Below are 72089 nucleotides of genomic sequence, written 5' to 3'. Positions count from 1 at the left end.
TTCTGTTTTTTATTTTTAGTACATTTGCAAAAATGTCTAAAAACCTGTTTTTGCTTAGTCATTATGGGGTATTGTGGGTAGATTGATGAGGAACACATTTAATGTAATACATTTTAGAATAAGGATGTAACGTAACAACGTTTTGGAAAAAGTCAAGGGGTCTGAATACTTTTCCCGAATGTTCTGTATGTACTGACTATCTAGTCACAGTGTGATACATGATGAATTACAGTGAAAATGTATTATATTTTTTGCAAGAATAACCTACATTGTTTTACATTCAATAAATGATATTCATTATATTATGAAACCATTTCGGAAACTGCTTGAGCAGTTTATTTTTCGTAAGTTATCGGTCTCAACTGGAGCTGACAGTTCAAATACTGTAAATAGCGTTTATTATGTTAGTTACTAATATACTGCTGTTACACTGTTGCTACACTGCTATTACACTGTTGTTGTTGTTGTTATTATCATCAATTTGATATAGAAACATGAATCTAATGTATCTAAACTGATATTGCAGCTTCATTTACATTCCATCAATGTGATTGCGCGTGCGCATCTACAGCCTGCAAGCAGCATTGCCTTCCGTAGCCTGCAGCAGGCGTGCTCGCTGTTTGCAGCAGTGCCCAGCCTCTCTCTGCGAAATAATGCTTTTTGTATTCCCGCATGCCGTTTGTTTTCTTTTATAAAATGTCAAGTGCAGACAAGTCATAGTCTTAACCGTCATGGTCTATCGTCGATCCAGTAGGTTGACCTAGCTCATACGATCCTCATCATCAAACGGTGGGTACTCGGCTCTGGCGTCATGCATGCACTACCACAGCCGGGGAACCAACGTTATATCAAGGTATAAACAGGATGAGGCCTATTTGTTAGACCCCGACCAACCCACCTCCGCTCAACGAGAATATCATCGTGATGGCCGATGATGATGATCAACAACAACCTGGTCAGCTGAAGCCCAACTCGGGATTGGGCTCTCTTCCAACGTTAGTACCAGGACTACAGGGCCCCGAGGCCAATGCGTTGCAGTACAAAATAAAGAATTCAATTTGGTAAGATATATATTAATGCGTTCAATGGTCAATGCACACTCCACTTGACTAGTTTATAAATTAGCTACGGTGCTGCACAGCTACAAAATGATGACAGCTCGGGGTCTCGCCTGTCTTCTACCTTAACTCACGCCTTCTCGTTTAGGTCTTCGATTCGTTTGCTAATCAATATGTAGCTAGCTAATAGCTAACTACATTGGTGTGTATTTAAGTAGCTAACGTTAGCTAGTAGTAGAATATTAATTGAGTTTAGGTTCGCTAGCTAGCTAATTTTGGTTTTCTGTCCTTGTTGCTGGGGCTGGCTGTGAAATAATTGCTGCTAGCTAGTTAGCCAAGCTTGCTAGACAATTTACCAGACATATTGAAAAATGTATTGCTCTTTAACTACACAAGCTATGTAGCCTGCTAGCTACATCATGACAGTTAGCTACATGGTTATAATTATGTATGCATAGCCAAAGGAGGCCCAATGAGTCCTATGTACTGACACTCGTCTATTATCAATAACAGGTATACATCTGCCAATATGATTAGTCAGCCAAAGGGAGGTCCCTGACACAAATGATCCATAATGTCATTGAATACAGTGTTTGTGTATAACATGTACTGTTCCATATTCTTGGTGATGAGACCTGTCAAAAATTTTTTACATTCCTAGATCCAAATGCACTGCATTGTGGAGATCTGAAAGGATTTGATATGATATAAATCTACCATGGCAAGGTGGAATATTCACCACATTGCACATGTTAAGGCTGGGCGATATGCCCAAAATATCATATCAAGGTATGTTTAATATTTTTGACAGTATGATGGTATTTTATGTTTTTTTGAATAATAAAAAGTTCTAATTATTCTTTATGAGTAGTGAGTGATCCTAGTGTGACATCACATACATTCTAAGTGATTTCAATGGGGTTTTCTCCATTCTGTTTGGTTTATACTGTTCAATTCAACTTCAACCCAAAATAATTTTCTGTATTTCCATCAATTTCTGACACATTGGTGCGGCTGGCTTCTGGGTTAGGGGGGAAGTGTGTCAAGAAGCAGTGCGGCTTGGCAGGGTCGCGTTTCGGACGACACATGGCTATTGACCTTTGACTCTCCCAAGTGTGAATGGGAGTTGCATAGAAGGGGCAAGACTGTAACTACCAATTAGATATCACGAAATTGCAGAGAAAAAGGGGGTAAAATATAGATATAAATTATAGTGGGCACTTTGAATACAGCATTTGACATGACAATGAAGGAAAATGCCAGGGAGGAGTTATTGTTACAGGGCAGGAACCAAAGTGTTGGTCAGTGTTTCCTAGGGGACCCTATAATCTCTGGCTACATTAAATGTTTCATCATGTAGCCAATATATTCATGCTTTGCCTATTCCTCTTTGATTTAAAATATACTGTTTCACAAACAACATGCTGATTTAGGCCTACACCATCACTGGTATCATGCTAGCTACGTTTGCTCTGACTCAGTATATTTTATTAGCTAGCTAGCCAGCTAACTAACGATTAGCGGCTAACACGATTTACCTAAAACTTGCTAAGAAAAGACAAGCTAGCCGTTTGCAGATGTAAGAAACACAAACTAATAGTGTAATTATAGAACGCTGGTGGATTTATATTAAGAAGTAAAGTGGAAGCAGCATCGTTGCCTTCAACATTGTTGCATGTGCTGCATTGACCATGCAGATTGAACGCAAGTGTCTCGTGGTCAAGCAACAACAAATGCGCTGCTTGAGTGGCGGGGGGCGGGGCTAGGTTTGTGTGGAAGGCGGCACGGATAGAGAAAGAGAACGGAGAGGGATGACTCAGGTAACGGTGTAAATATATATATATATATATATATATATATATATATATATATGTTACTCATGGCATATGACATTTAACAAACCAAAACATTAAAATACAGTTATAGAAGGTAAAGTGAAAACCCAAACCGGTCCGTGCATCAATAGCGGGATATTGTAAACAATGTTATACCGCCCAGCCTTAGCACCTATCAGTTCAACACAGGTGCATAGGTTGTAGGTAGGCCATGGGAGAAAGAGGTCCATTTGAGATGCATACAACATTTTGTTCTGTGAGATTGAGGACTTTTGAGAACATGTTATGCTGCTGTCTTGTTCCCCCTCCGTAAATATCTCCCATTCTTTCTCTCTTTCTCTCTCTCATTGTAGCAAATCTGTACAATCAAAAGTGGACAACATATTGGTGAGTAGAGTTGTTATTAATATATCGGCTTTGATGCGGCGTGAAAAACCACAGTTCAGCTTTTAGTTAAAGGTGCTCATGTACCGGTGTGCACCAATTTTTAGCAATCGCTATTGACTTCCTCGTGTGTTTGTGAAGAATATGTCTCAGATATTACTAGGGCAACGGCTGTCTTTCAGTAACACTTTATTTAAATGCTGCAGGTATGATGCTTTATAACTGGGTATAAGCATGTATGAACCTTCATAGCTTATAAGGCTTCATAAGCCTTATAAGCTATCCAGGGTTGGTGGTCAATTCCGTTTAAATTCCAATTCAGAAAGTACACTGAAATTCCAAATGGTTCCAATCGTTTTTCCACCAATCATTTTTCCCATAGGGGATTTTTAGAAACACTTAAAATAAGGGCCGTGTTTCGTGTAGGCTCACCCTGGCATGACATTTTGATAAACATTTAAATCTATCTAGGACAAGGTAACTTTTATCAAGATATTCGGTTCTATTTACTCTCAGATTTGAAAATGCAAATTAGCATCAAGGTAGACACCACCAGGGTAGCCTAGTGGTTAGAGCATTGGACTAGTAACCGAAAGGTTGCAAGTTCAAATCCCCGAGCTGACAATCTGTCGTTCTGCCCCTGAACAGGCAGTTAACTCACTGTTCCTAGGCCGTCATTGAAAATAAGAATTTGTTCTTAACTGACTTGCCTAGTTAAATAAAGGTAAAAGAATGCAAGACTACAAATCCATGCAAGCTCCTGCACGTAATCTCTAGCTGACATCTTTGCTAACAGGTGTTGTGTCAATTTAAAACTTGCACAAGACAGTTCCTTACATTGACAATTCTGTGGAGTTTAGCCAACTTATTAATTACTAAATTTAGCTAACATAGTTCATCCAGAGATTCTTACCTTTGCCTCGATTCAACTGTCTCATCCAGACTATCATGGCATTTGTAGTTCTTTATCATAGCCACTTTATCAGGTAATTCGTTTTTTTGTGGGGGGGTAAATACAGGAAAATATATTGATAAAGTCACCTTTTCCTAGAGAAATTTACAAGGTTATCAAAACGTCAAGCCTACATGAAACACGGCCCTTATTTTAAGTGTTTCTAAAATCCTCTTAAAAATTAAGGGTGGAAAAAAGCTATTGGAACCATTACTTTTGTTTGACCCCTGGGTTTAGTGGGTAATTTGACTCTATTTATTTAACTAGGCAAGTCAGTTAAGAACAAATTCTTATTTTCAATGACAGTGGGTTAACTGCCTGTTCAGGGGCAGAACGACAGATTTGTACCTTGTCAGCTCGGGGGTTTGAACTTGCAACCTTCCGGTCACTAGTCCAACGCTCTAACCACTAGGCTACCCTGCCGCCCCTGTCATGTCCAGTTCCTCCCTGTTTCAGTCCGTTCTCTTTCTTTTTGTGCCTTATATAACGAACACGACCCTGGTAATAAACTTAACTCATATGAGGACCCAATTAATATGTAAGGTTAGACCTACTTGTGTCAATCATAACAGAATGAAAGCAGACTATAGCTAGCCTATACTGTTAGAAAAGACAGTGGCAGGCGGAAGCTAACAAGCACATGGCATGCTGGTAGTGGTGGAGTCCAGTAAATTGTTTTTATTTTATTCTCCGCTGATTGGCTGACAACTCTCACCTCGTTCATAAGTATGGGTTCCCCTAGCAACAAAGAGGCAAATAGAACAGGAAGAGGTGAGATGAATTCCATTCTTAGAAGCCAATTGAAAAGGAGCTAGGGTGGAGTCTGTTGTGATGTGGAAATCAAAGACGTGTTGTCAGTGTGCCCGCTGACAGCATCTCTATATACAACATGCGTAGTGTTTTTTGTTGTTGTTGATTATCATAATATCTAGGCTACATTTACATTACATTTGAGTCATTAGGAAGCACTCTTATCCAGAGCGACTTGGCTACAATCAGGTACATTCAACTAAGGTAGGTAACTAACTGGCAGTGACAGAGAAGCAGATTCCATGGTTCCCATGGTCACAGAGATAAAACATGTTTTGATGGGACAGACATAGTATGTTTCCCCTCTCTCTCTTATACCTCGCTCTGTACATTTTACAGCAAGATGTTGAGAAGTTTACAGACATCGAGAAACTCTACCTCTACCTTAAGTTGCCTTCTGGTCCCAACAATGGCATTGATAAAAGGTAACGTCTTCCCCCTTTTTCTCTGATTTAGTTTTATTTGATTAGACAATTCAAAGTACATCAAATATTACATCAAGCGACAGATACAGTTGGCCTTCAGAAATTATTCATAACCCCGTGATTTATTCCAGATTTTGTTGTGTTGCAGCTTGAATTCAAAATGGATTAAAACATTTTTTTCTCTCTCTCATCCAAAGACAATGTCTTCGTTTCATTATTCTCCTTAGTGTGCTCTAAAATATGGAATATCTCAATTCTGGGGAAAAAATATCACTTCATGTTTGAGACATTTAGCATTATCTCAAAGTACCTTTTTTATTTACACATTACCTCATAATGACAGTGAAAACACATTTATTGAAAATGAAATATAGAAATATCTAAATTCACACCTCTGAGTGAATTCTTTGTAGAAGAACGTTAGGCAGCAATTACAGCTGTGAATTTTTCTGGGTAAGTCTATATAGCTTTGCACACCGAGAGTGTACAATATTTGCACATTATTCTTAAAACAAATTCAAGCTCTTGTCAAGTTGTTGATCATTGCTAGTCAGCGATTTTCAAGTCTTGACAGAATTTCAAGCCAATTTTAGTCATAACTGTAACTCGGCCACTCAGGAACATTCAATGTCGTCTCGGTAACCAACTCCAGTATATATTTGGCCTTGTGTTTTAGGTTATTGTCCTGCTTAAAGGTAAATTTGCCTCCCAGACTGAACCAGGTTTTCCTCTGGGATTTTGCCTGTGCCTGTCTATTCCATGTATTGTTATCCTAAAAACCTCCCTAGTCCTTTACGATGAAAAGCATACCCATAACATGATGCAGCCACCACCATGCTTGAAAATATGAAGAGTGGTACTCAGTGATGTGTCGTGTTGGATTTGCCTCAAACGTAACGCTTTGTTTTCAGGACATAAAGTTAATTTCTTTGCCATATTTTTTGCAGTTTTACTTTAGTGCAAACAGGATGCATGTTTTGGAATATTTGTATTGTGACCAGGCTTCCTTCATTTAACTCTGTTATTTAGGTTATTATGGTGGAGTAACTACAATGTTGTTGATCCCTCCTCAGTTTTCTCCTATCACAGCCATTAAACTCTAACTGTTTTCAAATCACCATTGGCCTCATGGTGAAATCCCTGAGCGGTTTCCTTCCTCTCTGGCAACTGAGTTAGGAAGGATGCCTGTATCTTTGTAGTGACTGGGTGTATTGATACACCATCCAAAGTGTAATTAGTAACTTCACCATCCTCAAAGGGATGTTCAATGTTTGCTTATTACATTTTTAACCATCTACCAATAGATACCCTTCTTTGCGAGGCATTGGATAACCTCCATAGTGTTTCTGGTTGAATGTGTGTTTTCGCTGCTCGACTGAAGGACCTTTCAGATAATTGTATGTGTGGGGTACAAAGATGAGGTAGTCATTCAAAAGTCCATCCAACTTATGGGACTTGTTAAAGCACATTTTTACTCCTGAACTTATTTAGGTTTGCCATAACAAAGGGATTGAACACTTGTTGACTCAAGACATTTGCAGCTTTTCATTTTTAATTAATTTGTAAAAAAAAATATCTAAAAAAGGTAATTCCACTTTCACATTGTGGGGTATTGTGTGTCGGCCAATGACACAAAATCTAAATGGAATCCATTTTAAATTCAGGCTGTAACAACAACAACATGTGGGAAAAGTCAAAGGGGTGTGAATACTTATTCTGTATCTCATTGTCGTTTGTAACCTATATTATTATTATTATTATTATTACTATTGCTGTGTTGATTGTGGTGCTCGCGACGGCTTTCAATTTGTCTTGGATTAAATTATTTTTTTGTGACCTGATAGTATCATTTTTACCTCAGCTGTTTTTTTTTCATCACAGGCTGTATTCATATTTCGGTGCATTTGAAAAGAAAGCTTCTACAATTCCTTTTGCATCAAAATTCACCACTTCGTTCTCGGTCTTGTGATCTTATGCTAATGTCCGTTAATAGAATTGTTTATTTGTATCATTAATGAAGCGATACTAGTATAATGATTGATTTGCTATTATACCCTGTTTTCTATGTCCTTAATTGTATTTATTTTTTATTTTTTTAATCTCTTGTCTGTCTACCCGTCACCTCAACCCTCCAACACTGCAACATCACTAGGACTGAGAATCAGAGAGCCTCCACTCCTGGACTATGGTTACTACATTACACACACACACAATTTATTGCAAGAAATCAAAATAAAATCGGAGACTATTGTTTCGCCACTAACCAGTTTGTGTCGTTGTAATTTGAAACCGTTTCAGTGACCAGAGTGGCATGTCGTCCAGCCGAACACAGCAGATGTACGCTTTCAACTGGATCCGCAATCACCTAGAGGAGCACCCTGAGACATCACTGCCAAAGCAAGAGGTGTACGACGAATACAAGTGAGTATGACCTGTACATTGGGTTAAAAAAGATTCCCAGAGTCAAAAGACAATAAGCAGGTCATCCTGAATCCTCCAACTAGGATTTCTGGAAATGGGAATTTACGGGAATTTTGAAACCCTACCCTATGTTCTCAGTACAGAATTTCCATTGAAAGTGCTTTCTAGACTTAGGTTTAAACTGTGTCTGGGAAAGCAGCCCTTGAGTGGAGTATTAGCAGTAGTAGTAGCGGCAGTAGTAGTAGTAGCGGTAGTAGTAGTAGCAGCGGTAGTAGTACTAGTATTGGTAGTAGTAGCAGTAGCAGCAGTATTATTAGTACTAGTATTAGTAGTAGTAGTAGTAGTTGTAGTAGTGGTAGTAGTAGCAGCGGTAGTAGTAGTAGCAGCGGTAGTAGTACTAGTATTGGTAGTAGTAGCAGTAGCAGCAGTATTAGTAGTACTAGTATTAGTAGTAGTAGTAGTAGTTGTAGTAGTGGTAGTAGTAGTGGTAGTAGTAGTAGTAGCGGTAGTAGCAGCAGTAGTAGTATCGGTAGTAGTAGCGGTAGTAGTAGCAGTAGTAGTAGTAGTGGTAGTAGTAGTAGTGGTAGTAGTAGCAGTAGCAGCAGTATTAGTAGTACTAGTATTAGTAGTAGTAGTAGTAGTAGTGGTAGTAGTAGTAGTAGTGGTAGTAGTAGTAGTGGTAGTAGTAGCAGTAGCAGCAGTATTAGTAGTACTAGTATTAGTAGTAGTAGTAGTGGTAGTAGTAGTAGTAGTGGTAGTAGTAGTAGTAGCGGTAGTAGCAGCAGTAGTAGTAGCGGTAGTAGTAGTAGTAGCGGTAGTAGTAGCAGTAGTGGTAGTAGTAGTAGTAGTAGTAGTGGTAGTAGTAGTAGTAGTAGTGGTAGTAGTAGCAGTAGTAGTGGTAGTAGTAGTAGTAGTAGTGGTAGTAGTAGTAGTAGCGGTGGTAGTAGTAGTAGTAGCAGTAGTAGTGGTAGTAGGAGCGGTAGTAGTAGTAGCAGCTGCAGTAGTAGTAGTAGTAGCGGTAGTAGTACTAGTATTGGTAGTAGTAGCAGTGTTAGTAGTACTAGTATTAGTAGTAGTACTATTATTAGTAGTAGTAGTTGTAGTAGTGGTAGTAGTAGTAGTAGTGGTAGTAGTAGTAGCAGCTGCAGTAGTAGTAGTAGCGGCAGTAGTAGTACTAGCGGTAGTAGTAGTAGCAGCGGTAGTAGTAGTAGCAGCGGTAGTAGTAGTAGCAGCGGTAGTAGTAGTAGCAGCGGTAGTAGTACTAGTATTGGTAGCAGTAGCAGTAGCAGCAGCATTAGTAGTGCTAGTATTAGTAGTAGTAGTAGTTGTAGTAGTAGTAGTTGTAGTAGCAGCAGCATTAGTAGTGCTAGTATTAGTAGTAGTAGTAGTAGTAGTAGTTGTAGTAGTGGTAGTAGTAGCAGTAGTAGTTGTAGTAGCAGCAGCATTAGTAGCAGTAGTAGTAGTAGTACTTGCAGTTAGTAGTTAAAAAGGGGGATTTGTTCAGGATTCTGTTCAGATCAATCAAGTGTATTTTATAAAGCCCTTTTCACATCAGCAGTGCAGTGGCAGAAATACAGTGGCTAGGAATGACATGTACAGTATTGTGATAATACATGTACATATTAGTGGAGGACGGCTCATAATAATGTCTGTAACGGAGCAAATGGAATGGCATCAAACACCTGGAAACCATGGAAACCATGTGTTTGATGTATTTGATACCATTCCACTGATTCCGCTCCAGCCATTACCACGAGCCCGTCCTCCCTAATTAAGGGAGCGTCCTGTACTACAGATTGTATTGTCATAATGCATGTTTATCATGTGGTGAATGTGTTTCAGGAGCTACTGTGACAGTCTTGCCTACCACCCACTGAGTGCTGCAGACTTTGGAAAGATCATGAAAAACGTGTTTCCCAACATGAAGGCTCGCCGCCTGGGCATGAGAGGCAAATCTAAATACTGTTATAGTGGACTGAGGAAAAAAGCTTTTGTTCACATGCCTTCTCTGCCCAACCTGGACTTACAAAAATCAGATGACGGGGTAAGTTCATCAGGGTTGGGCTCAGTTCCATGGTTGGGGTCAGTTCCATTTCATCAGGGTTGGGGACAGTTCCATTTCATCAGAGTTGGGCTCAGTTCCATTTCATCAGAGTTGGGGTCAGTTCCATTTCATCAGGGTTGGGGTCAGTTCCATTTCATCAGGGTTGGGGTCAGTTCCATTTCATCAGGGTTGGGGTCAGTTCCATGGTTGGGGTCAGTTGCATTTCATCAGGGTTGGGGTCAGTTCCATGGTTGGGGTCAGTTCCATTTCATCAGGGTTGGGGTCAGTTCCATGGTTGGGGTCAGTTCCATTTCATCAGGGTTGGGGCCAGTTCCATTTCATCAGAGTTGGGCTCAGTTCCATTTCATCAGAGTTGGGGTCAGTTCCATTTCATCAGGGTTGGGGTCAGTTCCATTTCATCAGGGTTGGGGTCAGTTCCATTTCATCAGGGTTGGGGTCAGTTCCATGGTTGGGGTCAGTTCCATTTCATCAGGGTTGGGGTCAGTTCCATGGTTGGGGTCAGTTCCATTTCATCAGGGTTGGGGTCAGTTCCATGGTTGGGGTCAGTTCCATTTCATCAGGGTTGGGGTCAGTTCCATGGTTGTGGTCAGTTCCATTTCATCAGAGTTGGGGTCAGTTCCATTTCATCAGGGTTGGGGTCAGTTCCATTTCATCAGGGTTGGGGTCAGTTCCATTTCATCAGGGTTGGGGTCAGTTCCATGGTTGGGGTCAGTTCCATTTCATCAGGGTTGGGGTCAGTTCCATGGTTGGGGTCAGTTCCATTTCATCAGGGTTGGGGTCAGTTCCATGGTTGTGGTCAGTTCCATTTCATCAGAGTTGGGGTCAGTTCCATTTCATCAGGGTTGGGGTCAGTTCCATTTCATCAGGGTTGGGGTCAGTTCCATTTCATCAGGGTTGGGGTCAGCTCCATTTCATCAGGGTTGGGGTCAGTTCCATTTCATCATGGTTGGGGTCAGTTCCATTTCATCAAGGTTGGGGTCAGTTCCATGGTTGTGGTCAGTTCCATTTCATCAGGGTTGGGGTCAGTTCCATGGTTGGGGTCAGTTCCATTTCATCAGGGTTGGGGTCAGTTCCATTTCATCAGGGTTGGGGTCAGTTCCATTTCATCATGGTTGGGGTCAGTTCTATTTCATCAGGGTTGGGGTCAGTTCCATTTCATCAGGGTTGGGGTCAGTTCTATTTCATCAGGGTTGGGGTCAGTTCCATTTCATCAGGGTTGGGGTCAGTTCTATTTCATAAGGGTTGGGGTCAGTTCCATTTCATCAGGGTTGGGGTCAGTTCCATTTCATCAGGGTTGGGGTCAGTTCCATTTCATCAGGGTTGGGGTCAGTTCCATTTCATCAGGGTTGGGGTCAGTTATATTTCATCAGGGTTGGGGTCAGTTATATTTCATCAGGGTTGGGGTCAGTTCCATTTCATCAGGGTTGGGGTCAGTTCTATTTCATCAGGGTTGGGGTCAGTTCCATTTCATCAGGGTTGGGGTCAGTTCTATTTCATCAGGGTTGGGGTCAGTTCCATTTCATCAGGGTTGGGGTCAGTTCCATTTCATCAGGGTTGGGGTCAGTTCTATTTCATCAGGGTTGGGGTCAGTTCCATTTCATCAGGGTTGGGGTCAGTTCCATTTCATCAGGGTTGGGGTCAGTTCCATTTCATCAGGGTTGGGGTCAGTTCCATTTCATCAGGGTTGGGGTCAGTTCCATTTCATCAGGGTTGGGGTCAGTTCTATTTCATCAGGGTTGGGGTCAGTTCCATTTCATCAGGGTTGGGGTCAGTTCCATTTCATCAGGGTTGGGGTCAGTTCCATTTCATCAGGGTTGGGGTCAGTTCCATTTCATCTGGGTTGGGGTCAGTTCCATTTCATCAGAGTTGGGGTCAGTTCCATTTCATCAGAGTTGGGGTCAGTTCCATTTCATCAGAGTTGGGGTCAGTTCCATTTCATCAGAGTTGGGGTCAGTTCCATTTCATCAGAGTTGGGGTCAGTTCCATTTCATCAGGGTTGGGGTAAGTTCCATTTCATCAGGGTTGGGGTCAGTTCCATTTCATCAGAGTTGGGGTCAGTTCCATTTCATCAGGGTTGGGGTCGGTTCCATTTCATCAGGGTTGGGGTCAGTTCCATTTCATCAGGGTTGGGGTCAGTTCCATGGTTGGGGTCAGTTCCATTTCATCAGAGTTGGGATCAGTTCCATTTCATCAGAGTTGGGGTCAGTTCTATTTCATCGGAGTTGGGGTCAGTTCCATTTCAATTCAGTCAAATCAGGAAGTAAACTGAAATTCTAATTCCAAATCTCATTGAAAAGCAAGTTTAGGAAAATTGGAATTTCAGTTTAGATCTGAATTGAAATGGAATTGACCCAAGTAGATCTACCCTAACCCCAGACAGGATATCAGATCTGAAGGACCTTTTCCCTACTAACCCTCTTCCCTCATCTCGCCCCCAGTGTGAGTTAATGGAGCCGTCGTCGGGCCAGTCTCCCAGTGCGGAGGATGAGATGCGCTCAGCGGCCTGTGGCTTGGTGTGTGAGTGGGCTCAGAAGGTCCTCAGCAGACAGTTTGATGCCGTGGAGGACCTGGCTCGCTTCCTGCTCAACAGTCACTACATAGGAACCAAGTCCATGGCTGCCCTCACAGTCATGACTGGGGCTCCCACAGGTAGGCATGGCTAATGAGGATGGTGGTATGGAAGGTACAGGTAGGCATGTGTTGAAGGAATTTCTAAATTCCTCTGTTTTAATTCCCAATCAAAATTAAACACTCTGTCAATGCATTAAGGGTTTGTAAGACCCTCATTTTATAAGAATGGACAGAGCCCCGGTCTTAAAAGTCAGGTAACAGCGTTTAATTCAAGAGAGTACTGCCTTCATAAACATTTTACCACAGGTTATAAACTGAAAATGACGTCAGCGTTTTCTAAATGTTCTATCTCTTCTTGACACTGGTAGAGAGGCCCTATAGTTCTCGAGCCTTCCCTCCTCGCCTAGAGCCAAGGTCAGTCAGTGTAGATAAGCATTCTAGACAGTCTGGAGATAGTCCGTCCCTGCCATCTGGAGATAGTTCATTCATTTGTACCAAGGCATTGTTCTAAACTCCTGACTACATTATATACAATTGGGAATGGGAGCAAGAGAGAAAATTCATACATGTACAGTAACATAATAGTATTCGCATTATTCAGTCCAGATTGAAATGTATACATAATTAGTCATCATTGATAAAAATTCCCTTAACAGCATGGCTAATGGGGATGGTGGTATGGAAGGTACAGGTAGGCATGGCTAATGGGGATGGTGGTATGGAAGGTACAGGTAGGCATGGCTAATGGGGATGGTGGTATGGACGGTACAGGTAGGCATGGCTAATGGGGATGGTGGTATGGACGGTACAGGTAGGCATGGCTAATGGGGATGGTGGTATGGAAGGTACAGGTAGACATGGCTAATTGGGATGGTGGTATGGACGGTACAGGTAGACATGGCTAATGGGGATGGTGGTATGGAAGGTACAGGTAGGTATGGCTAATGGGGATGGTGGTATGGAAGGTACAGGTAGGCATGGCTAATGGGGATGGTGGTATGGAAGGTACAGGTAGGCATGGCTAATGGGGATGGTGGTATGGGAGGTACAGGTAGGCATGGCTAATGGGGATGGTGGTATGGAAGGTACAGGTAGGCATGGCTAATGGGGATGGTGGTATGGGAGGTACAGGTAGGCATGGCTAATGGGGATGGTGGTATGGGAGGTACAGGTAGGCATGGCTAATGGGGATGGTGGTATGGAAGGTACAGGTAGACATGGCTAATGGGGATGGTGGTATGGAAGGTACAGGTAGGCATGGCTAATGGGGATTGTGGTATGGAAGGTACAGGTAGGCATGGCTAATGGGGATGGTGGTATGGGAGGTACAGGTAGGCATGGCTAATGGGGATGGTGGTATGGGAGGTACAGGTAGGCATGGCTAATGGGGATGGTGGTATGGAAGGTACAGGTAGGCATGGCTAATGGGGATGGTGGTATGGAAGGTACAGGTAGGCATGGCTAATGGGGATGGTGGTAAGGATGACCGCAGTCAATGTGGCTCAACTGTCAACATGGGGCTCACCTGTCAACAGGGGACTCCGCTGTCAACAGGGGACTGAGCTGTTAACAGGGGACTGAGCTGTTAACAGGGGGCTCAGCTGTCAACAGGGGCTCAACTGTCAACAGGGGACTCAGCTGTCAACAGGGGACTGAGCTGTTAACAGGGGACTCAGCTGTCAACAGGGGCTCAACTGTCTTGCTCATGTATCAGGCTCCAGTTGATGATGTAATGTTTTGGGTGACGGAGTCTAACGCCAGTTCTGAAGATTCAAAAACCGTTTTAAACTCTCAGGTGTGTTGACTCTGAAAAGTATTGGTTACTTCTCATCTGTATGTCTCACCAGGTCTAAAGACGCCCACGCCAACCTCTGCGTTCGTGCCCACGTCTGAGGCCTCGTCCTTCCAGCCGCAGGTGAAGACGCTGGCCTCTCCCTCGGTAGACGCCAAGCAGCAGCTCCAGAGGAAGATCCAGAAGAAACAGCAGGAGCAGAAGCTCCAGTCCCCCCTGCCTGGAGAGGCCCAGGGACAGAACCAGGCCAGGAGGACCGAGGCCAGCACCCCAGGGCCAGCTATCCCCTGTGGAAGTCCTGCGCTGCTCTCACCACAACCTACCATTGGTATAGTGGTGGCAGCTGTCTCCAGTCCCATCACGGTAAGAAGGGGTTATGAACACACACACACACACACACAGACACACACACACACACACACACACACACACACAGTTGAAATCAGAAGTTTACATACACCATAGCCAAATACATTTAAACTCAGTTTTTCACAATTCCTGACATTTAATCCTAGTAAAAATGTCCTGTCTTAGGTCAGTTAGGATCACCACTTGAGAATGTGAAATGTCAGAATAATAGTAGAGAGAATGATTTATTTCAGCGTTAATTTCTTTCATCACATTCTCAGTGAGTCAGAAGTTTACATACACTCAATTGGTATTTGGTAGCATTGCCTATAGATTGTTTAACTTGGGACAAATGTTTCGAGTTGCCTTGCACAAGCTTCCCACATAAGTTGGGTGAATTTTGGCCCATTCCTCCTGACAGAGCTGGTGTAACTGAGTCAGGTTCGTAGGCCTCCTTGCTCGCACGCGCTTTTTCAGTTCTGCCCACACATTTTCTATAGGATTGAGGTCAGGGCTTTGTAATGGCCACTCCAATACCTTGACTTTATTGCCCTTAAGCCATTTTGCCACAACTGTGGATGTATGCTTGGGGTCATTGTCCATTTGGAAGACCAATTTGTGACCAAGCTTTAACTTCCTGACTGATGTCTTGAGATGTTGCTTCAATATATCCACATCATTTTCCATCCTCATGAAGCCATCTATTTTGTGAAGTGCACCAGTCCCTCCTGCAGCAAAGCACCCCCACAACATGATGCTGCCACCCCCGTGCTTCACGGTTGGGATGGTGTTCTTCACCTTGCAAGCCTCCCCCTTTCTCCTCCAAACATAACGATGGTCATTCTGGCCAAACAGTTCTATTTTTTGTATCATCAGACCAGAGGACATTTCTCCAAAAAAGTATGATCTTTGTCCCCATGTGCAGTTGGAAACCGTAGTCTGGCTTTTTTATGGTGGTTTTGGAGCCGTGGCTTCTTCCTTGCTGAGCGGCCTTTCAGGTTATGTCGATATAGGATTTGTTTTACTGTGGATATAGACACTTTTGTACCTGTTTCCTCCAGCATCTTCACAAGGCCCTTTGCTGTTGTTCTGTGATTGATTTGCACTTTTCACACCAAAGTACGTTCAACTCTAGGAGACAGAACGCGTCTCCTTCCTGAGCAGTATGACGGCTGCGTGGTCCCATGGTGTTTATACCTGCGTACTATTGTTTGTACAGATCAACATGGTACCTTCAGGTGTTTGGAAATTGCTCCCAAGGATAAACCAGACTTGTGGAGGTCTACACACTTGTGGAGGTCTTGGCTGATTTCTTTTGATTTTCCCATGATGTCAAGCAAAGAGGCACTGAGTTTGAAGGTAGTCCTTGAAATACATCCACAGGTACACCTCCAATTGACTCAAATTATGTCAATTATCCTAACAGAAGCTTCTAAAGCCATGACATAATTTTCTGGAATTTTCCAAGCTGTTTAAAGGCACAGTCAACTTAGTGTATGTAAACTTCTGACCCACTGGATTTGTGATACAGTAAATTATAAGTGAAATCATCTGTCTGTAAACAATTGTTGGAAAAATGACTTGTGTCATGCACAAAGTAGATGTCCTAACCGACTTGCCAAAACTAGAGTTTGTTAACAAGAAATTTGTGGAGTGGTTGAAAACGAGTTTTAAATGACTCCAACCTAAGTGTATGTAAACTTCCCACTTCAACTGTACGCACACAGATCAGACAAGATTGATAACTGTTAGTCCAGGTTTGGCCAGTGTAGGTCGTCATTGTAAATAATAATTTGTTTTTAACTGACTTGCCTCGTTAAATAAAGGTTATAAACACTACGTAGTCAAAAAAATGACACAGAAATAAACCAGATAAGTGTTTTTCCTAGAAGTATTTTTCATGTTTAATGCTAATAGTCATAATTCCCTAATCGAACATGTTCCACCGTGTCCGTTGTCTCCCCCCCCCCCCCCGCAGGTCCAGAGGAGCAGACAGCTGATGACTTCCCCTAGTCCAGTGGGATCCGCCGAGGGGAAGGTCCTGCCAACGGTCAACTTCCAGGTGGTCACCCACACCCAGTCTCTGACCCACAGGCAGTCCCCGAAGACTCCCCAAAACATCTCAGCCAGCCCCGTGGGCGACCGCCTGGCCAGGCACAGGTAACAACCATAATAATAAGGAAGTATAAACTATACCGTCAGAACCAAAACCTAAGGTTAGGCATAGAGTTCAAATTAAGTAAGGTTAAGGTTCAGGAACAAGGGTTAAGTTGGGTATAGTTTCAGCGGGGTTAAGGTAAGGTTTAGGGTAATGCGTTATTGTTCTGCTGGTTAAATTGACACTGTCTAATAGACATTAATTAACACGAAATCTGTAGTTTGTGTTAATCTATTTCCATCTCCTGGAACCACAGGTACCCCCAGATCCTCCCCAAGCCCTCAGCCACGGGGGCCATCACCCTGCGTTCGCCCCCCACCCTGCTCATCACAAACAGCCCCATGAAGACCCACCACGTTGTCAAGATGACCGCCATCTCCCTGGCCCCTAGCAACACTCTCAGTACCAGCAGTAACAGTATGGTCCTCAGGCCAGCCTCGGCCGGGGTGGGAACCACCACCACCACCACCACCTTTACCACCATCGCTGCCCTAGAGGAGGTTCAGCAACAGGGACAGAGCCAGGGAGGCCCCCCAGCCCCAGCCACCCCGCAGTCCCCTGCAGCATGGCCTGGCGCCCCACCCTCCACCCCTATTCCCACAGTGGTCCCTGAGGCCATCATCACTGATAATACCCCGGGCTGTAACTCTGATAAACGGAGCACCATAAAGCAGTCCCCCTGTGGGGCCAGAGGTCCAGAGAGAGCCACCAAGTGCCGGGCGGCCAGCGAACCCTCGCTTATGGGCAAATGCTCACCAGGACCTGACAGAGTGACCGCTAGGACCAAAAGCGTCTCATTCTCCTCCACCTCTCCTCCAGCTGCTGCCACCAATGCAGCGATCAAGTGGGCGGGGCCTCAGCAGGACAGCAACAAGAGCATCATCGCCACCACCTGTCATCAAGAAAGTCCTTTGTATCTGACCGTTGCTCCCTCGGCCAATCAAAATACTCCTAACGTCAGCGGAATGTCCTCCTCGTCCAATGGCTCGTCGGCTGTTACCTTATTGTCCCCTAAAGACTCCTCGTTCGGGGTCAAGAGCCCCAGGAAGCGGGCCGGCCCCGGGCTGGATTCCTCCCACGTCATCCCTGTGAAGCGCGTCTTCATCTCCCAGCAGCCTTTGAGTGTGACCTTTGACCCCAAACCATGGGTTCCAGCTAGACCTGGCACTCCTGCCAGACCTGAGAGTGCCCCCTGTCGAGTGACAGTGAAACAACACCTAATGCCCACGAAGATCCTGGCGCTGTCCGACTCGCCTGTCACGAACGCAGACATCTCCTCCCTCTCTTCCTCGCAGGCTGTCGTCAGTGTGAAGCCACAGGTCTCCTCGTTGCTGGTAGTGAAACGCGAAGACCCGTCCTCTCGAGGACTAACACTAAGCACTGTCAGCAGTCACACCAGCAGCACTGCAGCCCCTGATAGCACCACCACCACAGTGTCTGAGCAGCAGCAACACTCTGGGGCCTCTGTCTCTGTGATGGCGGTAGGAGCACAGCATCAATCTGAGGCCTCTGTCTCTGTGATGGCGGTAGGAGCACAGCATCAATCTGAAGCCTCTGTTTCTGCGATGGCGGTAGGAGCACAGCATCAATCTGAGGCCTCTGTCTCTGTGATGGCGGTAGGAGCACAGCATCAATCTGAGGCCTCTGTCTCAGCGATGGCGGTAGGAGCACAGCATCAATCTGAGGCCTCTGTCTCAGCGATGGCGGTAGGAGCACAGCATCAATCTGAGGCCTCTGTCTCAGCGATGGCGGTAGGAGCACAGCAACAATCTGAGGCCTCTGTCTCTGCGATGGCGGTAGGAGCACAGCAACAATCTGAGGCCTCTGTCTCTGTGATGGGGGATATAAAAAGCACAATGTGGGAGGAGTCAGCTGCGGGGCAGCCGGAAGAGCTGCAGAAACAGACCTTCAGTCAGAATGTGAGTCTATAGCTGTGTTTGAATACCCATACTGTGTACTACATACTTAATGCGTATATACTACATACTATATACTATTAGTATACTGTAAACGAACGGTATCCTTTCAGTTGAGCGTACTAGCGGTTCGTCGGTCTACCGGAAGTTAATGCTGTTGCTATGCAACTTATTGCTAGCTTGTTAGCATAACAAATTACTGGCTAGACATTTTACGACTTCATTTTTACAAATTTACAAACACTCAACACCCGTTGAATATGGCCGGTGTCAGTAAACGTTTGCAAAAAAGCGGAATTAAATTGTTGCCAGCAGCACAGTTACAGTCACCAACGCTCTGGGTAACATGAAAAACAGCCTAACCAGCTCTGCTAGGGTGGGTTAAATGGTCAGAGAGAGGTGTTCTCTCATTGGTGTCTGGAAGAAGCTAGCATGCTAGCCAACGTTATAAAGTTAGCTTGGGTGCTTGACTGCCTGTTGTGAGGTCAGAAAACTCGGATCAACCCTACTCTTCGGCCAGAGCGTCCAGCGTGCGCTCCGAGAGCAAAACGCTTTGAATTTACAAACGGACAATCTGACAACGCTCTGATTTTACTAACGCAGACCTGAATTTACGAGCACACCCTTAGTAGCCAACTAACGTTAGGTAGCTAGCTAACATACCGGTACATACTACTGTAATGATATGCCATGCGTTTCGTAAGGCTAGCATAGCTAACTTATTTGAAAACGTATTTAAAGCAATTGAATTTCTATCCGTTCTCGTCAGTCTGCATATTTTCCGCCATTTTCTTCAAATCTGAAAACATTGTGAAGCCACGCCCATTTTTTATGAAGAATTGCATTATGGGCCCTAAAAGCACGGAAATAGTGTCCACTGCTTGTGTACTTCGTATTTTGGTGAATGTAGTATGACATCCGGGAACTTTTGGCATACTAACTACATCCGCTCTTTGACCAATAAGCATAGTACAAACTCAATGTATGTCACAAATAGTACTTAGGTTAGTGCAGTTAGTATGAGTATTCCAACACAGTTTATATGTGTGGCCCCTCTATGTCTATGTATAGTGCTAATTGTTTTTAAATAGATAAGAGTTTAGAAAAGTTAATATTTTAACACCGGACACCGATTTAAAATGTAATGCACCATTTTTAATCATCCTCTTGCCTACCTCATTTGAACACACACTTGTATATATACTTTTTTTTCTATTGTGTTTATCCCACGTGTAACTCTGTGTTGTTGTTTTGTGTCGCACTGCTTTAGCTTTATCTTGGCCATGGTCGCAGTTGTAAATGAGAACTTGTTCTCAACTAGCTTACCTGGTTAAATAAAGGTGTTCTCAACTAGCCTACCTGGTTAAATAAAGGTGTTCTCAACTAGCCTACCTGGTTAAATAAAGGTGTTCTCAACTAGCCTACCTGGTTAAATAAAGGTGTTCTCAACTAGCCTACCTGGTTAAATAAAGGTGTTCTCAACTAGCCTACCTGGTTAAATAAAGGTGTTCTCAACTAGCCTACCTGGTTAAATAAAGGTGAAATAAATAAATAATCCTTGTAGGGTAATGTCAATGAAACATTGTCCCTCCTCTGATGGTCAATAAAGTTCTATTCTGATTTTTTCAATTCTAGATACCAGCAGACCACACCAAGCAGCAGGCCCTGGGCTCCACCATGAACCAACACCAACTCCCAAACATCATGTCCCAGACCTCAGACTCCTCTGATCAGTTATCTGGCCTTCACCAGGAGATAGTGGACTTTGCCTCCTCAGCCTCCCAGCACGGCTCCACCATGGACTACTTCTCCTTTAATGATGACGATATGACCCAGGACAGCATAGTGGAGGAACTGGTTCAGATGGAGGAACAGATGAAGCTGAAGGGCCTCCAGCCGTTGTTCAGTAGCTGTGTGGATAATATCTCTCTCCAGGGACAGCCTGGGGGCCCCCAGGGGGCCATCCTCAACACTCACCACCAGGGGGATAGTTCCTCTTTCTACCAGTCTGCCCATAGCAGCACAACCCCCATCCAGACTCCCACCCCGACTCCCACCCCGACTCCAACCCCGACCCCCACCGAGATGACTCTCGGTGGGCACGGGCTGACCAGAGAGAGCCCCTGTTGCCATCACAGCATGGCCCCTATCACGCCCGTGGAGGGGCCTCTAGGAGGCCGACACACCCCTATAAGCGCTCTGTCTAACTGTTCTAGCGGCATCCCTCCCAGCCCGGTGGAGTGCAGGAATCCGTTTGCCTTCACCCCTATCAACTCCAGCATGGCAGGGGGTTACCACGATGCCTCCGTGGTGTCCGTCTCCTCCAGTCCCATCAAGCCCATGCAGAGACCCATGGCCACGCACCCAGATAAGGCTAAACTCGAGTGGATCAACAACCGCTACAACAGTAGTGGTACTGAAGCTACTGGAGGAGTCGGAGCAGGGCCAGGGTCTGGGTTATCCATCTCTAACCACAGCCTTGGTGGACTCCTGCCTAGTTACCAGGATCTAGTGGATGACCATTTCCGTAAGCCGCACGCCTTCGCTGTTCCGGGCCACAGTGGCCAGTCTTTCCAGTCTCAGTCCAGACTGCAGGATGGCGAACACTTCTCTCCCATCTCCCCGGTGCAACAGCAGATGACCAGCGTGTCGACCACGCCCACCAACACTCCAACCAAACAGGATGAGAGATTTGCTGTGCCCGCCCCTTTAGACAACAAGGGCGGAGCCTCATCGTCGGGGGGCGGGACGTTCCGTTGCCGTAGCGTCAGCCCCGCCGTGCGCCAGAGGACCTTCAGCGGCACCGGCACAACACCCGGCACTGGCACAACCACTCAATTGGTCGTCTCCCCTTTCAGCTCCCCCATGACCTCCTCCGAGATACTCAGCTTCCTGTCCAATAGCCAATCGGTGGGCAGTAACCTCCACAGCATGGCCCAGCGCAGCCAATCGGTGCCCTTAAACATCATGATGCAGAGCGTTGTGGAGATGGAGCTGCTTCCTGTAGAGATGCAGGCCATCCAGGGACAGAACCAGAGTAATGCCAATAAGATCACCAACGTCCTCTTGAGTAAGATGGACTCTGGCGTGGACGACACAGTCAGGGGCCTGGGCATCAACAACTTCCCCTCCAACTACACTGCCCGCATGAACCTCACCCAGATGCTGGAGACCCAGTCTCAGAGCCAGGCCACCAATGGGAGCTTCACAACCGGAAGGGGAGGAGGTAACACCCACCAATCCCACCTTCAGCTGCAGACCGTCAGCTCCAGCCCTGCCTCCTTCGACCTCCAGCAGCATGGGGGCTACCTCACCAGCACTGGAGGAGGCGGGGGGGGGGTGAGCTTCTCCTCTGGAGACAACCAAGCACAATCAGGTCCTGGTGAGAATGTGGACCTGGAGCTCCAGCAGATCCAGGGCCTCCAAGAGCTCCAGACCCAGACCCAGCTCCAATCCCAGGCTAGACTGCTCCAGAGTCCCCAGCTCCAGGGTGGGCTCCAGCTTCTCCAGACCCAGACCCAGCTCCAATCCCAGGCTAGACTGCTCCAGAGTCCCCATCCCCAGCTCCAGCTTCTCCAGACCCAGTCCCAGGTACTCCTCCAGCCCACCCCCACCCAGCAGCAGCAGGACGATGACGCCCAGCAACAGCTAGACTTCAACAACACTGTTAAAGACCTGTTAGGTGACGACGGCCTCAACGTTGACGCTGAAGGCCTCAACCCCAGCTCTCAACTGGTCGGTCAGGTGGCGTCAGAGCTTAATGCCGCCGTGGTGTCCGACTTCACCAATGACATCAGGTTGACCTCCGACCTTTCCAACAGCATCACTGACCTGAACACACTGGACGCCAACCTCCTGTTCAATCCGTCCAATCAGCAGCAAGAACAGTACGAAGACGCCACACTGGAAGAGCTGAAGAACGATCCTCTGTTTCAGCAGATATGCAGTGATACTGTGAACTCCTCGTTCGACTGGCTAGAGAGCAAAGACCAGCCTACTACCGTAGAGATGTTGGGCTAATGTTGTTATTGGACGCATCCCAAATGGATGCTCATTCTCTACATAGTGCACTACTTTTCATCAGGGTCCATAGGGTCGACCCATAGAGCCTGGTCAAACGAAGTGCACTAAATATAGGGAATAGGATGCCATTTCAAATGCAAACCAGTATTTTTAAATAAGTATTTATGGTTTTCGTTTTGTTGTCTTTTGTTTTGAACTGTGAGTAATGTGTATACAGTGTATTTGGGAAAATATTCAGACCCCTTCACTTTTTACACAGTTTGTTACGTTACATTCATTCTTATTCTAAAATGGATTCCATTGTTTTTTCCCCCTCCATCAATTTACACACAATACCCCATAATGACATAAAAATACCCCATAATGACATCACAATAACCCATAATGACAAAGAAAAAAACAGGTTTTTCGAAATGTTTGCAAAAATATTATCTAATTATTTTTTAAATACCAAAATATTTCATTTACATAAGTATTCAGACCCTTTACTCAGTACTTTGTTGAAGCACCTTTGGCAGCGATTACAGCCTCGAGTCTTCTTGGTTATGACACTACAAGTATGGCACACCTGTATTAGGAGAGTTTCTTCCATTCTTCTCAGTAGATCCTCTCAAGCTCTGTCAGGCTGGATGGGGATCGTTGCGGCACAGCTATTTTCACGTCTCTCCAGAGGTGTTCTCTCGGGTTTAAGTCCAAGCTCTGGCTGGGCCACTCAAGGACATTCACAGACTTGTCCCCTAAGCCACTCCTGCGTTGTCTTGGCTGTGTGCTTAGGGTCGTTGTCCCATTGGAAGGTGAACCTGTTCATCTTTCCCTCGATCCTGACTAGTCTCCCAGTCGCTGCCTCTGAAAAACGACCAACAGCATGATGCTGCCACCACCATGCTTCACCGTAGAGATGGTGGAGGTTTCCTCCAAACGTGACTCTTGGCATTCTGGCCAAAGAGTTCAATCTTGGTTTCATCAGACCATAGAATATTATTTTTCATGGTCTGCGTCCTTTAGGTGCCTTTTGGCAAACTCCAAGCGGGCTGTTATGTGCCTTTTACTGAGGAGTGGCTTCCGTCTGGCCATTCTACCATAAAGACCTGATTGGTGGAGTGCTGCAGAGAAAGTTGTCCTTCTGGAAGGTTCTCCCATCTCCACAGAGAAACTCTGGAGCTCTGTCGGAGCGGCCATCGGGTTCTTGGTCACCTCCCTGACCAAGGCCCTTCTCCCCTGATTTCTCAGTTTGGCATGGTGGCCAGCTCTAGGAAGAGTCTTGGTGGTTCCAAACTTCTTCCATTTAAGAACGATGGAGGCCACTGTGTTCTTGGGGACCTTGGATGCGCAGACATTTTTTGGTACGCTTCCCCAGATCCTGTGCCTCGACACAATCCTGTATCGGAGCTCTACGGACAATTCCTTATACCTAATGGCTTGGTTTTTGCTCTGACTCGCACTTTGAACTGTGGGACCTTATATAGAGAGGTGTGTGCCTTTCCAAAACATGTCCAATCAATTGAATTTACCACAGGTGGACTCAAATCAAGTTGTAGAAACATCTCAAGGATGATCAATGGAAACAGGATGCACCTGAGCTCAATTCCGAGTCTCATAGCAAAGGGTCTGAATACTTATGTAAATAACGTATTTCTGTTTTTTTTTTATTTTATAAATTTGCAACAAACAAAAAAAAAAACTGTTTCCGCTTTGTCATTATGAGGTATTGTGATGTCATTATGAGGTATTGTGATGTCATTATGAGGTATTGTGATGTCATTGTGAGGTATTGTGATGTCATTATGAGGTATTGTGTGTAGATTGATGAGAACATTTTTTTATTTAATCCATTTTAGAATAAGGCTGTAATGTAATGTGGAAAAGGTCAAGGGTCTGAATACTTTCCGAATGCACTGTATATCTGTTTATTTATTACTGTTTGTTGGGGAAAAAACTTCTGGGCTCTTGGCCATTTGTCCATTGAAAAGTGCCAGCCTAACCCTTCCTACTGACACGCTGCTTTATAGCACTGTTAGCCTAACCCTTCCCACTGACACGCTGCTTTATAGCACTGTTAGCCTAACCCTTCCTACTGACACGCTGCTTTATAGCACTGTTAGCCTAACCTCTCCTACTGACACACTGCTTTATAGCACTGTTAGCCTAACCTCTCCTACTGACACGCTGCTTTATAGCACTGTTAGCCTAACCCTTCCTACTGACACGCTGCTTTATAGCACTGTTAGCCTAACCTCTCCTACTGACACGCTGCTTTATAGCACTGTTAGCCTAACCTCTCCTACTGACACGCTGCTTTATAGCACTGTTAGCCTAACCCTCTCCTACTGACACGCTGCTTTATAGCACTGTTAGCCTAACCCTCTCCCACTGACACGCTGCTTTATAGCACTAGCCTAACCCACACTGCTTTATAGCACTGTTAGCCTAACCTCTCCTACTGACACGCTGCTTTATAGCACTGTTAGCCTAACCTCTCCTACTGACACGCTGCTTTATAGCACTGTTAGCCTAACCCTTCCTACTGACACGCTGCTTTAGAGCACTGTTAGCCTAACCCTCTCCTACTGACACGCTGCTTTATAGCACTGTTAGCCTAACCTCTCCTACTGACACGCTGCTTTAGAGCACTGTTAGCCTAACCCTCTCCTACTGACACACTGCTTTATAGCACTGTTAGCCTAACCCTTCCCACTGACACGCTGCTTTATAGCACTGTTAGCCTAACCTCTCCTACTGACACGCTGCTTTAGAGCACTGTTAGCCTAACCCTCTCCTACTGACACACTGCTTTATAGCACTGTTAGCCTAACCCTTCCCACTGACACGCTGCTTTATAGCACTGTTAGCCTAACCTCTCCTACTGACACACTGCTTTATAGCACTGTTAGCCTAACCCTTCCCACTGACACGCTGCTTTATAGCACTGTTAGCCTAACCTCTCCTACTGACACGCTGCTTTATAGCACTGTTAGCCTAACCCTCTCCTACTGACACACTGCTTTATAGCACTGTTAGCCTAACCCTTCCCACTGACACGCTGCTTTATAGCACTGTTAGCCTAACCTCTCCTACTGACACGCTGCTTTATAGCACTGTTAGCCTAACCCTCTCCCACTGACACGCTGCTTTATAGCACTGTTAGCCTAACCTCTCCTACTGACACGCTGCTTTATAGCACTGTTAGCCTAACCTCTCCTACTGACACGCTGCTTTATAGCACTAGCCTAACCCACGCTGCTTTATAGCACTGTTAGCCTAACCCTCTCCTACTGACACGCTGCTTTATAGCACTGTTAGCCTAACCCTTCCTACTGACACGCTGCTTTATAGCACTGTTTTTTGTTGTTACCGGATTCACAGTACCACTTAATTTCACCTTCCAATGAGATCAAAAATGAGTGCATTTCAAGTATTAGATGGTATTTTAAAGCAATCCCGTGAGACAATGGGCTGCATCTGAAAATGAATGGATGCTTATTGCCTACATAGTACACTGCTTTTGGCCAGGGCCCGCCTTTTGGCCAGGGCCCGCCTTTTGGCTAGGGCCCGCCTTTTGGCCAGGGCCCGCCTTTTGGCCAGGGCCCGCCTTTTGGCCAGGGCCCGCGTAGGCATTTCAGTGGCAGACTTGTTGAAAGGGATAAGATTTCTCAAGGTTTGATGAATACCACAAAGTTAAACCTTATCTTACATTTTAATTGTCTACTCATTCAACAATGCAATATGTTCTGAAATCACCTAATACATCACTTAATACACTCTGACACACACAATCACACGTATCACACACTATCACACACAATCACACACAATCACACAATCAAAAAATGAACTTCACCAAAAAAATGTTTTCTGTGAGATGTTGTATCCTGTTTTAGAAGTGTGTTTCAAAAGTGAATCCAAACCGAAAAATACAATATTGGACTTATTAGGCAACCTAATGACATGCGCATTACATTGCCTTGCCATATCCAAACACTCAATGGGTAGCAACCATCTGGGAGCTACCAGGTGCTGAATTTAAGACATTATCTTTATCATACATTATCATTATACCAAATCAATTGTACTGGTTCATATCTGAACAGCGTCATCCCACAGTGAAATCTTAAATCTCAAAGCCTGTGCTACTTGTACCGTTCAATATGTGGAAATGGGAGGAAGATTAGATGATTTGCTAGTGCTGGTAGTCTATCTGGGGAAGAAACAATATGTCACTCCTAGGAAGGGAAGCAACAACAAACTTGACTGCCTTATTTCTTATTGATAAGTCCAAGGCCTTACACCATCTTTACAGACAGACTGTATATAATAGTATGGTAGTACATAGAATCTGCACATTCTAGAAGCGATTCTAGAACCACACAGATTCTGGATCTAGAACCAGAGCTTCACTGTTCATATCAAGGCAGCTGTTTAAACTCTGATAATGTTTTCAATACTATTTCTTATGGTTCCTTTGTTTATTTGCAGGGTCACTTAATGCATCCATACTGTATAAAACAACCCACACTGAGTGTGCCCTTACTTAGTATCAGTTGTAGATGGACAATAATGTCGGAACAGGCAGACACACGTTTTAGTGGCCATGGTGTGTTTCTCACAGGCTTGAAAAAATATTGTCCACGTCCCAAATATCACCTTATTCCCTTTATAGTGCACTACTTTTGATCAGGGCCCTGGTCCAAAAGTAGTGCACTACATAGGGAATAGGGTGCCATTTAGCTATGGGCCATGGTCTAAAGTAGTGCACTACATAGGGAATAGGGTGCCATTTGGCTATGGGTCATGGTCTAAAGTAGTGCACTACATAGGGAATAGGGTGCCATTTGGGACGCATGGTTATATAAATGGTATGGCGATGGCTAAATATGTAATTGAAGGCAACAGAGGCTGCGAAGATAGTTGCATAGATTTGGTTTCTGGAGTTTGATGATGTCAACTTAAGATCTAGATACAAAACGAATCGTGATTGTCTTTCCCGGAGATCCAGCCTTATTTCCATACCAAAGAAAAGCAGTTGTTTAAAAATAACCGAATTTTACGTTAGAAGTTGTAATATCGTAGGAGGTTGTTATACATGGGATTTGTAATCATCCATGCACTCCTAGAGACTTATGTTATCAGTGAAAAGAAACAGATATAACTTGGTGTACGTCCTTAATGGCACTCTATATAGTGCACTTGATTTTGACCAGGACACATAGGACCTTGGTCTAAAGTAGTGCACTATTTAGAGAATAGGGTGCCATTTTAGGGTTCCATTTGGAACACACTGTATAAGTTTTGTTTCATTTGGGGGGGGAGAAAAGAAAAGAGGAGAAGCTTTGAAAATCCATGTACAGCATGTTGCTAAGGAAACACTGGGCCAGACAGCATGTAAACGTATATGAAATGGCGGAGGTCCTTGTTGTTGCTAAGGAAACACTGGGCCAGACAGCATGTAAACGTATATGAAATGGCGGAGGTCCTTGTTGTTGCTAAGGAAACACTGGGCCAGACAGCATGTAAACGAATATGAAATGGCGGAGGTCCTTGTTGTTGCTTAGGAAACAATGGGCCAGACAGCATGTAAACGTATATGAAATGGCGGAGGTCCTTGTTGTTGCTTAGGAAACACTGGGCCAGACAGCATGTAAACGTATATGAAATGGCGGAGGTCTTTGTTGTTGCTTAGGAAACACTGGGCCAGACAGCATGTAAACGTATATGAAATGGCGGAGGTCTTTGTTGTTGCTAAGGAAACACTGGGCCAGACAGCATGTAAACGTATATGAAATGGCGGAGGTCCTTGTTGTTGCTAAGGAAACACTGGGCCAGACAGCATGTAAACGTATATGAAATGGCGGAGGTCCTTGTTGTTGCTAAGGAAACACTGGGCCAGACAGCATGTAAACGTATATGAAATGGCGAAGGTCCTTGTTGTTGCTTAGGAAACACTGGGCCAGACAGCATGTAAACGTATATGAAATGGCGGAGGTCCTTGTTGTTGCTAAGGAAACACTGGGCCAGACAGCATGTTGTTGAAACCATCACTGCTAGCCAGCCAGCTATGTGATTATAATAGGATGATTTGCTTGAATTTTGGCTATTGTTATTGTGGTAAAAGTCATAGTCAAAATTAAAGCTCCATTAATTTGTAAATAGGGTAGATACATAGAAATGCAATGTATCAAGAAGAGAAAAAAAGACTACTATATCATGGCCATCATTCTAGCTAAGTAAGTCTATGTGCCATTTAAAGGAGAATGAAAAAAAAGCTAAATGTATATTAGTCAAGATAATAGAGACTGTGTGTTGTGTGTTGTATTTCCGGCTCCTCGGTGTATTTGTAAAAGTAATGCTGTCTGTTTGGTCTCTGGTTTGCTGATGTGTTTTGACTTTCCTTTCAAAGGTAATTATTATAATAATAATGATAATAATGGGTCTCTGATGTGTGCTCTGAGAGAGAACAATAGCATGGTTTATTGATAAGAAAATTAAAAAAAATCAAGAGTTATATGATATATATATATATTAGCTGGTTGCATACATTTCTGCAACATCATCGATTCTATAGACATTGTGTTCATGTTTTCAACAAACAAACTTTGTAGGTTCACTTTTTATTGCACTAAATTTCTATGATATGAAACATGGCTTTGTCACAAACCTTATAACGGACAAATGTCACGAGGGAATGACGAATGAAGGCCCCGCAACAACAACAACAACAACAACAAAAAAACACAACAACAACAAAAAAATATTTTTTATGATCTAAGAAAGAATTGTCATGTAGAAAATGACTACTGTAATTGTCATGTAGCAACAAAAAAAAAGTGCATTAATAATGATCTCAGTGAGATTTACTCATTCTCATCCACGAGAATATAATCTAAGCGTTAAGGAAAAATTAAATGTTTAAAATGATTTTTTTTTTTTATGTTTAAAAACCTACATGTTTCATTATGTTAAAAAATGACTGTAATACGTAGGCGTGCATGTGTTCATGATTTCTATCCTACTACTTTGAATTGTTAGGTGCCTCCAAAATGGCACCCTATTCCCTATATAGTACACTACTTTTTACCTGGTCAGAACTGTAGTAGTGCACTATATAGGGAATAGGGTGCCTTTTCGAACGCACACTTATTAAGGTAACCACTGTCTGCTGTGGTAAGGGCTGGCTCTGTGTACCTGACTGGTAGTGCTACTGTAATACCTGACTGGTAGTGCTACTGTAGTACCTGACTGGTAGTGCTACTGTAGTACCTGACTGGCAGTGTTACTGTAATACCTGACTGGTAGTTCTACTGTAATACCTGACTGACAGTGTTACTGTAGTACCTGACTGACAGTGTTACTGTAGTACCTGACTGGCAGTGTTATTGTAGTACCTGACTGGTAGTGTTACTGTAATACCTGACTGGCAGTGTTACTGTAATACCTGACTGGACTGGCAGTGTTACTGTAGTACCTGACTGACAGTCTTACTGTAATACCTGACTGGCAGTGTTACTGTGGTACCTGACTGGCAGTGTTACTGTAATACCTGACTGGCAGTGTTACTGTAATACCTGACTGGCAGTGTTACTGTAGTACCTGACTGGCAGTGTTACTGTAGTACCTGACTGGCAGTGTTACTGTAATACCTGACTGGCAGTGTTACTGTAGTACCTGACTGGTAGTGTTACTGTAATACCTGACTGGCAGTGTTACTGTAATACCTGACTGGCAGTGTTACTGTAGTACCTGACAGACAGTGTTACTGTAGTTAACTTAATTACAGTAAGTTACATTATTTTACCTTGTGGGCTGTTTACTTAATATAAGTTCATATTGTTCTGTGTGTATGGAGCTGTTTCGTTAATGATGGATTTATGTTTTTATTTTTACATACTTTTTTTAATGTAGCATTTGTAAAGAAATACGTTGTTTAAAAAAAAAAATCTAGATTTTTGGCATTACTACTATAAGGCACTGATATTTGAATTAAATCTTTGAATGAAGGAAAATGCACCTCCATCTTTAGATGTACACGAGTTCCAACTATAGAATTAGAATGAGTTCTAATGATTCTATGGTTCCATCAAGCAGTGACTCTACTCTGTACGTTGTGAGTTCTGACTGACCCTGAGCCAGTACCAACTCAGTTTGACTATCCTGTTCATTCCTACCAGTAGAAGAAGCTCCCTCCCTCTGTTGTTGTCTGGTGTAATGTGTCATATGTACAGTAGCTTGTTAATATGGCAAAACAAAACATTCATGTTTCTTTTTTTTCAATGGAAAGTACTCACTGGTGAGATTTTTAAAGTGGTTTTAAAAGCCAATAAACTTTTTTTTTTTAAAGAATCTTGATCTTTATCATGTTTGCTTCCTTTTGAAATGGTAAAGTTGACGTACACAGATCCACATTATTCTATTTCAAACACATACATATAATACTGATTGAAAGACTGTCCTACAGAGACAACACTATTTGATGATAGCATACTGAGCATGTCCTCTGTGTCCCCTTTGATGATGACCAGAAACTGGCAGAACGACAAAGCTTTGAACATTTCTCCCTCCTACTGTATAGATCTTTTATCCGATTTGTTCTTTTTCATTGACAATATGGCAGAGCTGGGGGGTCAACCTCAAACCCCCAACCCCAAAAAGGTTAGAGGTTAGAGGTCACCTCAACCCATCGAATGGCTCCTGGAGTCACTCCACCCACACTGCCTCTTGACCAATCAGAACAAAGTCTTTTTGGTCACGTCTCTCCGTTCCCAGGCCCTCGAACATATTCATAACATGTTAATGACCTTTACTTCTATTGGTCATGACCTCTCCCAGCCTGAACCCTGACCTCTTTCTCTTGACCCTGGCCGTGAGGGTGAGGAGCCCGGCCTGTGCTGTGCTACCCTCCTCCACAGGGTGTTCTAATCAACGATTGCGTGAAGAAAGGAAGACGACAGCGTGAAGAAAGGAAGACGACAGCGTGAAGAAAGGAAGACGACAGCGTGAAGAAAGGAAGACGACAGCGTGAAGAAAGGAAGACGAGAGCGTGAAGAAAGGAAGACGACAGCGTGAAGAAAGGAAGACGACAGCGTGAAGAAAGGAAGACAACAGCGTGAAGAAAGGAAGACGACAGCGTGAAGAAAGGAAGACGACGGCGTGAAGAAATGAAGAACGTACACCAATGTGTGAGTTCTACAAGAGTGTCTTTTGGACTGTATGGTGGCAGGCACTGTATGATAAGAGAAAGGTCGTTTTAAAAACAGTGCTGTTTTTGAGTTCCACAGAGTGCCATTTGGAATGCACGAGTTCACCACCTGTTAGTTCAGGATAGTGGAGAATTCACTATTTTGAAAAATGAACAAATGTGTTTTACCAGTAAAATAGCCCTTTATCTATTTATACACAGCATTAATACAGCCAGTGGTGGGTAGATGTGTATTGAGCAGATTTAAACTTTAACAGATGGCCTGTATCTGATTCCAGTTGCTAGTTACTAGACACTTAATGACACAGAGGATTTGTAAATGAATGAATAGGACAGCGTTATATCCTGTTGGTCTTGAGCTTCATCTTGACTGGAGTGGGGCAGGAATGATAAATGAATCAATGGTCAGCTCGATAATCAATATATATTTAACGTTGCATTTAATGCAAAGGTTATATAAATTCCATTTATATGTGTAGGTTCCTGACATTTATACTGCTCACTGTCTCAAACACCCAAAATTAGCAAAAAAAGTTATCATTGGTCAACATTTTAAATAACTGTGTCATTGGATATTATTAATATTATAATTTTTTACCTTTATTTAACTAGGCAAGTGATATGGTTTATTGCTAATGTATGGTAACAGAAAGAAAAAAAATCAATCAATGGAAATCTTCAACTATAGCCTAATGTGACACAATGCATGTGTCATGAGTCAGTGTGCAGCAGGTAGGACGGAGTCAGGTCCAGCATGTAGGACGGAGTCAGGCGCAGCAGGTAGGACGGAGTCAGGTCCAGCAGGTAGGACGGAGTCAGGTCCAGCATGTAGGACGGAGTCAGTGTGCAGCAGTTAGGACGGAGTCAGGTCCAGCATGTAGGACGGAGTCAGGCACAGCAGGAAGGATGGAGACAGGTCCAGCAGGTAGGACGGAGTCAGGTCCAGCATGTAGGACGGAGTCAGGTCCAGCAGGTAGGACGGAGTCAGGTGCAGCAGGTAGGACGGGGTCAGGCGCAGCAGGTAGGACGGAGTCAGTGTGCAGCATGTAGGACGGAGTCAGGTCCAGCAGGTAGGACGGAGTCAGGCGCAGCAGGTAGGACGGAGTCAGGTCCAGCAGGTAGGACGGAGTCAGGTCCAGCATGTAGGACGGAGTCAGGTCCAGCAGGTAGGACGGAGTCAGTGTGCAGCAGGTAGGACGGACTCAGGCGCAGCAGGTAGGACGGAGTCAGGTCCAGCATGTAGGACGGAGTCAGGCGCAGCAGGTAGGACGGAGTCAGGTCCAGCAGGTAGGACGGAGTCAGGCGCAGCAGGTAGGACGGAGTCAGGTGCAGCAGGTAGGACGGGGTCAGGCGCAGCAGGTAGGACGGAGTCAGTGTGCAGCATGTAGGACAGAGTCAGGTCCAGCAGGTAGGACGGAGTCAGGCGCAGCAGGTAAGACGGAGTCAGGTCCAGCAGGTAGAACGGAGTCAGTGTGCAGCATGTAGGACGGAGTCAGGTCCAGCAGGTAGGACGGAGTCAGGCGCAGCAGGTAGGACGGAGTCAGGTCCAGCAGGTAGAACGGAGTCAGGTCCAGCAGGTAGGACGGAGTCAGTGTGCAGCATGTAGGACGGAGTCAGGTCCAGCAGGTAGGATTCCTGAATTCAGTAGGAAGCCAGCTGACTGGCTACCATCAATATATCTTAATAATTACCAAGTTCTGTCTTCAAACAGAGCAGCTGTCTCATATAGGGAAGGACCTGATCACGAGTTTAATATCCAATGACCTTTGGTAATAATAACCAATACAAAATCTAACCCAATATATTTCCTGCAATTTCTGTATAAAATGTGGTGCGAAGTCTACAAATATAATGGTGTTATGGTTCCAGTCCTGAGAGAAGGCCAGGCCTACTCCAAATATGAAGGAATACTCAAATAAAGAGTAGGGCTCAGAGACTGTCTGACATATTATCTATGGAACCTGCACACTTTGTTGATAGTTGTTTCTCAAAGGTGTTATGTGTTTTGTCAGAGAGAGAGAGATGCTTCTTGTTCTCTATAGTTGTAGAGTAGTAGACCATACATTTGCTCTGCTCCAAGACCAACAGAGCGCCGCCCATCGATGAAACCTTGGCTCGGGTAGCGCATGCGCGGTCAGAGGGAGAGGGTCGACGAATCCCCGCTCAGGAGTCACAACCCGTGTTGCACCACCGGTGTCATTCGTAATTTGGGATGCTTGAAGCACGATGGGGAACTGCTATCCTCATTTATAGAATGACAGAACAATTTGGATAAATGGCGATGTTCAAAAGGAAACTGTACCAGCTATGTTTTCTGTTTTTTGTTTTGTTTATTCCACTATCAGGTAAATCATTTGTTTTTTTGCTGTATATTATTTTTTTGTTAGTCAGTAGTAGTTTCCCAGCAACTGAACTTGTTTGAGGTCCGTGTGTGTAACACAGACTGTAAGTAAGCATTTCACGGTAAGGTCTTTCACCTGTTGTATTCGTCGCAAATGACAAATACAATTTGATTTGATAGTTTTAAACATAAAGGGATAGCAACGCAAATCTGATGTGTAAAATGATATGATTAACCAGAGTCTTTGAGGAAATTAGTGACCGATTTGAGTGACTGCGATTATTTTTGCTACTGTCCAGTCCTTTAATTTCTGCGCGGACGCCGACCACACATCTTGTATACGAATTAACGGACGTTTTCAAATTCACACTGACAATTTACTGACTTACATTTTAATTTAGTATCTCTTGTAGGTCACATTAACACTGTAGTAACCTGAGCAATGACTAGACTATGCACTGTACCCGATTTCACTGGTCAAACTCACTCTTCATATGTCAAGTAGACTACCCATTTGTCTTACATCTCACAGTGTTATGCTATTAATTGAAGGAATGCAAACAATCGCACAGTTTTCATAGGTGACAAATACATTCAGTATATAGACTATGGGAATAGAAACATTCTGTAAGTATGATACATAGAATAGTTTATAGAGAGTTGCTGTAAAACACACACAGTGGACTGCTGTAATGCCAATACTAATCAAGGGTGCAATGAATACATAGCCAGTTAATAAAAACAAGTGTACATCGATTTCAAGAGTTATACACAAAGTCCGTTACTGACCAGTGGTTCTCCTTTGGCATGACAGGCCTGGCATATCAATGCACTCCTCTCCATCCTTCCCTTCCACCCCTTTTCCCTCCGTGCCTCTCTCCTCTTCCCTCCTTCCATATCACTAATCCCCCCCCCTCTCTCTTTCCAGGTGTTTTTTGTTTCAGTGAACTCTCCTTCATCATCGAGCCCAGTGATATTACAGTGATATCCAAGGATCCAGTGGTCCTGGACTGTGTGGCCCACGGACAGCCTCCCATCGTCATCGGATGGCTGAGGAATGGAGTCAGGCTAGCTGAGAGCGAGCGGCTTCAGTTCCTGTCCAACGGCTCACTGTACATACTGGAGGCCAGGAGAGATGGAGAAGGGTCGGACGGAGGGTTTTATCAGTGCCTCTCCCAGAACAAATATGGAGCCATCCTAAGCCAAAGATCCCGCCTGACTATCGCAAGTAAGTATGGTGCTCGAGGTAACAAAGTGGAAAGGTTATAATGGAATCTATTATTAAAAAAAAAAACATTTTACCTTTATTTAACTGGGCAAGTCATTTAAGAACAAATTCTTATTTACAATGACGGCCTACCCCGGCCAAACACTAACGACGCTGGGCCAATTGTGCGCCGCCCTATGGGACTCCCAATCACGGCCCGGATGTGATACAGCCTGGATTCGAACCAGGGACTGTAGTGATGCAGTGCCTTAGACCGCTGCGCCACTCGGGAGCCAAACAACAACAACTGTAATGACTCACACAGTCCTCTAAAGCTTTCCTCTGTGAAGTTTGCATGTCAATAGAAGCTGTCCAGTGTTTCAGGGAGTGGACAGGCTTATCCTTATTAGTAGTAAAAGCTTTTTGTGGAGTTATTAGACTGGTTTTAAAACTTTTAAGGGTCAATTAAGTAGTGACGGACAGTCTATCTGAAAGCTAATCAAATGAGGAAATCCGTGTAAATTTCAGGTAAAGTAAGATGGAAACACACAAACACAGGATCAGCCAGTCCTATGTGTTCTACGATTGAATATGCATTGTCAGTGTAGACCACTGCTCCTGTGATTGTTCTGCGGCGTGGTCTGTTACACAGAGGAATCTCTCAAAAGGCCTTTCACTTTTAACCCTTTGTCTGGCCTGCTCCTGACTGCCCCTAAAGAAAAGACTGTTTCATTTGTCCACATATCAGTGGACTGGACAGCTGGTCAGATCCCATGGTCTATTCAGCATCACCAGGCGCTTTCTAACTCAAACACGAGGACTAGCTTTAGTTTAATCATGCTTAGATTTTGGGTAGGATCTTTAGGATACGTTTTTTAAATTTATTTTTTCTGTATGATGTGATTTAGAGACAGGGAAGAAAACTACAATACTTTGAGTCTGTAGAATAGCCAGGTGATACTTTATTATAAGTCTCAACGATTCCTTGTTGATCAGAAGCAACATCAATATTTAGTTTATTTGAAGTTTTGATATTAATTTATTTCATCTTTATTTAAGCAGAGACATTTGCAGATGAGCCCTGCATCAATAAACAAGAATTACACTCATATATATATATATATATATATATCTCAATTACACAATACATGAAAAGAAACTCAATCATATGAAACAAACATATTCTTCAGTAAAAAAAAGGCCTTCTAACATCTGCCTGAATTGCCCTAGAGGCACCGACTCTAAAGGAGTTTTTCTAGATCATTCCACATTCTCCAGGGTTAGCCATCCCTGAGTCCAGGTCTGGTAACTTATACATCTCAAGGTTAACAATGAGTTAAGGTGTGGCGGAAGTTTATATATATATATATATATATATATATATTATGTATTTCTTAATTCCATTATTTTACTTTTAGATTTGTGTATTGTTGTGAATTGTTAGATATTACTGCACTGTTGGAGCTAGAAACACAAGCATTTCTCTACACCCGCAATAACACCCGCTAAATATATGTATGTAACCAATACAATTTGATTTGAGGATGGAGGAGGGGCCTCTCTCTTTCTCTCTCTGCTACTGCTCCCAGTCTGTCCAGAGGCCCAGAGAGTTCTCTCTGTCTCTCTCTCTCTCGCTCTCTCTCTCTGCTACTGCTCCCAGTCTGTCCAGAGCACCAAAGTTCTCTCTCTCTCTGTGTCTCTCTCTCTCTCGCTCTCTCTCTCTGCTACTGCTCCCAGTCTGTCCAGAGCACCAAAGTTCTCTCTCTCTCTGTGTCTCTCTCTCTGTCTCTCTCTGGGAGATGTGATTTATAATTCACGAGAAGCTACTTCTCTCTCATTGGGAAAGGCTTTGTGATGTCACGGCCTGGCCTGCTGGGGTTGGCGGTTGTCCTGTCACTAATCTGTCTGTCATTGGTCCTTTCGGTGGCTCTCCTACACTCGCCATCATTGTCAAGATCAACTCTATTGTTCTATGTATCTATAGGCTAGGCCCGATCTGTCATGTGGGTGACTAGGTTGTATTATCTACTCTGAAATAGTATTTTAGTTCCTCTCAAACATTTGAAAAAAGCTCAGGAAAGGAAAGCCACCAGAGTTCTGTGATGTTTATTGCGTCTGATTTCAGTCTGATAACAGTCAGTGTTATACCACCTGCAGTAGCACACTGGCCTGCAACATGCTCTATGACATCACACTACATCCTCTATGACATCACACTACATTGTATCATATTTTCAAAAATTAACAAAAAACATGAAGTAAGATGGCAGGGAGCCTAGCAGTTAATTAAAAATCTGTCGATTCGCCCGTGAGCAAGGCATCTAACACTAATTGCTCCTGTATGTCGCTCTGGAAAAGAGTGTTTGCTAAATGCCTAAAATGTCAAATGAAACATTAGTATATGCAAGTCCCAGTTTTTGGGGGACGATAGCTGACCAGACCGGTAACAGTCTTCGATCCCGCCGGGTCTCCCCCAATTTGAGCTGAAATTGAATGGACCCCCTGTCCATTCAATTTCAGCTCAAATTGGGGGAGACCCGGGGTGGGGTGAACCCTGACCTCTTTAAAGGGAATCTTTGTGCATTCTGACCTGTCCATTGATCTGCTGTTTACGACAGGGCCGGGATGACCGTATTAGTAGAGCAGTTTTCTGGCTTTGGCCACACACCCAGCATGGCTGACCCCAACCACCGGCAGAAACACCCAACAGACAGAATGGCCCCTCTTATCAATGGGTGGTGATTGGCTAGATGGACGTTAGATAATCTTAACAAAGCCAAGGGTAGTTTCCACAAAGCCAAGGGTAGTTTCCACAAAGCCAAGGGTAGTTTCCACAAGGCCAAGGGTAGTTTGCACTGGGTGGTGAGGACCTAGGACTACATGCCATAGTGGTGCCAGGGTTTTGTTTCAAGATGTTTCTTCTGTTAACAATATTTTTTTGAATAATATATTTAGCTGATGGCCTCCCGAGTGGAGCAGCAGTCTAAGGCACTGACCTGGCAGGCTCACTAAACAGTGGAGCAGCAGTCTAAGGCCCTGACCTCACTAAACAGTGGAGCAGCAGTCTAAGGCACTGACCTGACAGGCTCACTAAACAGTGGAGCAGCAGTCTAAGGCCCTGACCTCACTAAACAGTGGAGCAGCAGTCTAAGGCACTGACCTGACAGGCTCACTAAACAGTGGAGCAGCAGTCTAAGGCCCTGACCTCACTAAACAGTGGAGCAGCAGTCTAAGGCACTGACCTGACAGGCTCACTCAACAGTGGAGCAGCAGTCTAAGGCATTGACCTGGCAGGCTCACTAAACAGTGGCGCAGCAGTCTAAGGCATTGATCTGGCAGGCTCACTAAACAGTGGAGCAGCAGTCTAAGGCATTGACCTGGCAAGCTCACTAAACAGTGAGTAAAGCAGTAGATGTTCTGGTCCTGTTTGGCACCACGTGCCTATGTCAGTCAGGGTTCTCCACTCTGGAAAAAAAGTACAGAAGCAGTCTCAATGCTGAGCATAACCTCAATGTTGCACTGTCAAAAACAGAGCCCAGAATAGACATACTTGTTGAAAACTTCAACCAGCCACACACCTCTCATTAGGACTGTGTGTGTGTGTTTTCTGGTCTCCCAATCACGGCAGGTTGTGATACAGCCTGGATCCGTCAGTTTATTCTAGTTCAGAATTAAAATTATTTATTGAATTTTAACAGCAACAGTTCCAACCTAGACAGATATGTCAAGAGTTTTTAATGGGGGAAAATAAACATGACTAGCTATTTGTTTGGCTATTTCATTTAATTGTTATTTGTTTTTGTTTATATTGCATTTGTTTTAGGCATAAGGGCAATGAAATGTACCAATATTTACATACAGTTGCATATGTTCCTACGCCTGGGTCCCAGGAAAACACAGAATGTCTAATTTGGGTCCCAGGAAAACACAGAATTTCTAATTTGGGTCCCAGGAAAACACAGAATGTCTAATTTGCTTTAGAGCTAACCCTTTTTAAGCTCCTGAGATAAATATTTTTAGCACCTTCGTGTATCTACTTAAAAAAAAATTTTTTTTAACTAGTCAAGCCAGTTAAGAACAAATTCTTATTTACAATGACGGCCTACCGGGGAACAGTGGGTTAACTGCCTTGTTCAGGGGCAAAACGACAGATTTTTATTTTGTCAGCTCGTGGGATTCAATCTAGCAACCTTTACGGCTACTGGCCCAATGCTCTAACCACTAGGCTAACTGCTGCCCCACATAGAATAACTATTGCAAAGAAGAACTCAGTGGTTCTGTGACTTTACAGAGTTAATATTAAACTGAGAAACCACTGCTTCCTTTGCGGATTGTGTTTTCACCGCGTTGCAGATATCTCACCATTCGTGGTGCAGCCCGTGCCTTTGGAGGTGACCGAAGGTTCCGTGGCCAGGTTCACCTGCCAGGTGACCTCTAACCCTCCTGCCACCATCACCTGGGAGCTAGACCAAAGCACACTACCGTTGGAGACAGACAGGTAGGCACACTACACATTAGACACTACACACAAAGCGAACTACACCTGGGAGCTAGACCAAAGCACACTACCATTGGAGACAGACAGGTAGGCACACTATACACTATACCTTTTTTTTCCTTAAGAAGTGCTTCGTGACTATGGGCCCTGGTCCTGGCCATCATTGTCCATTTGTCTCTCTAGAATCACAGTCCTGCCCAACGGAGCTCTCCAGATTCAAAATGTCCAACTAGAGGATGCTGGGAAGTACCGTTGTGTGGCCACCAACATCGGCAACCGCGTCAAGAGTAGAAAGGCAACGCTCTCCGTCATCAACCAAGGTGTGTGTGTGTGCTTTCAATTAAGATTATGGGTAGACTTGTTTAAAACAAATCAAATCAAATGTATTTATATAGCCCTTCGTAGCTGATATCTCAAAGTGCTGAACAGAAACCCAGCCTAAAACCCCAAACAGCAAGCAATGCAGGTGTAGAAGCACGGTGGCTAGGAAAAACTCCCTAGAAAGGCCAAAACCTAGGAAGAAACCTAGAAAGGAACCAGGCTATGTGGGGTGGCCAGTCCTCTTCTGGCTGTGCTGGGTGGAGATTATAACAGAACATGGCCAAGATGTTCAAATGTTCATAAATGACCAGCATGGTCCAATAATAATAAGGCAGAACAGTTGAAACTGGAGCAGCAGCACGGCCAGGTGGACTGGGGACAGCAAGGAGTCATCATGTCAGGTAGGCACGGTCCTAGGGCTCAGGTCCTCCGAGAGAGAGAAAGAAAGAGAGAATTAGAGAGAGCATACTTAAATTCACACAGGACACCGGATAGGACAGGAGAAGTACTCCAGATATAACAAACTGACCTTAGCCCCCCGACACATAAACTACTGCAGCATAAATACTGGAGGCTGAGACAGGAGGGGTCAGGAGACACTGTGGCTCCATCCGAGGACACCCCCGAACAGGGCCAAACAGGAAGGATATAACCCCACCCACTTTGCCAAAGCACAGCCCCCATACCACTTGAGGGATATCTTCAACCACCAACTTACCATCCTGAGACAAGGCCGAGTATAGCCCACAAAGATCTCCGCCACGGCACAACCCGGGGGGGGGGGGGGGGGGGGGGCCGCCAACCCAGACAGGAAGATCACATCAGTGACTCAACCCACTCAAGTGACGCACCCCTCCTAGGGACGGTATGAAAGAGCCCTAGTAAGCCAGTGACTCAGTCACTCTAGGGTTAGAGGCAGAGAATCCCAGTGGAAAGAGGGGAACCGGTCAAGCAGAGACAGCAAGGGTGGTTCGTTGCTCCAGAGCCTTTCCGTTCACCTTCACACTCCTGGGCCAGACTACACTCAATCATATGACCCACTGAAGAGATGAGTCTTCAGTAAAGACTTAAAGGTTGAGACCGAGTCTGCGTCTCTCACATGGGTAGGCAGACCGTTCCATAAAAATGGAGCTCTGTAGGAGAAAGCCCTGCCTCCAGCTGTTTGCTTAGAAATTCTAGGGACAATTAGGAGGCCTGCGTCTTGTGACGTAGGTATGTACGGCAGGACCAAATCAGAGAGATAGGTAGGAGCAAGCCCATGTAATGCTTTGTAGGTTAGCAGTAAAACCTTGAAATCAGCCCTTGCCTTGACAGGAAGCCAGTGAAGGGAGGCTAGCACTGGAGTAATATGATCAAATTTTTTGGTTCTAGTCAGGATTCTAGCAGCCGTATTTAGCACTAACTGAAGTTTATTTAGTGCTTTATCCGGGTAGCCGGAAAGTAGAGCATTGCAGTAGTCTAACCTAGAAGTGACAAAAGCATGGATTAATTTTTCTGCATCATTTTTGGACAGAAAGTTTCTGATTTTTGCAATGTTACGTACCTCACATGCACATACAGTATGTCTTCTTTTAAATTGTACTGGTTTTTACTGTGAAAATAATTGCACAATTAAAACTTTTTTTTTTTTGTCTCTGTGTAGGTTCTGGCCCTAAACCGCGTCAGAGGCCCCGGATCATAGCGGGCCCCCAAAACATGACTGCTTCCCTCCACTACACCGTGGTCCTGGAGTGTGTTGCTACGGGCAACCCCAGACCCATCATCTCCTGGAGCCGGGCCGACAGTAAACCCATCGACGTGTTCAATGCCAGAGTGCTGGGCAGGTGAGAGGATGCATGATGCACCACTGTACCCATAATGCTCTGTGCAACATCGGCCACCATTGAGGTTTTTAAACCACGTTTAAAGACCCACCTTTGTAGCTTGTCATTTATGTATCAGTGACATCATTTTTGTTTTTTAAACTTCCTTTGTGTTGTATGTGATTTTATTATTGTTATAAAAATATATTTAAAAAATGTATTTCCTGAAGGAAAATGTGGGCACTTGCTTCAGTGGTCTCAAAGTTCTGTTTGCACTGTAAAGTGTGTTGTGTTTTAATGCATAAAAAAAAATATATATATATATTTATTTGTGTTTGACAGTGGAAACCTGGTGATCAGTGATGTGAAGCCTCAGCACAGTGGAGTCTACCTCTGTAGAGCCACCACCCCAAGAACACGCAACTACACTATCGCTACTGCCAACCTCACCGTGCTCGGTAAACTACTATATCCATATATACCGATCCAACAATGTGTTTTCAGCTGAAATGGGAGAATATTGCTCTGGGTTTCAGTCTAGTGGTTACAGCCACTGAGTGGTTTTTCAATATGCATACTACCGAGGGTGCCCCAAGTGTATTCTCAGAGGACGTTCTCTTGAGGACGAGAGTTTGGAGAACACATGAAACATTCCATTTGAGCAGCACTCCCCCTACTGTATTACCTCACGCTGCACCTCCCACTACTGTATTACCTCACGCTGAGCAGCACTCCCTCTACTGTATTACCTCACGCTGAGCAGCACTCCCCCTACTGTATTACCTCACGCTGAGCAGCACTCCCTCTACTGTATTACCTCACGCTGAGCAGCACTCCTCCCTACTGTATTACCTAAAGCTGAGCAGCACTCCCCCTACTGTATTACCTCACGCTGCACCTCCCTCTACTGTATTACCTCACGCTGAGCAGCACTCCCACTACTGTATTACCTCAGCACTCCCCCTACTGTATTACCTCACGCTGAGCAGCACTCCCCCTACTGTATTACCTCACGCTGCACCTCCCCCTACTGTATTACCTCACGCTGCACCTCCCCCTACTGTATTACCTCACGCTGCACCTCCCCCTACTGTATTACCTCACGCTGCACCTCCCCCTACTGTATTACCTCACGCTGCACCTCCCCCTACTGTATTACCTCACGCTGAGCAGCACTCCCACTACTGTATTACCTCACGCTGAGCAGCACTCCCTCTACTGTATTACCTCACGCTGAGCAGCACTCCCACTACTGTATTACCTCATGCTGAGCAGCACTCCCCCTACTGTATTACCTCACGCTGAGTAGCACTCCCACTACTGTATTACCTCACGCTGAGCAGCACTCCCCCTACTGTATTACCTCACGCTGAGCAGCACTCCCCCTACTGTATTACCTCACGCTGAGCAGCACTCCCCCTACTGTATTACCTCACGCTGAGCAGCACTCCCACTACTGTATTACCTCACGCTGAGCAGCACTCCCACTACTGTATTACCTCACGCTGAGCAGCACTCCCCCTACTGTATTACCTCACACTGAGCAGCACTCCCCCTACTGTATTACCTCATGCTGAGCAGCACTCTCCCTACTGTATTACCTCATGCTGAGCAGCACTCCCCCTACTGTATTACCTCACGCTGCACCTCCCCCTACTGTATTACCTCACGCTAAGCAGCACTCTCCTTACTGTATTACCTCATGCTGAGCAGCACTCCCTCTACTGTATTACCTCACGCTGAGCAGCACTCCTCTCTACTGTATTACCTAAAGCTGAGCAGCACTCCCCCTACTGTATTACCTCAAGCTGAGCAGCACTCCCCCTACTGTATTACCTCACGCTGAGCAGCACTCCTCCCTACTGTATTACCTCAAGCTGAGAAGCACTCCCCCTACTGTATTACCTCATGCTGAGCAGCACTCCCCCTACTGTATTACCTCACGCTGAGCAGCACTCCCACTACTGTATTACCTCACGCTGAGCAGCACTCCCTCTACTGTATTATCTCAAGCTGAGCAGCACTCCCCCTACTGTATTACCTCACGCTGAGCAGCACTCCCTCTACTGTATTATCTCACGCTGAGCAGCACTCCCCCTACTGTATTAACTCACGATGAGGAGCACTCCCCCTACTGTATTACCTCAAGCTGAGCAGCACTGAGAAGCAGCTAACGGTAGTAGCTAGCCAGTTAGAGCTATTGACTTACTATTGACCTACGACCTACGCACACTACAATGGGTAGGCTGGTAACCACGGCAACAGTAACACAGCATGTATTTATTAACGTATCAAGATAAAACATTGTAGTCCGGCAACACGTGAGATGGGAATGGGCAACACGTGAGATGGGAATGGGCAACACGTGAGATGGGAATGGGCAACACGTGAGATGGGAATGGGCAACACGTGAGATGGGAATGGGCAACACGTGAGATGGGAATGGGCAACACGTGAGATGGGAATGGGCAACACGTGAGATGGGAATGGGCAACACGTGAGATGGGAATGGGCAACATTGTGTATTTTTATTTTTCACTTCAGCTCAAATAATGGCCGCCATTGATTGCAAGAGAACTTTCTTCATTTTTGTTACGTGGTTGTGTCATATTTCTTTGCGCACTTTCCTTTGAAGCATCGATGCATGCTTCAAAATATCTACAAATGGAGTACGCATTCAAGAAGCGCCCTCCATGCTCCATGTTTCGCATACTTTGTTTTAGACTCGTACTTCCGACCCTCCCCGTACTCCCAATTTGCGTACTCGGAGCAGTGTAGTAGGCATTTTGAGAAACACCTCACAGCCTTTGGTGTATGTATGTCTGTGTGAGTGTGGGTTCAAACCCCGGTCCTACTGTTTCCACTTCTTAATACTTCCTGTCTCTATCCACTAATAAAAAGTACATATGTAAGAATATTCGTGCCATCCTTAGGGTTTTCCTATCAATAATACGGCACAAATAGATTGGATAGAATGATACACTGAAATAGTATAAGTGAGATACACACCTCATCCACCACTTGGTTCTGCCTCTAGAGCCCCCATCACTGGTGGAGAGACCCGAGAGCCAGACCCGTCCCAGGGCTGGCACTGCCCGCTTCGTGTGCCAGGCTCAGGGGGTGCCCCCGCCACGCATCACCTGGCTGAAGAACGGAGAGGAGGTGCACCTGAACGGCAGGATCAAGATGTACAACAGGTACTGTTACACCTGAACGACTCCGTACTGGAGATCAAATTTACACTTGACATTTTAAAATGGGATATTCAAAGAAAAGAGAAAACGCTGCTCTCCTGCTCATATCACTTTGTTTATTGAATGTGTCGGCCACATAGCGTTCCCTCGGAGGGTTAGGGTTAGCGTTCCCTCGGAGGGTTAGCGTTCCCTCGGAGGGTTAGGGTTAGCGTTCCCTCGGAGGGTTAGGGTTAGCGTTCCCTCGGAGGGTTAGGGTTAGCGTTCCCTCGGAGGGTTAGGGTTAGCGTTCCCTCGGAGGGTTAGGGTTAGCGTTCCCTCGGAGGGTTAGGGTTAGCGTTCCCTCGGAGGGTTAGGGTTAGCGTTCCCTCAGGGGGTTAGGGTTAGCGTTCCCTCGGAGGGTTAGGGTTAGCGTTCCCTCGGAGGGTTAGGGTTAGCGTTCCCTCGGAGGGTTAGGGTTAGCGTTCCCTCGGAGGGTTAGGGTTAGCGTTCCCTCGGAGGGTTAGGGTTAGCGTTCCCTCGGAGGGTTAGGGTTAGCGTTCCCTCGGAGGGTTAGGGTTAGCGTTCCCTCGGAGGGTTTCTTTTTTTCTTTGACGATATCATCACATTATTTCACCTGCAACAAAAATTAAAATTTAGAATTAAAACAAACCCTTTTTTTTTCCCCCACTCAATATGAAAATGTGTCTTTGACTTTACAATAACACTATTGACATAAAGAAAACGTTTAATTAAAAAATGTCAACGTGTCAGTCAAATGATTTCCAACAATGGTTTGTTGTAATAAGAGTGAAGCTGTTCTCATCAAATCGAATGTTATTTGTCAAATGCATCGAATACAACAGGTGTAGTAGACCTTACAGTGAAATGCCGAATACAACAGGTGTAGTAGACCTCACAGTGAAATGCTGAATACAACAGGTGTAGTAGACCTTACAGTGAAATGCCGAATACAACAGGTGTAGTAGACCTCACAGTGAAATGCTGAATACAACAGGTGTAGTAGACCTCACAGTGAAATGCTGAATACAACAGGTGTAGTAGACCTTACAGTGAAATGCTGAATACAACAGGTGTAGTAGACCTTACAGTGAAATGCTGAATACAACAGGTGTAGTAGACCTCACAGTGAAATGCTGAATACAACAGGTGTAGTAGACCTCACAGTGAAATGCTGAATACAACAGGTGTAGTAGACCTCACAGTGAAATGCTGAATTACAACAGGTGTAGTAGACCTTACAGTGAAATGCTGAATACAACAGGTGTAGTAGACCTCACAGTGAAATGCTGAATACAACAGGTGTAGTAGACCTTACAGTGAAATGCTGAATACAACAGGTGTAGTAGACCTTACAGTGAAATGCTGAATACAACAGGTGTAGGAGACCTCACAGTGAAATGCTGAATACAACAGGTGTAGGTAGACCTTACAGTGAAATGCTGAATACAACAGGTGTAGTAGACCTCACAGTGAAATGCTTACTTACACGCCCTTAAACAACAATGCACTTTTATGTAGTTCAAATGGCGACCTGCCAGGCCATCGTTGTAAATAATCATTTGACCTGCCTGGTAATACATTTATAAAAAAATAATACAAGTATTGATTTAAGCTTGCTGGCATTGTACACATACCATTAATAAAGACTATACCGAAGTTCATGACTCTGTTTCCCTCCACAGTAAACTGGTGATCACTCAGATCACAACGGAGGATGATGCCATCTACCAGTGTGTGGCGGAGAACGAGCAGGGCAGCGTTCTGTCCCTGGCACGCCTCATCGTGGTGATGTCTGAGGACCGGCCCAGCGCTCCCAGGAACATCCACGCTGAAACCATCTCCTCCTCAGCCATCCTACTGGCCTGGGAGAGACCCATCTACAACGCGGACAAAGTCATCGCTTATTCTGTACACTACATTAAGGCTGAAGGTAGGAGTAAAGACGGGGTGATGGAGGAGGAGTAAAGACGGGGTGATGGAGGAGGGGTAGAGACGGGGTGATGGAGGAGGGGTAGAGACGGGGTGATGGAGGAGGGGTAGAGACGGGGTGATGGAGGAGGGGTAGACGGGGTGATGGAGGAGGAGTAGACAGGGTGATGGAGGGGTGGAGACAGGGTGATGGAGGGGTGGAGACAGGGTGATGGAGGAGGAGTAGAGACGGGGTGATGGAGGAGGAGTAGAGACGGGGTGATGGAGGAGGGGTAGAGACGGGGTGATGGAGGAGGGGTAGAGACGGGGTGATGGAGGAGGAGTAGACAGGGTGATGGAGGGGTAAAGACAGGGTGATGGAGGAGGAGTAGACAGGGTGATGGAGGAGGAGTAGACAGGGTGATGGAGGAGGAGTAGACAGGGTGATGGAGGAGGAGTAGACAGGGTGATGGAGGAGGAGTAGACAGGGTGATGGAGGAGGAGTAGACAGGGTGATGGAGGGGTGGAGACAGGGTGATGGAGGAGGGGTGGAGACGGGGTGATGGAGGAGGGGTGGAGACGGGGTGATGGAGGAGGGGTGGAGACGGGGTGATGGAGGAGGGGTAGAGACGGGGTGATGGAGGAGGGGTAGAGACGGGGTGTAGGAGGAGGGGTGGAGACGGGGTGATGGAGGGGTGGAGACGGGGTGATGGAGGAGGGGTAGACGGGGTGATGGAGGAGGAGTAGACGGGGTGATGGAGGAGGAGTAGACAGGGTGATGGAGGAGGGGTGGAGACAGGGTGATGGAGGAGGGGTGGAGACGGGGTGATGGAGGAGGGGTGGAGACGGGGTGATGGAGGAGGGGTGGAGACGGGGTGATGGAGGAGGGGTGGAGACGGGGTGATGGAGGAGGGGTGGAGACGGGGTGATGGAGGAGGGGTGCTGGAGGAGGGGTAGAGACGGGGTGATGGAGGAGGGGTGGAGACGGGGTGATGGAGGAGGGGTGGAGACGGGGTAATGGAGGAGGAGTAGACGGGGTGATGGAGGAGGAGTAGACGGGGTGATGGAGGAGGAGTAGACGGGGTGATGGAGGAGGAGTAGACGGGGTGATGGAGGAGGAGTAGACGGGGTGATGGAGGAGGAGTAGACGGGGTGATAGAGGAGGAGTAGACGGGGTGATGGAGGAGGAGTAGACGGGGTGATGGAGGAGGAGTAGACGGGGTGATGGAGGAGGAGTAGACGGGGTGATGGAGGAGGAGTAGACGGGGTGATGGAGGAGGAGTAGACGGGGTGATGGAGGAGGAGTAGACAGGGTGATGGAGGGGTAAAGACAGGGTGATGGAGGAGGAGTAGACGGGGTGATGGAGGAGGAGTAGACGGGGTGATGGAGGAGGGGTGGAGACGGGGTGATGGAGGAGGGGTAGAGACGGGGTGATGGAGGAGGGGTAGAGACGGGGTGTAGGAGGAGGGGTGGAGACGGGGTGATGGAGGGGTGGAGACGGGGTGATGGAGGAGGGGTAGACGGGGTGATGGAGGAGGAGTAGACGGGGTGATGGAGGAGGAGTAGACAGGGTGATGGAGGAGGGGTGGAGACAGGGTGATGGAGGAGGGGTGGAGACGGGGTGATGGAGGAGGGGTGGAGACGGGGTGATGGAGGAGGGGTGGAGACGGGGTGATGGAGGAGGGGTGGAGACGGGGTGATGGAGGAGGGGTGGAGACGGGGTGATGGAGGAGGGGTGGAGACGGGGTGATGGAGGAGGGGTGCTGGAGGAGGGGTAGAGACGGGGTGATGGAGGAGGGGTGGAGACGGGGTGATGGAGGAGGGGTGGAGACGGGGTGATGGAGGAGGGGTGGAGACGGGGTAATGGAGGAGGAGTAGACGGGGTGATGGAGGAGGAGTAGACGGGGTGATGGAGGAGGAGTAGACGGGGTGATGGAGGAGGAGTAGACGGGGTGATGGAGGAGGAGTAGACGGGGTGATGGAGGAGGAGTAGACGGGGTGATGGAGGAGGAGTAGACGGGGTGATGGAGGAGGAGTAGACGGGGTGATGGAGGAGGAGTAGACGGGGTGATGGAGGAGGAGTAGACCGGGTGATGGAGGGGTAAAGACAGGGTGATGGAGGAGGAGTAGACGGGGTGATGGAGGAGGAGTAGACGGGGTGATGGAGGAGGGGTGGAGACGGGGTGATGGAGGAGGGGTGGAGACGGAGGGGTAGAGACGGGGTGATGGAGGAGGGGTAGAGACGGGGTGATGGAGGAGGAGTAGACGGGGTGATGGAGGAGGAGTAGACGGGGTGATGGAGGAGGAGTAGACGGGGTGATGGAGGAGTAGTAGACGGGGTGATGGAGGAGGAGTAGACGGGGTGATGGAGGAGGAGTAGACAGGGTGATGGAGGGGTAAAGACAGGGTGATGGAGGAGGAGTAGACAGGGTGATGGAGGAGGAGTAGACAGGGTGATGGAGGAGGAGTAGACAGGGTGATGGGGGAGGAGTAGACAGGGTGATGGGGGAGGAGTAGACAGGGTGATGGGGGAGGAGTAGACAGGGTGATGGGGGAGGAGTAGACAGGGTGATGGAGGAGGAGTAGACAGGGTGATGGAGGAGGAGTAGACAGGGTGATGGAGGAGGAGTAGACAGGGTGATGGAGGAGGAGTAGACAGGGTGATGGAGGAGGAGTAGACAGGGTGATGGAGGAGGAGTAGACAGGGTGATGGAGGGGTAAAGACAGGGTGATGGAGGAGGAGTAGACAGGGTGATGGAGTAGGAGTAAAGACGGGGTGATGGAGGAGGGGTAGAGACGGGGTGATGGAGGAGGGGTAGAGACGGGGTGATGGAGGAGGGGTAGAGATGGGGTGATGGAGGAGGGGTAGAGACGGGGTGGTGGAGGAGGGGTAGAGACGGGGTGGTGGAGGAGGGGTAGAGACGGGGTGGTGGAGGAGGGGTAGAGACGGGGTGGTGGAGGAGGGGTAGAGACGGGGTGGTGGAGGAGGGGTAGAGACGGGGTGGTGGAGGAGGGGTAGAGACGTGGTGGTGGAGGAGGGGTAGAGACGGGGTGGTGGTGGAGGAGGGGTAGAGACGGGGTGGTGGTGGTGGAGGAGGGGTAGAGACGGCGGGGTGGAGGAGGAGTAGAGACGGGGTGGTGGAGGAGGGGTAGAGACGGGGTGGTGGAGGAGGGGTAGAGACGGGGTGGTGGAGGAGGGGTAGAGACGGGGTGGTGGAGGAGGGGTAGAGACTGGGTGGTGGAGGAGGGGTAGAGACGGGGTGGTGGAGGAGGGGTAGAGACGGGGTGGTGGAGGAGGGGTAGAGACGGGGTGGTGGTGGAAGAGGGGTAGAGACGGGGTGGTGGTGGTGGAGGAGGGGTAGAGACGGGGGGGTGGAGGAGGAGTAGAGACGGGGGGATGGAGGAGGAGTGGGCAGGAAAGACGTGTCACAGGTTAGGACTGTTTGAGGCCTGTGGGTAGGAAAGACGTCACAGGGAACGTGACTCTGCTCTGCATTAGTTCAATGTTGACAGAAAATCTGAGGGGCAAGAAGACTGTTAGCAGAAAGACTAGTATACCCAAACAGTAAAACCAACTTGTTTACATACCACAGGGTTTGAAGATATTCATCTCTGGTCTTTTATATCTATTTTATTCATCTATTTGTCATTAATTTCAACAGTTTTAGTCCCCTTGTCTCCCTTTCAAGGGATCCTTACATTTGATGCATCTTCCTTGTTACATTAAAACTTGTTCATTTTCTCCCCTATCCATTCCAGGACTAAACAATGAGGAATACCAGGTGGTGATTGGCAACGACACGACCAGCTACATCATAGATGACCTGGAGCCAGCCTGGAACTACTCTTTCTACATGGTGGCCTATATGCCGATGGGAGCTAGCCGTATGTCTGACCAAGTCTGTCAACACACTCTGGAGGACGGTGAGTACGGACATACAAGTAGACTGTTGTCATGTAGACTGTTGTCATGTAGACTGTTGTCATGTAGACTATTGTCATGTAGACTGTTGTCATGTAGACTGTTGTCATGTCAATGAATAGAATGGAATGGAATTGAGCCGATAACAGGGATTATCAACTGCTCCTTTCTGTAACTCACTTCATCACTTGATTTGACAGTGTGAATGATTGTGCGTATTTTAAGTTTAACTACATTGCATTCGGACTGTGCAGAATCACTGATCTACAAATCATCCCAAAATAACTGCTCAATATTGTGGATTAAGGTTAGAGATTCTGCGCCCTCGACTTGTCTCGAACAGATCCATTCAAACACAGTTGAAAGTCTCCTCCTGTCCCCTCCAGTGCCCCTGCGTACCCCAGAGCTCAGCCTGACCAGCCACAGCCCTACAGACATCCAGGTTTTGTGGCAGCCTCTACCAACCAAACTGTCCCGTGGGCACATCTGGGCCTATCGTCTGTCCTACCGTACAGCTGCAGACGCCACGGTTCTGTCTGTGGAGCTGGCCCAGAACAGCACCCAGTACCTCCTGGGAGACCTTCAGCCTGATACCGTCTACCTGCTCCGGATCTCTGCAGCCACCAGGGTGGGGTGGTGTGAACCCTCCTCCTGGACCTCCCACCGCACTCCCAAAACCTCCAGCATCAAAGGTAACCAACATCACAGCCTAACCCTCACCCAAAACCTCCAGCATCAAAGGTAACTAACATCACATCCTAACCCTCACCCTAAACCAGCATCAAAGGTAACTAACACCACATCCTAACCCTCACCCTAAACCAGCATCAAAGGTAACTAACATCACATCCTAACCCTCACCCAAAACCAGCATCAAAGGTAACTAACATCACATCCTAACCCTCACCCTAAACCAGCATCAAAGGTAACTAACATCACAGCCTAACCCTCACCCTAAACCAGCATCAAAGGTAACTAACATCACATCCTAACCCTCACCCTAAACCAGCATCAAAGGTAACTAACATCACATCCTAACCCTCACCCTAAACCAGCATCAAAGGTAACTAACATCACATCCTAACCCTCACCCTAAACCAGCATCAAAGGTAACTAACATCACATCCTAACCCTCACCCTAAACCAGCATCAAAGGTAACTAACATCACATCCTAGCCCTCACCCTAAACCAGTATCAAAGGTAACTAACATCACATCCTAACCCTCACCCTAAACCAGCATCAAAGGTAACTAACATCACATCCTAACCCTCACCCTAAACCAGCATCAAAGGTAACTAACATCACATCCTAACCCTCACCCAAAACCTCCAGCATCAAAGGTAACTAACATCACATCCTAACCCTCACCCTAAACCAGCATCAAAGGTAACTAACATCACAGCCTAACCCTCACCCTAAACCAGCATCAAAGGTAACTAACATCACATCCTAACCCTCACCCTAAACCAGCATCAAAGGTAACTAACTCCACATCCTAACCCTCACCCTAAACCAGCATCAAAGGTGACTAACATCACATCCTAACCCTCACCCTAAACCAGCATCAAAGGTAACTAACATCACATCCTAACCCTCACCCTAAACCAGCATCAAAGGTAACTAACATCACATCCTAACCCTCACCCTAAACCAGCATCAAAGGTAACTAACATCACATCCTAACCCTCACCCTAAACCAGCATCAAAGGTGACTAACATCACATCCTAACCCTCACCCTAAACCAGCATCAAAGGTAACTAACATCACATCCTAACCCTCACCCTAAACCAGCATCAAAGGTAACTAACATCACATCCTAACCCTCACCCTAAACCAGCATCAAAGGTAACTAACATCACATCCTAACCCTCATCCTAACCCTCACCCTAAACCAGTATCAAAGGTAACTAACATCACATCCTAACCCTCACCCTAAACCAGCATCAAAGGTAACTAACATCACATCCTAACCCTCACCCTAAACCAGCATCAAAGGTAACTAACATCACATCCTAACCCTCACCCAAAACCTCCAGCATCAAAGGTAACTAACATCACATCCTAACCCTCACCCAAAACCAGCATCAAAGGTAACTAACATCACATCCTAACCCTCACCCTAAACCAGCATCAAAGGTAACTAACATCACATCCTAACCCTCATCCTAACCCTCACCCTAAACCAGTATCAAAGGTAACTAACATCACATCCTAACCCTCACCCTAAACCAGCATCAAAGGTAACTAACATCACATCCTAACCCTCACCCTAAACCAGCATCAAAGGTAACTAACATCACATCCTAACCCTCACCCTAAACCAGCATCAAAGGTAACTAACATCACATCCTAACCCTCACCCTAAACCAGCATCAAAGGTAACTAACATCACACAGCATGTCAAAGTTTTCAGAAACATATTCTTATTTACAAAAAAAGTGACTCCAAAATGACACAATTGAACATTAATTTCTAATGCATTTTAACAGACTCTATTCTTTAGAGTGATTTACAGAAGCAATTAGGGGTTAAGTGCCTTGCTTAAGGGCGCATCAACAGATTTTTCTTCATCATCCTCTTCATACCTGTTCTCCTTCCCGTGTCCTTCATCATCCTCTTCATACCTGTTCTCCTTCCTGTGTCCATCATCCTCTTCATACCTGTTCTCCTTCCTGTGTCCATCATCCTCTTCATACCTGTTCTCCTTCCTGTCCTTCATCATCCTCTTCATACCTGTTCTCCTTCCTGTGTCCTTCATCATCCTCTTCATACCTGTTCTCCTTCCTGTGTCCTTCATCATCCTCTTCATACCTGTTCTCCTTCCTGTGTCCCCTCATCATCCTCTTCGTACCTGTTCTCCTTCCTGTGTCCCCTCATCATCCTCTTCATACCTGTTCTCCTTCCTGTGTCCCCTCATCATCCTCTTCATACCTGTTCTCCTTCCTGTGTCCTTCATCATCCTCTTCATACCTGTTCTCCTTCCTGTGTCCATCATCCTCTTCATACCTGTTCTCCTTCCTGTGTCCTTCATCATCCTCTTCATACCTGTTCTCCTTCCTGTGTCCTTCATCATCCTTCATACCTGTTCTCCTTCCTGTCCTTCATCATCCTCTTCATACCTGTTCTCCTTCTTGTGTCCTTCATCATCCTCTTCATACCTGTTCTCCTTCCTGTGTCCTTCATCATCCTCTTCATACCTGTTCTCCTTCCTGTGTCCCCTCATCATCCTCATCATCCTCTTCGTACCTGTTCTCCTTCCTGTGTCCCCTCATCATCCTCTTCGTACCTGTTCTCCTTCCTGTGTCCCCACATCATCCTCTTCGTACCTGTTCTCCTTCCTGTGTCCCCACATCATCCTCTTCGTACCTGTTCTCCTTCCTGTGTCCCCACATCATCCTCTTCGTACCTGTTCTCCTTCCTGTGTCCCCACATCATCCTCTTCATACCTGTTCTCCTTCCTGTGTCCCCACATCATCCTCTTCATACCTGTTCTCCTTCCTGTGTCCCCACATCATCCTCTTCATACCTGTTCTCCTTCCTGTGTCCCCACATCATCCTCTTCGTACCTGTTCTCCTTCCTGTGTCCCCACATCATCCTCTTCGTACCTGTTCTCCTTCCTGTGTCCCCACATCATCCTCTTCGTACCTGTTCTCCATCCTGTGTCCCCACAGTGCCACCTGCCCCACTGCTGCAGCAACTGGAGCCTCTCAACTGCACCTCCATCTTGGTTCGGTGGCAGCCATCTCCAGGCTCCGTGGTCGTCCAGGGTTACCGGCTCTGTTACCATGAGGAGGGTCAACCAGAACAGCCCTCCATCCAGCTCCAGCCTGAAGACACAGAATACACCATCAGTGGTCTGGGTAAGTGATGATTAGATATAGGTATAGATACTGTAGGTATAGATACTGTAGGTATAGTTTGGGTAGAGGTAGAGGTGGGCAGAGGTGGGTAGAGGCAGAGGTGGGTAGAGGCAGAGGTGGGTAGAGGCAGAGTTTTGAGTGGCTTTTTGGACATCAACAGGTTATAAAGGGGAGAATCAGATTTTTCAATATGTAGTGACATCTTTTAGTGTCCCCTTTCCATTTCTCTCGGTCCGTCCCCGATCAATATGGGCTCTCCTAAACAGACCTCCCTCGACTCCCCAGCCCCCAGTCCAGTCCCAAGTTCCTCCCCCAATCCCTCTCCATCCATAGCCTGGTCCCAGATCTGTTTGTGCTTTCTTACCAACTCCTATGGTCATTATCACATTTGGTTTCACAATGATCACAATGAGAAGACAACACCAACAGATCTGGGACCAGGCTAGTCCCCTCCTCAGTGGCTCTCCATCCCCTCCCCAGTGTTGTGTGAGCAGCAAAGCCTCCAAGAGATTAGAGGTCAGGGCCCAGATGTTCTTTCCACCACTGTTTCCCATGGATCTCATCCCCCCCCCCCCACCCAACCCGTAACCCTGACTAGCACCCCCTCTACAGCTGGGCAGGGGGACGTTACCACCATACCCCACAGCCCCCTGGGATTGGCCAGAGCTGGACAGACCTATGACCTATGGTCGTGAGACATTGGACTTGGATAAGAGAATCGCCATGTCTGCCCCTCCCTCCCCCCTCCCCATTACACAATGGCATGCTGTCTGTGTTGTCCATGTAAATAGTGATGGCCTGCTGTCTATGTAAATAGTGATGGCCTGCTGTCTGTGTTGTCTATGTAAATAGTGATGGCCTGCTGTCTGTGTTGTCTATGTAAATAGTGATGGCCTGCTGTCTGTGTTGTCCATGTAAATAGTGATGGCCTGCTGTCTGTGTTGTCCATGTAAATAGTGATGGCCTGCTGTCTGTGTTGTCCATGTAAATAGTGATGGCCTGCTGTCTGTTTTGTCCATGTAAATAGTGATGGCCTGCTGTCTGTGTTATCCAAATAGTGATGGCCTGCTGTCTGTGTTGTCCATGTAAATAGTGATGGCCTGCTGTCTGTGTTGTCCATGTAAATAGTGATGGCCTGCTGTCTGTGTTGTCCATGTAAATAGTGATGGCCTGCTGTCTGTGTTGTCCATGTAAATAGTGATGGCCTGCTGTCTGTGTTGTCCATGTAAATAGTGATGGCCTGCTGTCTGTGTTGTCCATGTAAATAGTGATGGCCTGCTGTCTGTGTTGTCCATGTAAATAGTGATGGCCTGCTGTCTGTGTTGTCCATGTAAATAGTGATGGCCTGCTGTCTGTGTTGTCCATGTAAATAGTGCCCAACAGATGCAGAGTCCATTGGATCAGATAGATTTGATTGATAGTCTCTAGACCGATAGATTTGATTGATAGTCTCTAGACAGATTTGATTGATAGTCCCTAGACTGAGAGATTAGATAGATTGATTGATAGTCTCTAGACTGATAGAGATCAGATTGATTTGATTGATAGTCTCTAGACTGATAGAGATCAGATAGATTTGATTGATAGTCCCTAGACTGAGAGATTAGATAGATTGATTGATAGTCTCTAGACCGATAGAGATCAGATAGATTTGATTGATAGTCTCTAGACCGATAGAGATCAGATAGATTTGATTGATAGTTGACCGATAGAGATCAGATAGATTTGATTGATAGTCTCTAGACCGATAGAGATCAGATAGATTTGATTGATAGTCTCTAGACTGATAGAGATCAGATAGATTTGATTGATAGTCTCTAGACTGATAGAGATTAGATAGATTTGATTGATAGTCTCTAGACCGATAGAGATCAGATAGATTTGATTAGATCTTTATCTAGGCTTTTAATTCCCATTTCTTCTAAATCAACAGATTTATCTAGAAGGAATCGAACGTTATATGAATCGAACGTTATATGAATCGAACGTTATATGAATCGAACGTTATATGAATCGAACGTTATATGAATCGAACGTTATATGAATCGAACGTTATATGAATCGAACGTTATATGAATCACTACTTGCACACTCATCTTCTGCACATCTTTTACTCCAGTGTTTAATTGCTATATTGTAATTATTTCGCCACTATGGCCTATTTATTGCCTTACCTCTGTTATCCTACCTCATTTGCACACATCAATATAGACTTTTTCTACTGTATTATTGACTGTATGTTTGTTTATTCCATGTGTAACTGTTGTTGTGAGTGTCGAACTGCTTTGCTTTATCTTGGCCAAGTCGCGGTTGTGAATGAGAACTTGTTCTCAACTAGCCTACCTGGTTAAATAAAGGTGAAATAAAAAAATGTGAAAATAAAAAATATGAATCAAACGTTTTAGGAATGAAACTGTCCCGGCCGTGGAATGAAGAGGACCAAAGCGCAGCGTTGTGAGCGTACATATTCCTATTTATTAGGATGACGCCGACAAAAACAATATACAATACAAAAACAACCGTGAAGCTTAAGGGCTATGTGTCACAAACAAAGTCAACTTCCCACAAAGACAGGTGGGAAAAGGGCTGCCTAAGTATGGATCTCAATCATCAGCCAGGTGGAGGGTAGGTAGAAGGGTGGATTGGGCAGCCAGGTGGAGGGTAGGTAGAAGGGTGGAGGGGGCAGCCAGGTGGAGGGTAGGTAGAAGGGTGGAGGGGGCAGCCAGGTGGAGAGTAGGTAGAAGGGTGGAGGGGGCAGCCAGGTGGAGGGTAGGTAGAAGGGTGGAGGGGGCAGCCAGGTGGAGGGTAGGTAGAAGGGTGGAGGGGGCAGCCAGGTGGAGGGTAGGTAGAAGGGTGGAGGGGGCAGCCAGGTGGAGGGTAGGTAGAAGGGTGGAGGGGGCAGCCAGGTGGAGGGTAGGTAGAAGGGTGGAGGGGCAGCCAGGTGGAGGGTAGGTAGAAGGGTGGAGGGGCAGCCAGGTGGAACAGAAATTACTGAGGAGTTGAAACAAAGGGGCCCTTCTCTCCACCCCTCTCCTCTAATCCTCTTTTCTCCATCCACTCCTCCTTTCTCAACTCCTCTCCTCTCCATCCACTCCTCCTCTTCTCCTCTCTTCTTCTCTTCTCTTCTCCTCTTCTCTCCCACAGTCCTGAAGCCCAGATTCCTTCTGTGACCCCTGACCCTAGTCACCCCTCCCCGCCGGTCCCAGGGGCCCTGGATCCCAGCAGCTGAATGCTCCCCCTGGCCCGCCCTGCCCCAGCCGAGCCCCTGGCCCCCCAGCCCCAACCGAGCCCCCTGGGCCCCCCTGCCCCAGCCGAGCCCCTGGCCCCCCCTGCCCCAGCCGAGCCCCCTGGCCCCCCTGCCCCAGCCGAGCCCCCTGGCCCCCCTGCCCCAGCCGAGCCCCCTGGCCCCCCTGCCCCAACCGAGCCCCCTGGCCCCCCTGCCCTAGCCGAGCCCCTGGTCACCATTCCCCACCAGCACAACGGACCTGGACACACCACCTCCCTCCACCCCTCTCCAATGGTCAATACCCAGAACCTAACCTTTCACACCAAGAGACCTGAAACGAATCCTTAATGCTCCCTTAAATACAGCGTTATTTACGAGGTGGTGGCCATGAAGTTGGTCGGTTTCAAAGTGAAAGACGATGAAATTAAATTGCACAGTTTTTAAGCCAAAGGGTACTAACTTGTTTTAACTATATAAACCTTGTTTGATATTTTGTCTATTTCCTACCAATAATTTCTCTGAATTGATTTGTTGCAGAATCCTACTCATGTGGTTAGCAGAGGTTGGGTCAGAAAGTAAACAGAAATTGCAATCCCAATTTTCATCAATACTTTTCAATGAGAAAACAACTGAAATTTGAGTTTACTTCCTGAAATGAATAAATTGAAATGGAACTGCCCCCAGCCAGCTTCAGCTGGCCTCTGCTGTTTCTACTGTTTATATGGTATAGCACCGTATAGCACAGCCTAGTGGCCATGTTCTCCTCTGTAAAGAGTTGACTTTGCAGTAGCAGCATGGATGAAAGTCACCACTAGTTCATCTAGCAGAGCACGAGGACTCCATGTTTCAGTAGATCATTTATTTTTGGATGAAGAGAGACAGTCAGCACTGTCTGTTACGGGGTTCAGTAGAAACTCCTCTGTTTCTGAAGGTTCGACAGGCAGACTGTGGGTTCATTCTAAAGCTCTCTCCTCTCTAGATATGATAGGTAGACTGGGGTCAAGGGGCACACGGGAGAGCCTCTCTGTGTGAATAGGGAACACACAGCAGAAACCAAGGCGTTAACGTTAGCCTCCAGCGCTTAACTGTCATCCTAATCTGTTGGAGACTAGTCCTTTAACTGAAAAAGGGAAACTTGAAATCAGATCTGCTTTAGCCGATATCCGCATAGAGGTCGGAGGTGAAACTGCATTAGAGCTGTCAAATCCACAAGCGGCTCCCTCCATTATACCTAAAGCGGACATTGCTATAGGCTGCACGGAGTCGCATTAAGAGAAATCCCATGCAGCCTTGTTTACAAATTGGAACACTGGACTGTGAGATGTAATCTACTCCTCCAATAGGATGATAGATGTAATCTACTCCTCCAATAGGATGATAGATGTAATCTACTCCTCCAATAGGATGATAGATGTAATCTACTCCTCCAATAGGATGATAGATGTAATCTACTCCTCCAATAGGATGATAGATGTAATCTACTCCTCCAATAGGATGATAGATGTAATCTACTCCTCCAATAGGATGATAGATGTAATCTACTCCTCCAATAGGATGATAGATGTAATCTACTCCTCCAATAGGATGATAGATGTAATCTACTCCTCCAATAGGATGATAGATGTAATCTACTCCTCCAATAGGATGATCGATGTAATCTACTCCTCCAATAGGATGATCGATGTAATCTACTCCTCCAATAGGATGATAGATGTAATCTACTCCTCCAATAGGATGATCGATGTAATCTACTCCTCCAATAGGATGATAGATGTAATCTACTCCTCCATCAGGATGATAGATGTAATCTACTCCTCCATTAGGATGATAGATGATAGCTGTAATCTACTCCTCCATTAGGATGGTAGATGTAATCTACTCCTCCATTAGGATGGTAGATGTAATCTACTCCTCCATTAGGATGGTAGATGTAATCTACTCCTCCATTAGGATGGTAGATGTAATCTACTCCTCCATTAGGATGGTAGATGTAATCTACACCTGCACTGCTTGCTGTTTGTGGTTTTAGGCTGGGTTTCTGTACAGCACTTTGTGACATCAGTTGATGTAAGAAGGGCTTTATAAATACATTTGATTGATTGATTGATTGATTGATTGTGACTGATAGCGGACATCTCAGCATTTTGTTAGCCCAGTTGTTTTAAGCTATTATGGTGGTTAGTTGATAATAAACAGAACATTTATTTACACTTATGTTATTTATTCATCTACAATTGATTGTTTTCCAGACCCAAGGCGGAAGTACCAGGTGAAACTGTTGGCATTAAGCCTTGTAGGAGATGGTTACCAGGCCGACCAGACTCTCAGCACCCCAGGATGTGTGTGTAAGTACACAAAGAAATCAGATCAATTCTTACTATTGATCTGTTTCAGCTTCTGTTCATCCTGAATATCTACATTGGCCTCAAACACATCTCCCACTAACATAATAAAAATACTTCTAGACAGCTGAAGGTTAGATTACTCGTTGGTTATTACTGCATTGTGGGGAACTGGAAGCACAAGCATTTCGCTACACTCGCATTAACATCTGCTAACCATGTGTATGTGACCAATACAATTGGATTTGATTAGATTTGAAGCAAGCACACACATTTTCTTCAGGAAATGTACCTTTTCTAGTTGTGACTAAAAAATGTGTGCGTCTGTGTGTGTGTGTGTGTGTCTTGTAGCAATCCGAGATCACCCGGTGGCCCAGCCTCCAGCCCCGGACCATGTGAGAGCGTTGGCTAACGGCTCGTCGGCGGTGTACCTGCGTTGGAGCCGTCCTGCCTTCGCCTCTAGGAAGGTTGTTAGCTACACAGCTCGCTGTACACCTGTGGGCCTGATGAACGTATCAGCCATACGCTACATACAGACGTGAGTTCATGCAACAGAACTGCTCAAGTTCAAGACACTGCTCAAGTTCAAGATGTTTATACCTGTATACTGGGGTCTGTTGAGGTAGAAGAATAATATTTTACTGCTACTTTAATACTAAGATTATTACTTTACTACTATGCTATTATCCATTGTCATTTTTCAGATCATTGGACATTTATATTACATGTGGTAATTTAGTTCTACACTTAGTTTCTAAGAGACTGAAAATCAAGATTTGTTTTTGACACAGTTGTTGGTTTGAACCTGTCATGATTGTCCTCGTCAGTACCAATCAGAATGTGGTGATACAGGGTCTGGAACCCAACACACGCTATGAGTTAGTGGTGCGTCTCCATGCCGACCAGCTGTCCAGTCCCTGGAGTTCTGTTGTCCACCAGAGGACCCTTCCTGCAGGTGAACAAACCATCTTCTGATCTTTCTCTGACTATTATCTCCCCAGGGGTAACCAAGGTAACAAGGGTCACCAGAGTAACAAGTGCCCTCTATCTATAGATCATGAAGAAGTCTTTTTAAAAGTTAATTAGACAACAGTAGCTTCCTTCCCAGTCTACCCCAAGCTGAGCTCCAACCAAGGACCCCTCTGCATACAACAACACTCACCAATCAAAGCCGACCGTACTAGATGACGGACCAACATACTTTTAAACTAAAGAGACTCAAAATGACCCTCTTCTGTTCATCAGCGCCCAGTCGTCCACCTGAAGGTGTGAGGGTGTCTCTGATTGAGGACGGCACAGCCCTGGTTTCCTGGAGGGAACCAGAGGAGAACAACCTGGCAGTGACACACTACACCATCCTGTACGCCTCACAGGGGGCCTGGCTGGCCGGACACTGGCAAACACTGCAGAGGGATGGTGAGTATGAACACTAGCAAATACTGTAGAGGGAGGGTGGGTATGGACACTGGCAAATACTGTAGAGGGAGGGTGAGTATGGACACTGGCAAACACTGCAGAGGGATGGTGAGTATGAACACTAGCAAATACTGTAGAGGGAGGGTGGGTATGGACACTAGCAAATACTGTAGAGGGAGGGTGAGTATGGACACTGGCAAACACTGCAGAGGGATGGTGAGTATGGACACTGGCAAACACTGCAGAGGGATGGTGAGTATGGACACTAGCAAATACTTTAGAGGGAGGGTGAGTATGGACACTAGCAAATACTGTAGAGGGAGTGTGAGTATGGACAGCTAGATTTTGACCTCTCATCTCTTAAACCCTTTTTGACATAACTGAGCCGAGCTGAGTTGGGTTGCCCTGGTTACACATCCACCGTGGTTACTGTAACCGTGCTGGAAAAGACGATGTAAAAAGAACAGACTAAATCAACGCGGAACGTTTCCTCATCCTATTCAGCACTCTCTAACACCAGTCCTGTCTTTCCACCTACAGGAAGTAACACCATGGTCCTGCTGGAGCGTCTGGAGCCTGGTAACGTCTACCTGGTGAAGATATCTGCCTCCAACCTGGTGGGAGACGGGCCCTTCTCTACCACTGTGGAGCTGGCCCTGGGGCCCGGGCCTAGACACAGAGGGAAGAGCCCCAGGCATTCAGACAGCGGATCCTCCTCAGACACTACAGGTTACTATGGTTACATGGGCAGCAGGTAGCCTAGCAGTTAAGAGCGTTGGACCAGTAAACGAAAGGTTGCAGGTTCGAATCCCCCAGCCGGCAAGGTGGATCAAGGGAGATTAACCCCCAACAACAACTGCTCCCCGGGCGCCGATGACATCGATTAAGGCAGCTCCCCGCACCTCTGTGTTTCAGAGGGGTTGGGTTAAGTCCGGAAGACACATTTCAGTTTAAATGCATTCAATTGAACAACTGACTAGGCATCCCCCTTTCCCTTGGAGTGTTGTTGGACTGGGGAGATTTTTGAATGTTGATAATACTGCTGTTGGAGACATAATAACTGAACCAGTACAATATATAGCAACAAACAAATTATAATTTTGTCTTGTCTCAATGCTAATAGGCTTGTCCTAGATCTGTTAGTGGTGTATAGCTAATAGCCTATAGTACTTGCCCAAAGTGAGATGATTTCTCCTGTGTAACAGTATGACTGTTGCTTGTCTCCTCCAGTGTTCTCTGATGGCCAGTACCACATGGACCAGAAGTCCATGACAGGCCTCATGGTGGGGGTCTGCATCACTCTGGCTTGTATCGCCATCTGTGCCCTCATCCTCATCAACAAAGGCAGATCCAGGTACATATCTATACTACTCTCCTTCATTTATTGTAATCATCTTCTTCTTTTATAGTAATCATCTTCTTCTTTTATAGTAATCATCTTCTTTTATAGTAATCATCTTCTTCTTTTATAGTAATCTTCTTCTTCTTTTATAGTAATCTTCTTTTATTGTAATCATCTTCTTCTTTTATAGTAATCATCTTCTTCTTTTATAGTAATCTTCTTCTTTTATAGTAATCATCTTCTTCTTTTATAGTAATCTTCTTCTTCTTTTATAGTAATCTTCTTCTTCTTTTATAGTAATCTTCTTCTTTTATTGTAATCATCTTCTTCTTTTATAGTAATCATCTTCTTCTTTTATAGTAATCATCTTCTTCTTTTATAGTAATCTTCTTCTTCTTTTATAGTAATCTTCTTCTTCTTTTATAGTAATCTTCTTCTTCTTTTATAGTAATCTTCTTCTTCTTTTATAGTAATAATCTTCTTCTTTTATTGTAATCATCTTCTTCTTTTATAGTAATCTTCTTCTTCTTTTATTGTAATCTTCTTCTTCTTTTATAGTAATCTTCTTCTTCTTTTATAGTAATCTTCTTCTTCTTTTATAGTAATCATCTTCTTTTATAGTAATCTTCTTCTTTTATAGTAATCATCTTCTTCTTTTATAGTAATCATCTTCTTCTTTTATAGTAATCTTCTTCTTCTTTTATAGTAATCATCTTCTTCTTTTATAGTAATCTTCTTCTTCTTTTATAGTAATCTTCTTCTTTTATAGTAATCTTCTTCTTTTATGGTAATCATCTTTTATAGTAATCATCTTCTTCTTTTATGGTAATCATCTTCTTCTTTTATGGTAATCATCTTTTATGGTAATCATCTTCTTCTTTTATGGTAATCTTATTTTATGGTAATCATCTTCTCATATTCCATTTACTCCGTCAGCCATTTTTGAAAGACCTCTCTTCAAATAGATTATTTCATATTGTCCACTAACTTCCACGCTTTACTCCAATAGGAAATCGTCCATCTGTAAGATCATGGACGTAGTGAACGGTGAGAGACCCCATGGTCCACATGCTGGTTTGGCCCTGGCCAATGAACACCAGGCTGACAACATAGAGGCCCTGATGCCTGTGATGGCACAACACTTCATTGATGCCAAGGTGAGACATGGCTCCACAGACGCAGGCCACGAGTGGTATGAGAATGTATTTAAGACATCACTATGACAACCTTTATGATGCCATGATAAGGTTTTATGCTGGTTGTCAATGTCTTTTTAGCAACCAGCAACAGACCTCTCTATCTGTTTTTTAATATCTCTGTTTCAGGGTGGTTCTAACCTGGTGATTAGTAGAACAGGTCCAGTCAATGGCAGCAACCGCGGTAAGAGATGGCAATTCTTCAAGAGGGAGAGACGTAATACAAATACAAGCCAGGTAAAATCTTCAGACGGGAACTTGATGCTATTAGAGAGCCTATCCTCAACATCAATACTGATCCAAAATAAATAAAAAATTAAATGCAACATGCAACTGTTTCAACAATTTTACTGAGTTATAGTTCATAGAAGGAAATCAGTCAATGGAAATAAATTCATTAGGCCCTAATCTATGGATTTCACATGACTGGGCAGGACTGGGCATGGGTGGGCCTGGGAGGGCATAGCCAATCAGAATTCGTTTTTCCTCACAAAAGGGCTTTATTCCAGACAGAAATACTCCTCAGTTTCATCAGCTGTCAAGGGTGGCTGGTCTCAGACGATCCCGCAGGATGTGGAGGTCCTGGGCTGGCGTGCTTACACTTGGTCTGCGGCTGCCAAATTCTCTAAAATGACGTTGGAGGCAGTTTATGGTAGAGATATTAATATTCAATTCTCTGGCAACAGCTCTGGTGGACATTCCTGCAGTCAGCATGCCAATTGCACTCTCCCTCAAAACTTTGGATATCTGTGGCATTGTGTTGTGTGACAAACCAAACATGTTAAGAGTGGCCTTTTATTGTCCCCAGCACAAGGTGCACCTGTGTAATGATCATGCTGCTTATTCAGCTTCTTGATATGCCACATCTGTCAGGTGGATGGATTATCTTGGTAAAGGAGAAATGCTCAGTAACAGGGATGTAAACAAATTTGTGCACAACATTTGAGAGAAATAAGCTTGTGTGTATGGAACATTTCTGGGATCTTTTATTTCAGCTCGTGAAACATAGAACCAACATTTTACATGTTGAGTTTATATTTTGGTTCGGTATAGTTTAGAGTCGAGTATTGTTATACAATGACAAACAAACAAATATCAAAAAATCTCCTCCTCTCCTCTATCTCTAGGCTGAGAACAGAATGTGTCTGTACGAGGCAGGGAAGACCGTGCTGTGTTACGAGGAAAAGGTAGACGCTCCGCCCCTCCAGCCTTCCAGCCTGCAGATCCTGTTTGGACCACTAGGGGGCTTACAGCGCTCCGTGGGTAGCAGTCGGGGAAGCAGCTCTGGGACCACTGAGACCAGCGAAGGAAGCCACGAGACAGGAGACTCCGGTCACGAGAGTGAGAATGAGTAACCCGTCCACAGATACGTTCGGGCCGTAATTCCAGCCATCCGTCCTTCGGGTCAGAGTTGGATGACAGCTCAACTCCAGAGGATGAAGAGTGTTTTAGAAGCGGAGGAAGAAGGAAATTCTGGTTTTAAAGTGGAATCTGAGGTGACGACACCAAGCCCAACCCTTACCATCATCACCATCGCCTCCACCGGCCTGATCATGACACTGTCCAGCGGCCCTCACGTCCCTGTTCCCTCTTGGCTGAGGAAGCTGCTTATCCTGTCCAGGCCACCGTCCAATCAGCAGGCTCCTCCTGACGATAGACTACCCAGCCTGAATGTGACTTAGCTACAGCTGAAGCTGCCCACTTCCCCCCCTTCTTGGCCTCCTGAAAACAGGTCCTTGGGCATGGAAAATACGAGGAGTTATGAAGAGGGATCAGGAAGTTGAAGATTGAGGAGGAAACCGGTGTTTTCTTCAGGTCTAAATTAATGTTGTTGTTATCCTGTTTCATTTTGAACTAATTTTCAGTCTGTCTGGTTTGTCTGTTCGGTCTTTAGGGCTGTTTTTTTTTTAAAACACAGATCAAGCCTTGTCCTGGATTGGTGACAGGTAATGTTATGGTATCCTGAAAAGCATGTTGAGTGATATTCTCCATTCAAAGTGGCTTCTTTGTACAGGACCCGGCTTAATCTGTGTCCAGGGGGAAATGAGTCCTTAATGTCTGTTCTAAACCAAAGCTCACACCAAAAATGAATGTTCAAAAGAATGTAAACAAAAATGTATTGCTTTTGTGATACATTTTCTAATATGTTAATATAGATTTATTTCTTCCTCTGAAGTAGAGGGTGTAGTTGGTGACCCCTCATTGCTGATTGTCTACCTCAGTGACTCTGATTTGTATATAGTGCTACCTCATCTTAACGGTATATTGTGGAGTACTGTATATAGTACTACCTCATCTTAACAGTATATTGTGCAGTACTGTATATAGTGCTACCTCATCTTAACGGTATATTGTGCAGTACTGTATATAGTACTACCTCATCTTAACAGTATATTGTGCAGTACTGTATATAGTGCTACCTCATATTAACGGTATATTGTGCAGTACTGTATATAGTACTACCTCATCTTAACAGTATATTGTGCAATATTTCCCCATAACTCAGGGAATGAAGTTGAAAACATTTAAAAGCCATTTCTTCTTACCTGCATTAATATCCTGCAGGAATTATTTAGGCTTAATTTGTTTTTGAAGTTTTGTGAAAATTCCTTTTTTAATTATTAGTTGTTTTTTACAAGGTTGGAAACGCTTTTAAGTTTTGAATGATGAGTCTTTTCAGTATAGTTCTACTATTTAAGTGCATTAGATATCATCCTTCTCTATTTGAGTAAGATAAAGTAACCAAACATAAACATTTAACCGCCTTTCCAGTGCACCCGACCTTAAAAGCTTTAAAATGGCCTTATAATGTGGAAAAGGGGCTTTGCAGATGATCGTAGATATAGAGATCCAAAGAAAGAGTTGTTTGCCTATAAGTAAACAAAACCTCAAAAGCAACAACAACAACAACAAATTCTACATGCAATAGGCATACAGACTATGCCAAAATCATGGGTTCCATGTACAACCGTTCTACACAGAACTCAAAAGGGTTCTACCTGGAACCCAAAAGGGTTCTACCTGGAACTCAAAAGGGTTCTACTTGGAACCCAAAAGGGTTAACCTATGATGACAGCCAAAGAACCCTTGTGGAACCCTTTTTCCTAAGAGTGTATGTCTATTCCTCTTTGAGTTGAATGCATTTCTTATTGTACATTTCAAGACAAGTTTTATATCTGGTTGAAAGCTTTAACTCTTTGTCTTTCAGAAGATTGTTCTTCGTTTGCATTCTATCTAAATCACTGATACTAAACGCAGCAGTGGCACACATGTCCCACTGAGCAAAAACTGATTCAATCAATGTTGTTTCCACGTCATTTCAACAACAAAAAATGCAATGTGATAACATTGAATCAACGTGAAAAACGGATTGGATTTGAAAAAAAGTCATCACTGTAAAGAGAATTTCATATTTTTTCAGCTTTTAACCTAAGTCCAATGACATGGCAACATTTTTTTGTTTGTTGATTTCATGTTGAATTCATGTTAATTGACAACTCAACCAGATGTAATTCAAAACTAGACGTTGAACTGACGTCTGTGCCCAGTGGATGCTAAAGGCAGCGGTGACCCAGATGTGCTATTAGATGCCAAAGAGTCCTTCAGATAAATCAGATGGGAGGACTTCAGATTGATCCTTGGAATGATGTCATTTGAAGCCAGGGTTGGGATCGGTTCCATTTCAAATGTCAATTATGGGAGTAACATTCCAATTCAATGAGCAAAGTTGGCATTTAGAATTTTTGTTAACTTCCAGAATTGATTGAATTGGAATGGAATTGAGTCCAACCCTGATAGTATTTGCTACTCACACAGGACCAAAGAATCCAGTCAGTGTATTTTTTGATTTTATTTTACCTTTATTTAACTAGGCGAGTCAGTTAAGAACAAATTCTTATTTTCATTGGCGGCCTAGGAACAGTGGGTTAACTACCTTGTTCAGGGGCAGAACGACAGATTTGTACCTTGTCAGCTCGGGGGTTTGAACTTGCAACCTTCCGGTTACTAGTCCAACGCTCTAACCACTAGGCTACCCTGCCACCTCTACACTCTAACCACTAGGCTACCTGCCACCTCTACACTCTAACCACTAGGCTACCTGCCCCTAACAGTGATAGTAGGTGGATTGTTTTTTTGTTTTTTTTTCATGGGATTTTTCATCCATCAACCAGATTCTAACCTGGCAACTACGATATTCGGTATTCTAACCTGGCAATTACTATATTCTATATTTCAGTGTGACAATACGACAAGGATTCTGACTATCAAATCGATAACGACTATGTGTGAAGAGCAACATAATCAAGTTTTATATCTTTGAAAAGCAATTCATCTTAACCAAAGACTAATTTAAAGTCACCGTTGTTTATTCATTAGTTCTTTGGTTTTATTTTTATTTTTTTTACATAACAGTATTTGCATAATGTGATATGTTTCTAGGATTTTGATTCACTGGAAAGGGCATTTTATAGTCGATTCTTTGTGGTGCCAAGTTCCCTTTTTTTTTTTTGCAGCTTGAGAGGTCAAAAAATGGTTCCGTTTAGTTGTTGATATGATTGTTGTTCAAGAGATTTCACCTTAAAGAACTTAAAAGTTAACTTTGGGACTTTTAAAACATTTTGTTATTGTTTTGTTCTTTTAGGGTAATTTTATTGAGTGTTAACGCATATTTTTCATAGATGGATATAAGAAAAGATTGGGCTATTTTCCCTCTGTCTGTGTTCTCAAAGCCTGTGCCCAGTGGCAGGTTAGTCAGTGAGCCTGTTGCCTTTTGCCATTGCAGGACACCAATTGAACATTTTGAGTGTGTTGCTTATTTTTATTATTTGGCTCATTTTTTGTTATAATTTCCTGCTTTTGTAATGCATATTTACCATACCATATCATTTTGTATTTTTTTCTCTCAATTGTTAAAACAAAGGTGTTTCTGTGTTACAATGCACAAGCCAAACTGTTTGGTCCTCTCAAGATTGTCTCATCATTTGAATAAAACTGTTCCTGAAAAACTATTCCTGTCTGGTGCAGTGGTGCTGTTGTGTTTTGTAATTCTCAGTTGATGTGGATGAGATATAATGAGGACATTGATTCACCTCAATGTAAAAAAAACAAAAAAAACACAGTATACAGCATTGATTGATATGTGGATGTAAGGCTCCATCCCAAATAGCACCCTATTCCAGATGTAGTGCACTACTTTTGACCAGGGCCAATGGGGAATAGGGTGCACTACTTTTTACCAGGGCCCATAGTTGCCCTATTTTTTTTGTGGAAGAGTTATTTGCAGTGTAAACAAATTTGCAATTCAAATTTCAGCAGATATAAATAGGTAATCGGTGAATTGTTAAATAAATCTTCTTCGGGATTGGTGTCCTGTCCATGGAATGGGTGAGCTAACGTAGGCTAATGCGATTAGCATGAGGTTGTACGCTACAAGAACATTTCCCAGGACATAGACATATCTGATATTGGCAGAAAGTTTAAATTCTTGTTAATCTAACTGCACTGTCCAATTTACAGTAGCTATTACAGTGAAATAATGCCATGCTATTGTTTGAGGAGAGTGCACAATTTTGAACATGAAAAGTTGTTAATTAACAAATTAGGCACATTTGGGCAGTCTTGATACAACATTTTGAACAAAAATGCAATGGTTCACTGTATCGGTCTAAAACTTTGCACATACACTGCTCCCATCTAGTGGCCAAAATCTAAATTGCACCTGGGCTGGAATAATACATTATGGTATTTCTCTTGCATTTCAAAGATGATGGTACAAAAAAATACAAAATAACGTTGTTTCTTTTCTTTTACCAGATCTATTGTGTTATATTCTCCTACATTCATTTCACATTTCCACAAACTTCAAAGTGTTTCTTTTCAAATGGTGCCAAGAATATGCATATCCTTGCTTCAGGGCCTGAGCTACAGGCAGTTAGATTTGGGTATGTCATTTTAGGCAAAAATGTCAAAAAGGGGAAGATCCTAAAGTAAAAGCTAGAATCCTTAGTTGCTACATACATTTTTGGACTTGTAAATTAATAATATATGCCCATTTATTCTTGAAGAATATAATTTATAAATGACTCATGGCCTTAGTTTAACAGTCAAAAGTGTCATTATGTTAAAAATGTATATACAGTACCAGTCAATAGTTTGGACACCTACTCATTCAAGGGTTTTTCTTTATTTTACTAGTTTCTACATTGTTGAATAATAGTGAAGACATCAAAACTATGAAATAACACATATGGAATCATGTAGTAACCAAAAAAGTGTTCTACAAATCTAAATAGATTTGAGATTCTTCAAAGTAGCCACCCTCTGCCTTGATGACAGCTTTGCACTCTGGCATTCTCTCAACCAGCTTCATGAGGAAGCCTTTTCCAACAGTCTTGAAGGAGTTCCCACATATGCTGAGCACTTTTTGGCTGCTTTTCAAATAGCCCTTACACAGTCTGGAGGTGTGTTTTGGGTCATTGTCCTGTTGATAAACAAATGATAGTCCCACTAAGCGCAAACCAGATGGCGTTTCACTGCAGAATGCTGAGGTAGCTATGCTGGTTGAGTGTACCTTGAATTCTAAATAAAATCACTGACAGTTTCACCAGCAAAGCGGTAGTGGTTTCTTTGCAGCAATTTGACCATGAAGGCCTGATTCACGCAGTCTCCTCTGAACAGTTGATGTTGAGATGTGTCTGTTACTTGAACTCTGTGAGGTGCAATCAGAGGGTCAGTTAATTACTGATTTCTGAGGCTGGTAAGTCTAATGAACAATGTCCTCTGCAGCAGAGGTAACTCTGGGTCTTCCTTTCCTGTGGCGGTCCTCATGAGAGCCAGTTTCATCACGGCAGAGGTAACTCTGGGTCTTCCTTTCCTGAGGCGGTCCTCATGAGAGCCAGTTTCATCACAGCAGAGGTAACTCTAGGTCTTCCTTTCCTGTGGCGATCCTCAATAGAGACAGTTTCATCACAGCAGAGGTAACTCTGGGTCTTCCTTTCCTGTGGCGGTCCTCATGAGAGCCAGTTTCATCACAGCAGAGGTAACTCTGGGTCTTCCTTTCCTGTGGCGGTCCTCATGAGAGCCAGTTTCATCACAGCAGAGGTAACTCGGGGTCTTCCTTTCCTGTGGCGGTCCTCATGAGAGTCAGTTTCATCACAGCAGAGGTAACTCTGGGTCTTCCTTTCCTGTGGCGATCCTCATGAGAGCCAGTTTCATCACAGCAGAGGTAACTCTGGGTCTTCCTGTCCTGTGTTGGTCCTCATGAGAGCCAGTTTCATCACAGCAGAGGTAACTCTGGGTCTTCCTTTCCTGTGGCGGTCCTCATGAGAGCCAGTTTCATCACAGCAGAGGTAACTCTGGGTCTTCCTTTCCTGTGGCGGTCCTCATGAGAGCCAGTTTCATCACAGCAGAGGTAACTCTGGGTCTTCCTTTCCTGTGGCGGTCCTCATGAGAGCCAGTTTCATCACAGCAGAGGTAACTCTGGGTCTTCCTTTCCTGTGGCGGTCCTCATGAGAGCCAGTTTCATCCTGGCTCTTGATGGTTTTTGTGCCTGCACTTGAAG

General features: G+C 45.1%; 2 protein-coding genes across 3 annotated transcripts; both read left to right on the top strand.

Annotated features, from left to right (window-relative positions):
* Positions 1–593: 593 nt before the first annotated feature.
* LOC139406350 (DNA-binding protein RFX7-like) lies at positions 594–24439 on the top strand. 2 transcript variants are annotated; one of them, XM_071148862.1, is made up of 11 exons: positions 594–1061; positions 3247–3280; positions 5379–5464; positions 7617–7652; positions 7763–7885; positions 9728–9929; positions 12389–12599; positions 14369–14676; positions 16640–16821; positions 17076–18738; positions 20371–24439. In XM_071148862.1, the coding sequence occupies exons 1-11, from the start codon at positions 925–927 to the stop codon at positions 22753–22755; spliced, it is 5367 nt and encodes a 1788-aa protein (XP_071004963.1). In that variant the 5' UTR covers positions 594–924; the 3' UTR covers positions 22756–24439. The 2 variants fall into 2 exon arrangements, with proteins under 2 accessions (XP_071004963.1, XP_071004964.1); XM_071148863.1 differs by lacking the exon at positions 3247–3280 and having other exon boundaries at positions 895–1061.
* A 9784-nt stretch (positions 24440–34223) lies between these two features.
* Positions 34224–65883, top strand: LOC139407478 (protogenin B-like). The gene is made up of 20 exons (XM_071151274.1): positions 34224–34293; positions 35218–35517; positions 39850–39994; positions 40178–40314; positions 41958–42138; positions 42460–42575; positions 45155–45314; positions 46994–47241; positions 50980–51144; positions 51529–51834; positions 54818–55006; positions 60482–60577; positions 60926–61112; positions 61402–61529; positions 61820–61990; positions 62531–62719; positions 63221–63344; positions 64342–64489; positions 64658–64765; positions 65656–65883. The coding sequence occupies exons 1-20, from the start codon at positions 34224–34226 to the stop codon at positions 65881–65883; spliced, it is 3396 nt and encodes a 1131-aa protein (XP_071007375.1).
* Positions 65884–72089: the final 6206 nt, after the last annotated feature.

This window comes from Oncorhynchus clarkii, chromosome 4 (assembly GCF_045791955.1).
Source record: "Oncorhynchus clarkii lewisi isolate Uvic-CL-2024 chromosome 4, UVic_Ocla_1.0, whole genome shotgun sequence".
Taxonomy (NCBI): domain Eukaryota; kingdom Metazoa; phylum Chordata; class Actinopteri; order Salmoniformes; family Salmonidae; genus Oncorhynchus; species Oncorhynchus clarkii.
Note: the sequence above shows the minus strand (reverse complement) of the source record. Positions and strands in the feature narration are given on the sequence as shown.

What these genes read in the sequence shown, in the direction of transcription:
- LOC139406350 (XM_071148862.1), top strand. Translation starts at nt 925, where the DNA reads ATGGCCGATGATGATGATCAACAACAACCTGGTCAGCTGAAGCCCAAC. An exon ending in GAGGTGTACGACGAATACAA is followed by an intron (nt 7,886 to 9,727) that starts GTGAGTATGACC and finishes AATGTGTTTCAG; the next exon opens with GAGCTACTGTGACAGTCTTG. An exon ending in AACAGACCTTCAGTCAGAAT is followed by an intron (nt 18,739 to 20,370) that starts GTGAGTCTATAG and finishes TTTCAATTCTAG; the next exon opens with ATACCAGCAGACCACACCAA.
- LOC139407478 (XM_071151274.1), top strand. Translation starts at nt 34,224, where the DNA reads ATGGCGATGTTCAAAAGGAAACTGTACCAGCTATGTTTTCTGTTTTTT. An exon ending in CTACCGTTGGAGACAGACAG is followed by an intron (nt 39,995 to 40,177) that starts GTAGGCACACTA and finishes TTGTCTCTCTAG; the next exon opens with AATCACAGTCCTGCCCAACG. An exon ending in ACACTACATTAAGGCTGAAG is followed by an intron (nt 47,242 to 50,979) that starts GTAGGAGTAAAG and finishes TATCCATTCCAG; the next exon opens with GACTAAACAATGAGGAATAC.